At 50.2% G+C, this 60,948-nt stretch overlaps 16 protein-coding genes across 16 annotated transcripts; 9 read left to right on the top strand and 7 right to left on the bottom strand.

Annotated features, from left to right (window-relative positions):
- Positions 1-4,833: 4,833 nt before the first annotated feature.
- On the top strand, positions 4,834-5,595 carry N7458_009435 (Hpt domain-containing protein; the record flags this gene model as incomplete). Its single annotated transcript, XM_056912817.1, has 3 exons — positions 4,834-4,857; positions 4,929-5,092; positions 5,208-5,595. The coding sequence occupies 3 exons, from the start codon at positions 4,834-4,836 to the stop codon at positions 5,593-5,595; spliced, it is 576 nt and encodes a 191-aa protein (XP_056761666.1).
- Positions 5,596-9,792: 4,197 nt separating this feature from the next.
- Positions 9,793-10,481, top strand: N7458_009434 (uncharacterized protein; the record flags this gene model as incomplete). Its single annotated transcript, XM_056912816.1, has 3 exons — positions 9,793-9,894; positions 10,006-10,324; positions 10,402-10,481. 3 exons carry the CDS (start codon positions 9,793-9,795, stop codon positions 10,479-10,481), a joined length of 501 nt encoding a protein of 166 aa, XP_056761665.1.
- A 240-nt stretch (positions 10,482-10,721) lies between these two features.
- Positions 10,722-12,402, bottom strand: N7458_009433 (uncharacterized protein; the record flags this gene model as incomplete). Its single annotated transcript, XM_056912815.1, has 3 exons — positions 10,722-11,776; positions 11,835-11,912; positions 11,967-12,402. The coding sequence occupies 3 exons, from the start codon at positions 12,400-12,402 to the stop codon at positions 10,722-10,724; spliced, it is 1,569 nt and encodes a 522-aa protein (XP_056761664.1).
- A 1,310-nt stretch (positions 12,403-13,712) lies between these two features.
- On the top strand, positions 13,713-15,446 carry N7458_009432 (carboxylesterase; the record flags this gene model as incomplete). Its single annotated transcript, XM_056912814.1, has 1 exon — positions 13,713-15,446. The coding sequence occupies one exon, from the start codon at positions 13,713-13,715 to the stop codon at positions 15,444-15,446; it is 1,734 nt and encodes a 577-aa protein (XP_056761663.1).
- Positions 15,447-15,828: 382 nt separating this feature from the next.
- N7458_009431 (uncharacterized protein) lies at positions 15,829-16,555 on the top strand (the record flags this gene model as incomplete). Its single annotated transcript, XM_056912813.1, has 2 exons — positions 15,829-16,160; positions 16,270-16,555. 2 exons carry the CDS (start codon positions 15,829-15,831, stop codon positions 16,553-16,555), a joined length of 618 nt encoding a protein of 205 aa, XP_056761662.1.
- Positions 16,556-16,746: 191 nt separating this feature from the next.
- Positions 16,747-18,516, bottom strand: N7458_009430 (fungal specific transcription factor domain-containing protein; the record flags this gene model as incomplete). The annotated part of the gene is made up of 4 exons (XM_056912812.1): positions 16,747-16,794; positions 16,845-17,996; positions 18,210-18,241; positions 18,294-18,516. 4 exons carry the CDS (start codon positions 18,514-18,516, stop codon positions 16,747-16,749), a joined length of 1,455 nt encoding a protein of 484 aa, XP_056761661.1.
- A 1,275-nt stretch (positions 18,517-19,791) lies between these two features.
- On the top strand, positions 19,792-20,846 carry N7458_009429 (Short-chain dehydrogenase/reductase SDR; the record flags this gene model as incomplete). The annotated part of the gene is made up of 2 exons (XM_056912811.1): positions 19,792-20,684; positions 20,735-20,846. 2 exons carry the CDS (start codon positions 19,792-19,794, stop codon positions 20,844-20,846), a joined length of 1,005 nt encoding a protein of 334 aa, XP_056761660.1.
- Positions 20,847-21,637: 791 nt separating this feature from the next.
- N7458_009428 (uncharacterized protein) lies at positions 21,638-22,243 on the bottom strand (the record flags this gene model as incomplete). The annotated part of the gene is made up of 2 exons (XM_056912810.1): positions 21,638-22,011; positions 22,219-22,243. 2 exons carry the CDS (start codon positions 22,241-22,243, stop codon positions 21,638-21,640), a joined length of 399 nt encoding a protein of 132 aa, XP_056761659.1.
- A 3,429-nt stretch (positions 22,244-25,672) lies between these two features.
- Positions 25,673-27,998, bottom strand: N7458_009427 (CAAX farnesyltransferase subunit beta RAM1; the record flags this gene model as incomplete). Its single annotated transcript, XM_056912809.1, has 7 exons — positions 25,673-25,934; positions 26,010-26,288; positions 26,361-26,478; positions 26,565-26,695; positions 26,831-26,905; positions 26,983-27,138; positions 27,466-27,998. The coding sequence occupies 7 exons, from the start codon at positions 27,996-27,998 to the stop codon at positions 25,673-25,675; spliced, it is 1,554 nt and encodes a 517-aa protein (XP_056761658.1).
- A 2,320-nt stretch (positions 27,999-30,318) lies between these two features.
- N7458_009426 (Zn(II)2Cys6 transcription factor domain-containing protein) lies at positions 30,319-32,709 on the top strand (the record flags this gene model as incomplete). The annotated part of the gene is made up of 1 exon (XM_056912808.1): positions 30,319-32,709. The coding sequence occupies one exon, from the start codon at positions 30,319-30,321 to the stop codon at positions 32,707-32,709; it is 2,391 nt and encodes a 796-aa protein (XP_056761657.1).
- A 3,719-nt stretch (positions 32,710-36,428) lies between these two features.
- Positions 36,429-38,779, top strand: N7458_009425 (putative RING and UBP finger domain protein; the record flags this gene model as incomplete). The annotated part of the gene is made up of 2 exons (XM_056912807.1): positions 36,429-37,460; positions 37,565-38,779. 2 exons carry the CDS (start codon positions 36,429-36,431, stop codon positions 38,777-38,779), a joined length of 2,247 nt encoding a protein of 748 aa, XP_056761656.1.
- A 280-nt stretch (positions 38,780-39,059) lies between these two features.
- Positions 39,060-40,175, bottom strand: N7458_009424 (3-demethylubiquinone-9 3-methyltransferase; the record flags this gene model as incomplete). Its single annotated transcript, XM_056912806.1, has 1 exon — positions 39,060-40,175. The coding sequence occupies one exon, from the start codon at positions 40,173-40,175 to the stop codon at positions 39,060-39,062; it is 1,116 nt and encodes a 371-aa protein (XP_056761655.1).
- A 675-nt stretch (positions 40,176-40,850) lies between these two features.
- Positions 40,851-42,824, bottom strand: N7458_009423 (putative C6 transcription factor (AmyR); the record flags this gene model as incomplete). The annotated part of the gene is made up of 3 exons (XM_056912805.1): positions 40,851-41,279; positions 41,344-41,794; positions 41,860-42,824. The coding sequence occupies 3 exons, from the start codon at positions 42,822-42,824 to the stop codon at positions 40,851-40,853; spliced, it is 1,845 nt and encodes a 614-aa protein (XP_056761654.1).
- Positions 42,825-45,775: 2,951 nt separating this feature from the next.
- Positions 45,776-48,921, top strand: N7458_009422 (glycoside hydrolase family 31 protein; the record flags this gene model as incomplete). Its single annotated transcript, XM_056912804.1, has 5 exons — positions 45,776-46,461; positions 46,541-46,948; positions 47,006-47,176; positions 47,237-47,443; positions 47,598-48,921. 5 exons carry the CDS (start codon positions 45,776-45,778, stop codon positions 48,919-48,921), a joined length of 2,796 nt encoding a protein of 931 aa, XP_056761653.1.
- A 1,759-nt stretch (positions 48,922-50,680) lies between these two features.
- Positions 50,681-52,572, top strand: N7458_009421 (alpha-amylase; the record flags this gene model as incomplete). The annotated part of the gene is made up of 8 exons (XM_056912803.1): positions 50,681-50,839; positions 50,903-50,941; positions 50,995-51,110; positions 51,170-51,278; positions 51,348-51,576; positions 51,634-51,796; positions 51,850-51,996; positions 52,050-52,572. 8 exons carry the CDS (start codon positions 50,681-50,683, stop codon positions 52,570-52,572), a joined length of 1,485 nt encoding a protein of 494 aa, XP_056761652.1.
- Positions 52,573-52,953: 381 nt separating this feature from the next.
- Positions 52,954-55,193, bottom strand: N7458_009420 (Zn(II)2Cys6 transcription factor domain-containing protein; the record flags this gene model as incomplete). Its single annotated transcript, XM_056912802.1, has 5 exons — positions 52,954-53,594; positions 53,649-53,878; positions 53,928-54,341; positions 54,394-54,783; positions 54,976-55,193. 5 exons carry the CDS (start codon positions 55,191-55,193, stop codon positions 52,954-52,956), a joined length of 1,893 nt encoding a protein of 630 aa, XP_056761651.1.
- Positions 55,194-60,948: the final 5,755 nt, after the last annotated feature.

Below are 60,948 nucleotides of genomic sequence, written 5' to 3'. Positions count from 1 at the left end.
AGCCAAGCGGAACACTTCCCCAGCCAACAAAAGCAACTGCAGTTGACAACAACCCCAAGCCAGCAAAACCCTGCTCCGTCTCCAGCCTATCGTGTCACCGTCAACTTGGGGCCTACCTGCCCATCTGCACAATCCAGCCCCCTAAAGATCCGCTCCACTACGTTGCCATCCGCTCCTCGTCCATTTAGCGCCTGTGAACCTCGTATTATTCCTGAAGACAAAAATCCATTCGGGTGGGTCTGGGGCAGAGAGGCGGGGAAGATGGGGGGAAGCAGACTTTGAGAGCCAAGTTAAGCCATTCTTCCTCCACTATTATCACGCCATAAAGTTGTGATGGCTTCAGCCCATAGCTAGGCAAGGTGCCGCATGGTGCCGCGGGCTGGGTGTGGCTGGCAAGGTCAGCCACCGTGTCTTCTGTACTTTGTCTTACTGGACAAAATCCGGAGATTCAGAAACTTAGCATGGTAGATCCAGCAAATCCAGCAAAGGGTTTGGTTATTCTGAGTGACGAAGAGTCCAATTTTGCCGACGGCGGTCTAGGGCCGGCCCTGTTCGGGGCTAGTGGTGGGATGGCTTTGTATGCAATGTGCCTCGGTTCTCGAGTTTAAATTCTTCTTTCCCCGTTATTGTAAATTGTTTTGGAGTTGTTACTTATACATTGCCAATCCATTGTAGTAGAATAGTTATCGGCTAAGGGACTATCAGGCGTCTTCAGATTAGCGCCCAGAGTGCACTCTTTCACAGCAAAAGGCTGATCTCACATCGCACAGCCCTTGAATGTTTGACAAGTCTATCCTGCATTGTTCGTTGGTATGCATTGTTAGTTGGTAGATATGCACCCTGACATCATGGATGCAACCGATGATGTTGCCCTGCATTTTCCAGGATGGGGTTAGTTCAACGTGATACTAGCCACCAGCTGGCTAGACTCGAGTAGGCCTTTGGTCAAGAACGAAGTACTCCGTACATCAAAGTACCTATTGAACGGCGAATGCTGAGCTGTCACCGCGCAGCGTGGAGTAGTAGGCAGTGATTGCACAGACTATTATATGTGTAGTTGTTGCTCATATGGGAGACAGCTTCAAGTCGAATATATACCCCAAAATCCCCCGCCAAGCGATTCTCTTACTCGGTGATTGCCATGGCCCATCGAATGCCGATACAAGATACGATCTCGATACAAGCAATACCGAGATTCTATACCGCCCGTACAGACGATGCGTATCGTGCCTGTATCCAAGATGTACTGGGTAATACCGAGAATGACATCAGAGGCTGCACGAGTCGGCCACTAGCCCCGCCGTGATGTCATGGCGGTCACTCGCTGTGCTGATTGGCGGTCCAACGTCGGGGCCAACCACTTCACGCGAGAAAAAGCAGGCAACTCCCCACGAGAGACACGTTGGTCCCTCACTATATAAACAAAAGGACATGGCGGGCACGAGCGGGTGACCCTCATCGCTAGGGCTGGGAGGTGATCAGATCGATGGATGATAATTCTCTCCAGAAAAAGATATCACCAACCCCCATGCTTCTGCGGGCGAGATCTTTCACGACAATCATGGTCGCAAGGCCAACCCTATAATTTGAGAATTTCTTTTTCCCTGGGGTCGGGATATTTCCAACTTCGTCATCGGTGACAGCATAATCATGTCTTTTTTTTTTTAGCCGGCCGAACCAAACCACCCCCCTTCTCTCCCCCCTCCGCAACAGAAAAACACAGTCCCCGAAAAACTCGTCAGTGTCTCAGCTGAGCCCATACGTCAGAAATCGAATCCACCACCGAATTCATGCAGCATGACATCGCCGGGCTAGGGGAGGTGCAAAAAGACCGCAATTAAAAAAAGAAAAGGGGGGGAGGCCTTGGATTAGGCTTCTTGCATTCACAGCAAGGTTTGTGGTTCGCCGTCGGGGGGTCCTTCGGGGCCCAGATCGAAGTGGCCGCTTTTGGGGGAGTTTTTTCGGGTATACTGATTCATCGTGTCTACAGTAGGACCGGGCACGAGTCCAAATTGCATCCACTTCTTTTGATAGATTTTGGTCCCTTTGCTGTGCGAGTCGGATTATTCTTAGACTACTTGGCGATTTCTCTCGACCAGTTTGGGCTACTGACTATTCCAGGTCTCGATCCTGCTCCTTGATTGATATGGTCGCACGGAATCGAAACAGGGGGTCCTTTCTTCGTGGTTTCGCTATCTACCGTGCTAGTGCTCGCTGCGCTGGCCATGCAGTTCTGCTGGAACTCTCCTTCCTGTTTGTCTGGGACCACGGTGGAGATTACCACGCTGGGTGCTGGTCATTTCCTCAGAGCATGGTAAAAAGGCGAAAAAGAAATGACATTAATAATGCTAATTCAGGAAACCTGACCTGCGCAAGGGCGAGCTGGTCGCTAGGTGGAAATTCCCCCCTCTTGCGGCTCGGGGTCGCTCCTGGGATCGGCGGCCCGATGATGTCGTTGCGTGGCTGCTAACTGCTGTAGTGGCCCAAATACGGAGTATAATCTCGTAGAATTGGACCCGCTGTGTCCCGAGACATTGCTAGAGGAAATAACAGCTTGCTCAGGTCATATTCATGTTGATTGCTTTTTTTTGGGGGGTGCTCTGTGGCCCTGCCATCCTTGAGGAGGTATAACCATCTCTTTGAAGGTATGCTGTCGATGTAACAGATCCATTCTGGTTCAATCCGGTTAAACAGCCGTGGGGGACTGCCGATGATCTCATGGCGTTGCTTGGTCCCTGGTGGAGCGCAGGCCTGGCACGTTGAGGGGGTCGTGGTTTCACACCACTGGCCAGATGTTATTCGCGGATTCAAGCCGGAGTCCGAATGGTTGTGATCCTTCAGATCCAGCACGGCGGAGCTGATGATATCAACCTGTGCCCATGTCACCTGGTTCAATCAATCGCCAGTCGGGGAGGGTCTCGAAGACAGCATCCTGGCTGGGAAGTGTGTTTGTGGGAAGGAATCGCAGCAGCGCTAGGGTTGGTATATACCATGTATTCAAGGACCGGACATTTTTCAAAACACAAGTTCATACTGAGTCTCCATCTCATGAATCATGAAGTTTAACATCACGAACGGGCCAGAGCAAGCTAGTGCGGCAAGCTCTGGCAACCGTGCGGCTGTCAAAAGGTTGGTTCGTCGGAGACGAGCCGTTACCAGCGGACGACCGTTCATAGTTGGCCCGTTCTGGGTACTGGCGATGTATGGGGCCCGTACCAGATCGGGGATTCCATGTATGGTCCGTACACACGTGTATTCGGATTACGCCCCTATTCTCCTATGAATATGTCTCATAATTACCTCTCCCATACGAATCGTCCCCGATGAACAAATACAAATACCTCTTTTGTAATTTCTGGCATTCCCAATGTTACCCACTCCGCCCTCTCTCTTGTCCTCTCGCTAACTTCCCTCGTCGTTCCGTAACTTTGATTTCTCTCTCAAACACCAACATCCGTGATATCCCCCCTTGGCCCCCCTCCTTGGGCTTTCACTACAGCTTTGCATATCACGATACAACGATACCGCTATCCGCCAATAATCTGTACAAGGTAGGCTGCTTCCGAACTGTTTTCTTTATTGCCCCTCTGTGTCGCAATCTACTTGCATAGCGTCATGATTCTGCCCCTCCTTTTTTCTTCTTCTCCCATTTGAGCGCGGGCATCAAAAAACCCCCCCTCTGGACTACACGCGATACCCAATTGATCGGCCTGCCCTTTTGATTGGTTGTTTTAGGGTCATTTTTGCCTGCTAGTTTCCTGTCTATTTACCCTCCTCGTCTTGGCCAGTGGGGGAGGGGGAGGCACTATTTGACCCTCGGAGCTCCAGCTGGGTGCTCCCCTCGCCGTCACGGCCAGAATATGCCTGAATTGGGTCATCTCTGGTCCCTCGTTCCTTCTTCCGCGGGATCCATCTTGATCCATATTTTTGGGGGTCCTTTCTGTCCAAAAAGACTCCTAGTCGGAGCCCGGTTCATGACTACTCTCCACATTATTCAACCCAACTTGATCTGGCACACTGGCACTGGCCCCCCTCCTCCTTTCCCGATCTTCCTCTGAATCTCTCTTCTCTTCTTCCCCTCCCAAACCCTGTATCATCCTATCCCGTCGCTCATCGGCTTGCGGTATCGCACAGTAAGCTGCCCATTTTGAACTGTCCTGACCCGTTCACTGCCATCCACCCTTGCTGTTGCCCCCTTCCCTGTTCAGATTCCATTTTCTCATCTGCGTGGCTTGCTTCAAACTCCCCCATTTCTTCAACCCACCCGCCCACCAAGCCCCTCAGCCACCACAACGCAGGATCTGCCTCGTACTGGACCTGGGCCTGTGTGGCGACCATCATCCTCTTCGTTATTGGAGATTCATGCTCGAGACCACGGGAACCTCCCTGCTCTGCTCTCCCTGGGATCAGTGCCCACTTTGGTCCTCACGAGCCAGTCTCCGCAGGCCCTCGCAACCAACGTAATAAACAAATCCCCCTCTCTGGCTTTTTATGGCAGCATCCTCCAGTGGAACATGGATGGGCTGGTTCTTTTGTCAGGAAACACGAGCTGCCTGATATCTCCCGTCAGCATCGCAGTTCCTCAAGGTTTTAACCACATGACTCGCTCCCGCTCTGGCTCTGGCTTTCACTCGCATTTATATTCACCATTTACACAAAACTTCGTATAGTGAACGATGACTGACCCGAGATATACTGCAGATCCGTTCGTTCTCGATCTTGGATTACCAAATCGGGCAACCAGAGTTCGATCGATCCGTTGACGATCCCCCTGGTGTAGGCTGATCCTACTTTCCTTTGAGCCTGGTCTCTTTCCCCACACATTCACTAAACATGGCACCTGCCGATAAAAAGGAGGTATGTATTTCGAGCCGCATGCTGCCACAACCCATAACCGGGGAGCTTTCCATACTGACCTCTATCGATAGGCCAAGCCTCCCAAGCTCTCCGATGTCAAGGATCTCATCGACGAGAGTACATTTGAGCAGATCCTTGAGATGGATGATGACGACGACTGTGACTTTAGCAGGGGCATTGTCTACGGCTTCTTCGACCAGGCTAGATCCACATTTACCAACATTAAGACCGCACTGTAAGTACCTGCTTTGTCTTACGTTTCACTTCGTCTGGCCTCGCTCTGCTTAATCCAGCCTCAACCATACCCCACAATCAGAACACCAAGCCCATCATCTAACGCTTTATCCCAGTGAGAAAAAGGACCTCAATGAGCTTTCCCAGCTCGGGCACTTCCTGAAGGGCTCCTCGGCCACTCTAGGCCTCATTCATGTCCGAGATGGTTGTGAAAAGATTCAACACTTCGGCAATGGTCTCGATGAGAATGGCTCCGGCAAGGTCGCCGAGGATGCCGCCCTGAAGAATATTGAGAAGACCCTGAAGGAGGTCGAGGTCGAATACGCCAAGGTCGAGAAGTTCCTACGCCGCTTTTACGGCGAGGAGGTTAAGGATGAGCCCGAACCCAAACCCGAGCCCAAGGAGGAGAAGAAGCCCGCCGCCTCGGATGCCAAAGCGACCAACCTCACAGAGAAGACCGACGATACCGAAGAAAACTCAAAGACCGATGACTCGAAGAAATAAGGGGGTTACAGGGGTGGCTTGCTATTATTGTTTTCGTTATGAGCTTCGGTCCGTTTTTTTTCTTTCTTGGAAATTCCCCATCCCTTTTTATTAGCGACGGATGGAGCATTGCAAATGGCCCTTTTGCCTCTTTTCTTACCCCACCCTTCTCCCTCTCCCCGCCCTTTTTTTCTCGCTGGCTTCCGGTTCTTTTGACGTACATACAAAATTCCCTTTCCTCCCACCGCAACTGCCTTGATCAGGGCCTTCGCATCTGTGCAGGTGGATGGATGACACCAGAGACATGAAAGCGAGGAGTGAGAGCATGTGGTTTGGTCGTCGTACCAGATCTAGTCTCGTGTTCCGATATTCCAACTCTTCGATCCGTTATGCTTCTTGGGTGTAGGCGGTACCTTTGCGACAGTGGCATTTCCCTCTAGATGATGGCGTTGAAAGAAGAGTATCGAATATCGAATTATTAAGATACCAAATCCGAGTGCTACTACCTAATGGAATCAGTATGTGCCAGGAGGAATAGCAAAATGCGAAGAATCCAGAGGCAAGCACATGAGATGAACAGTTATGGCACGACCAACTCCGTAGAGTAAAGTATGCTTTGGAGCACCACCATCTAAATAAGCTAGGCCTTGAACGTAGCGAGTCCCGAATATACTACAGTAACCTAATCTACTAGTCTGTTAGAGATGCACCTCCCCAAGCCCTGATCCACTACCCGCATGCATCTGCGTTGGCTATTGGCGCCTCCGAAAAGCTTCCTTCAGCCACTTGCGTGGGACTAGACTCTGTGGATAAGCTTGTATTGACTGCCCGAAACTTGAGAAACGCGGTGCATACTATTTATTAATCGATGTGGTGATAGCGGTTAAGTAGTGGCTGGTCGATCGGTCGATCATGAGTGATTTGAGTTATTACTGTCGGCGGTGATGTAGCTAGATAGGGCCAAGGGACTGGACAGCTTCGTATAGGTGAACCCCATTCCTTCTCTTGTACACGAGTCAGGCAAATCATATCGAGTGAACTAGAACAGCTCTCCCCTCAATTTTCAACGTGTCCATTTCCCCAGATTCCGCTCCGTTGCTACTCGTAGTGATACTCGAGACCCTGCTAAACAAACGGCTGATCCCAACATTTCGTTTATCATAGTATAGAATTAGAAAAGAAATCGAGTCTTTGCAATGAGTATAGCCTAAAGGGTCACCGCATAATTTGTTTTTCAACTCAGTCCCCCCGAGGAATCCTGCATATTTTTCCGTCCTTGCATCCGCAGTTGCAGGACGACTTGGAGTGTTTGAAAGCCGGCGAACGGGAACCTGCATCTTTGACTTGGTGGTGGATATAGACCGTGCGACAAAGTGCCCACTTGGCCTTGAATTCAGGAGGACATCTCCTAGAGGCTCTGTCATACTCAATTGTCAATTACAGCCGGAAATCCCCCCTTAGCATTGCCAGCATATCCTAAGCCCCGTCCTCCCCTAACTATATGATAAACACTCACAGCTTCGATTGAGGAACCCGGCAACAGCAACTACCGAAATCACCTCCGTAGATTAGTTCAAAGCTACACAAACTACGGCAGCTCGCAGAATTAGAAACCACGGGGCATCGTAAATAACGTTCCTCGTCTACCTTCGCCTCGTGCACGACTCGGGTAACATCCGGGCCTTGCGAGGACAACAAACGGGCCCTAAAACAGAATTCGCCACTAGACTAGCAGAAAGGCTCCGACAGGAGCAGAAATAAGCATAAGTTCCGGCACAAGAGACGGCACGACAGACGGCACGAGCAAAACGAGGGGGATTACCGGCTGTTTGCGTTACCTTGTCTACCTGTTGTCCTTCCCTCCTATTCATCTCCACCCCAGGTTCGATCCAAGCCGAGTCCAGTGCGGCCAAACTGAGCCGCGCTGCTTGTCTATCTTTCTATGTCATCCCGAGTTATTGCTTCACAAGGTATCCTGGACGAGGTAGCTAGTTTAAGAGCACATGGCAATACTGAGCATGCTTCTGTTGCACCAGGACCCCCGAGGTATGACTTTCATGATCGTGGTTAGTGAAGCGGATCTGGAGATGTCTAGGCCGAGGACGACTACCACGTTGCTTGTTGTCGTACGCGGTGCGATGCGAAGTCTCCTCTGTTGATGTTCATTGGTGCAGGCTCTACGTCCTTTGCGTATTTTGAATTCCAAGTCTGTCGTCTGTCGTCTGCCCATCTGCAGCATCTTGCCTCATCGCTCGGGGAAGGTGATTCAAGTGCAAACGGGAAAGGGGGAAGTCAAGACTAGATAAATATCCCCAACTGCTTTCCTAATCCACTTCTTTAGATTCTCCCCGCAATCAGAAAAAGTAGATATTGACACGATGCACTGCTCTCACAGCGGATGCTCTTCCGGTGCAGATGCACGCAGGCTGGCCGTTTTCTTTGGCGTAAGATTGAAATATTGAGCTTCGGACTGGGGGTGGCTTCTTGTGTTGCACAACATGACCAACGAGTCTGACCTCTCAGCCCAGGGTGGGTATAGTCCCGAAAGATTCTTGCACTGGGTTACTAATTATAGTTGGTTGTTAAATTGGACGATGAGTTCTGTTAAACGGGCTATATGATCGACTGACATTTCAGACTTTTCAATATCGAGTACGTTATGGAGGCTTGGATGTGGCTGACAGTCCACGAACTAGCACAAGCCTCAAAATAAGCTCCATAACGAGAAATATGACAGCTTCGAAAGTAAATGTGCCAGTAACTAGATATCCTCCACGGATACGAACATACTTTGATAGTCTCTGGATATAGGCAATCACCAGTTCCAGTCACGACTCCGGCCTCCTGAAGGTCCAGATCACCGAGCAGACCTGGACAAACAGAGCTTCGAGCTCTTCACCTCCTGCATGCATCTCTACATAAACCATCTGTCTGTCTGTCTCGGATAGTAGACTCGAACTCGGGGAGCTCCTCCCTCGAGGTCTATCTGCTGTCAACTACCTACAACGCTCAGTCCTCGAGCCCACCTTACATGTCTCGCAATGCCAATGCCCGGTTTGTCGCCTTCAACCTCGATTTTCTTCATCCTTGCTTCAACGGGATCGAAAATGCAAGAAGCGTAGAACCACACTTTTGAGACCGAGATCACTCATTGAACACGCTTGCACACCCTCGACCTGCGTCCAGTTGCAACTTTTCCTCTGGCTATCCAGTTATTCTAATCCATGTGGTACGGTGCTCGACTTTATCGGGGCATTCCTGAATCATAATCAAGCTTACTTGGAATATTCACGCCAATACACGAACCAAGCACCCTCGATTCTACCCGGCCCAGCTTATGATTTGACGTAGTTCGGGGTTGGATTTCAACGGGTGTGAGATGAAGAACAGGCACATTGTACTACCAAGCCTCATTGCACCCAAACACAAGCGGATCTTGCAGACGCATCAACGCGGATAGGTCCTGGGATAATTCATATTTCTTGAGACCCATGAACAAGCGCAACGATAGGGGAAAATGCCCTCTCGCCTAGGATAATTCTTTCTGATAATTTCTTTTTTTATTCTTTCCATGATTGATTGATCCTCGTTCCTTTTAGATTTTCTTCACATTTCCATTGGCTCCCCTCGGGAAGGTATACCATCCCCTTCTCCATCTGTCTCCCTGTGTGTCTCAGTGCCCCCCGGTTGAACAGAGCATCCGATAGACCTGCATCGCTTTTGCTGAATTGTTGCCATTTTGCTTCGACTCTAGACGCGGCAACGACCGAGACGCCGCTTAGCCACCGTGCTGATTATTCTTTCTGCTTTGCCTGATCGTTCGTCCGAGGCCGTTCGTTATACCTGTCTCGACCCGCTGTCAGATAGGGATTGGTTGCATGGGAGTGGATGGTTGGCACGAAATAACGGTTTTACGTAGTAAGGACCACTGCCAAATTTTGAGAAATGCTCTTGGAATGAGACGGGCATTGATATAAAGCTTCGGCCCTCGCCTTTCGGGCTTGCATACAAATTCTTCAACTCAAGCAATGCATTCTTTTTATCTTTGCTTTGCAGCTGCACCTTAATCATTTGTGTGAATTTTCAAGCCTACGTGATAGTTGTCCCTCGTTTGGCTTCATACCAGCCACTCTTGTTTACCTATCACAGCATCACCTTGCACAAGCTCACTACCCAGTTCCCACAACACTTGCCCAAATAATCAATCCAAACATAATCATGATGCCTGTCGGCCCCAGAGTGTCAAAGGAGGAATTTATGCACGCCCTTGGTCTGAATCCGCAGGATCCACAGCATGAACAGTATTACCGCGCCATGCGAGTAAGTAGTCTCCTGAGCCCTGTATCTCGACATACAATTGTTTTTCTCACCCATTCAACCTTCATCGTTTCATACCTCATATATGAGACCTATTGAAATAACCCAATCTAGGACGAAGCAATCATGGTCTACAACCGCATGAATCAAGATACGTCTCATCTCCTCGACAGCGTCCGCACCGACCCAAATACTCGCCCTCCATTCTTCTGGCACCATATTCGACCAGACCACCAACGTTGGGCGATCATGGAAATCTGGCGCAACGCTGGTCTCCTCACGCGCCCGTTATTCGACCGCGGAGGCACCAATGGCGAGTACGGCCCTAACTGGGTTGCCGGGTGGTTGTTGTACAGCGTCTTCCGCTCGCGTGATGTGCGTAATAACCGAAATCGGCGGAAGGGAGAGAATAATGGCGCTGTACCTGAGTCCGGTAAGAATGCTACTCAGGGGGAATGGGTTTTTGTTTATGTCGTCAGGCTAATCTGTTGGCTTTGCTGGGTCTGATAGACAAGAAGGCTAGGCAGGTGGAAGAGACTGCGTCGCCGAAGAAAGGTTATTATGATCCGGTGCGGAACGGGACGCTCTGAGTTTAGCTTGCTTTGAATCTGTATTTCTTTCGGTGCGTATTGGTCTACTTCTTTATTGTTCGCATATTGACACTCCAAGATATGAAGGATCTATTTTTGCAGATTTCAAGTCTCGAGGAAAATCGTGGACGTGTAGTAGGTTAATGCAAGTAATGCAACCAACGCAGGCGCTTTGGATCATGGTATCAAGAAGACAAATTAATCAGAATGGGATCCATGAGAATAAAAGCCACTCTCCTTTCAATCGTCGTCCTCTCCATCTTTATCACTGCTGCTTTTCTTTCGGTCGTCCTTTTTCGGGTTCGACCTCAGCGCCTGGGTGACTCTCTCATCCTGCTCATCAGCACGCTCGTCCCATTCAGCGTCGTATTCTGCAGCGATGCTTTTTATTTCCCGACGGAGGGTTTTGCCCTCGTCTATCAGAGACTCCCAGAGTTGAAGGTCGATGTTGTGTTGTTGGTATAGCTTTCGCTGGCGGGTACTGACAGTGAAGTCTAGCGCAGACTTGTACGAGATCTCTCGGTTATGGTACAGGAACCACAGGTAACCGCCCATCAGCGTAGACAAACTGACTAGGTACGTGACTGGCTCCATGGTGTCCCAACCCAAATCGGTTCCGAAGGTCAGCTTGTAAACTGTAAACCACCATGTGGCAAGAATTCCAAAGCCACCAATAGCGACACGTTGTGCGCCACGATGCGCCAAGTTGTCACATTCATGTTTGATCTCTGCAATACCCTGAATCCGCCGAGATAGCTTCCGCAATCTCAAGCGCAAGAAATAGGTGCGCTCATTAAATGATGGCACTGTGACTCTGATCTGCCCCAATCCTGCTGGTGCGCCCTCGATTGTGACAATGAACTCCCCAGCACGAGCCGCATCACGAATGAAATCTCCGACTTCAGTTGATTGAGACCACCGAACAAATCGCTCTGGTTCTCCATTCAGAGGGTCAAGACTCGAATCTGTCTTGCGGGGGTAGCTGTATGTCTCGACATCCTCCTCCTGAGATCGTCGCCGTCGCTCAATGGGCGCACCACTGCCGGATTGCGGACCCTTATCGCCGGCCCTGTGTTTGGTATTAGTGTCACGAGAGGTTGCTTCAACGTTGAGATCATCTTCGATCCTCTTTCTAGGCTTTATCGCATTGTCTTCGTGTTGGAGTGCGATGAATGATACAGCCGGTGGGCGTTTAACGGTTTCTCCATCAATAGCTGGCACTTCCGACTGGATTAATCGTTCCAGGTATGACAGAGGTTGCTGCGGATGGACTAGGATGGCAATTGGTTCAATCCCTGCTTGCAACGTCAGCCATATCAATATCAAAGTCGTGCTTGTTGAAGCGCCAATTACCCTTATCATGACCCTTGTCCGCCGTTGTCAGAGGAATTATTAGTTTGAACAGCCGCGATGGTGTCGTAAGCATTTTCCCTGTAAGTTCTTGTCAACACCACCCTTGTCGTTCCTTGAGAGTCCTTCACGTACCCTGAGTCAGGTGTTCCGACCACTTCTCCATCTGCGATTTTGGTGGAGGATGCTTCTTGCCATCTACATCCAGTACTTGTCGTTGAGGCCGATTATTTGGTTCGTCATCCTTCACTTCGAGTGTTTCCAGTATCTCCTCGGTCTTTTCATTGTCACCAATCCTTTCGATGTAGTTGGCCTTTCTGAAATATCGCGCCTGGCTTTGTCCAGCCAGAGCTTGGGTACCCCTAAACAGTGAAGGTTGAGAAATCTCAAATGCATAGGACCTTCTCGTGGATGAAAAGGGTATTGATTGTTCTGGCCGCCATTGTAAGCAAGCTTTCAGAGCGATTGGCCTTGGTCTTGCGGCTAGCGATTGTGTTCCAAGACTGCGCAACCACAGCTGGCTTCGCGTCGATGGAACAAAGGGCACACAGCTTCGTGCTGCTGGCCGCATGTTATACAGTATTTGTCCGTCTATCACGTCCGCTGGGTCTGGAATTTTGGGAGTCACGTCAAGGATTGGGAGTCACGTCGAGGTTTGGAAGCGAGTGTACATAGTTCGAAGAAGGGCGGCGGAGGGTAAGGGAGCACCAGATCAAATCGGTATCATGACGCAGAGGCGTTTTGTGGAACTGTGGAGACAGCTAGCGAGGATGCGACTAGTTCTCGTTAGCATAGCAGGCTTATTGACAACAAGCTGAGATGATCCAGGCACATTGATCATCGTCTACTTCACATGTCTTTCCTTTCCTTGGCCAAGTGCTGAAATGACGTCAGTGCGGTACGTGCCGATTGATCGGCTCTAATGATGTGGCTGTGTTGGTCCAGGATGTGGCTGAGGATGGCTTGAATACAAGTGACCCTTCATACTGTTTTGAAGTCCGGGAGTATTTATCTGTTTAATTTTATTGTATACTTGGAATTCAAATGTGAGCGAGCTCTAGCAAGTTGTGGTAGGTCTGGTCTGACACTATGATAAATGGAGTCGGTCCCAGACAGTGTCGATGCTGACAGGCATATTTTGAGCCACGGCTTAAGGCCTAACAATGGAAAAAGCAAGCTTCTTTCTAGCATAAGCAAGCTTCCCCAAACTAATGTGCTTAGCACAGATAGCGCCAGTCATCACTGCGGGTTTCGAAGAGTCAATTTTTAGATCGTCATGCTGGCCGAGTACTCATGGCTTTCGGATGAGCCGCAGAGCTACTTAAAGATTGATTAATGATTAGCCAAGAGTGGCAAGTACCTTGTACACTGCAGTTTTGAACCATGATTAGCTGCTGATAGGTCATCGATATTCATTCTCCGTATCTTGCCACTTACGAGACTGTCGACAAAACATGCGTTGCTGCCTACAGATTTGTGTCGCAATCGTAACTAAATCCAGTCTTTTATTGCGAGAAGAGAAGGTTTCTTTTTCATTTTCCTTCACTTGGTAAGACCGCTTTCCCGAAATGGTATGCAAGATGCTATGGGCTGCCTGACGCATAGTTAGTGGGGCTGAATGTTTTAGAATTAAGATTTGGCCCCGAAAGCTAAGCCCTCTCTGGTCGGACGCCCTAGAATCTTTTCGCGGTGGTTTCTCTCTTTAGTCAATAATCTATGGTCAGAGTATCTAACTCCAGTATAGTTTGCGAATCCGCGCCCGAAGGTCGTTAACTGTCCAACTCTATATAAATCAGAACATGTTCACACATAGTATCAATTTGCAATTCATCCAAAAAAGTCCACAGTCTTAGACAGATTCTTGAGCTTCCCGCTCTAAAAATGGTGCTCACTACCTTCGCGCTACTTCTTCTTTCGCTACTTTCACCTCACACTCATGCAAGACCTCTTTGTCAACCCAATTCGACTGTTGAAGGCGCCGATCAGGTTCGCTACCTTGGAACATCGGCCAACAATATCGAGTCATTCCTGAACATTCGATTCGGTCAGAGTACTGGGGGCAGTAACCGATTCGCGGCACCTAAGCCCTACACCTATCCACATGGCTCGGTAGTAAATGCCACCCAGCCCGGAGCGGCTTGTCCTCAACAAAAAGTCCCTATTCAGGGACTCCCGGTGTTTGACAATGTCACACACATCTCAGAAGACTGTCTGACCTTGCGGGTTGACCGACCAGCCAATACATCAAGGACCGCAAAGCTCCCGGTCATGGCATTCATCTATGGTGGTGGAGATTCAATTGGCCAGATCTATGATTCAGCATATGAGCCAGGGCCATTGATCTCCAATGCCGTTCAGCAAGGTTACCCTGTGATGTATGTGGCTATCAATTACCGGGTCGGAGTATTTGGATTTGCTGCATCCGAAGCCTTAAATGCAACAGGGTCTCTTAATGTGGGCCTCCTTGATCAGCGTCTCGGCCTCAACTGGGTGCAGGAGCATATTGCCGCTTTTGGTGGGGATCCTGACAATGTCACCATATTTGGAGAGAGTGATGGTGCGACCGGAGTTGGCCTTCAGATTACTGCATATGGAGGAAATGTCCGGAAGACCCCATTCAAGAGGGCTATCATGCAATCAGGCAGTGCGGCCGCAGACAGCGGCACCGCCAGCAATATATCAGCAGTGCACACATCTGAATTGATACGGAGGGTCAACTGCTCTTCCTCCACGAGTGAGGCTGAACTTGCCTGTCTCCGGAAATTGCCACTCAAGAAGCTGCTATCCAGTGCGATTGAGTACGAGTTCAATGTCACCGGTTTCGGGTTCGACGTTTTCGAGCCTACTTCTCCATCAACCTTTATTCCTGACAATCCTTCGACGCTGCTGACGACTGGTCGGTTCGCCCACAATATTGATATCATTGCTGGATGGACGGAAGATGACGGGTCCTTCTTTACACCATCCACTCTCAATTCAACAAAGGATGTCGTGGACTTTATCTATTCAGAATTCCCTTCATTTTCAAAGGAAAACGTCCAGAAGGCTCTCGATCTCTATCCCGTTACAGCCTTTTCGGGCCTACCCCGGAAAAATATCTCAGCTCAATATTTCCGTGCAAGCAGACTTCTGCGAGACTCACAGTTTGTGTGTCCAATTATACACCTTGTCCGAATGAGTCAGAAGTACTCGGAAAAGAAGGCCTCAAACTACCTCTATGTGTTGAATCAGACAATGTTTGCTCCAGTGAATGCCCAGCAAGGCATGTCTTATCTCGGTGTTTCACATTTCAGTGACATTCCCTATGCCTTCAACCTAGCGAAGACCAGGTACTCCTTCCTGGCTTCACCATCAGACGTGAAGCTGTCCACAGAAATGAGTAGTAGCTGGGCCGCCTTCGCCGCAAGTGGAAACCCATCTGGAAAACCCGGCACAGTACCCAATTGGCGTGATGTGTCAAAGCATATGTCGTCTAACCAATACAATCTTCAAGCACTTGGTGGACCTAATGATGGTCTCACATCCATCAAGTCTGACAAGGGTTCCTACGAACAGCTGGCCCAAAGATGTAATTTCTGGACATCGCCCGAGGTGTTTCAAGAAATGAGCGTCTGATACGACCGGATTCCTGCAATTTTGAAAATCTTCTAAACTGCCCGATACAAATTTCGTCCATGCTCGCTGAGGTCATTGTCAGTGGACATGGCTTGAGCCTCATTAATTCGCCTTCTAGGGAATTTTTTTTGGTGTGGCCAAGTATTTTCTTTGTGTAATTTTGAATCTCATCATAGACAATTTGAATTACCTTTTCTGTTGACCATGTTCCTCATAACTGTTCGATAAGCCGATGAGCTAGCCACGTGACCTTGAGATTCATGCCCCTCAAGGCTACGCGTCGTCGTCGACCTACGCTAGCTCTCACTGCCACTTTCGTGTGTGCAATCAAGTATCCCTTATCTAGCATTCAAAGGAATCCAAGCTCTTTCTCACACACATCATGCGCCCATTTTCCGACGAGCATAACATTCGCCAACCACTCTTGTCCCCACCCGAGGAAGAATCCCTCAGTACGAGATGGCGAAGAGCCGCCCGTGACTTTTTAAGCTCTCGATGGGGCCATTGCCTCATTCTTATCCTGGTTACAATAGATGTCTGCTGTAGCTTTGCAGAGTTTCTCATCCAGTTGCATGTCTGCGAGTTGAAGCAGAATGGTTATAGGGTGGGCGAGGAATGGGCCATCATCGAGGAAGTCTTAGGCGTCACTGGCCTTGTAATTTCGTGCTTATTCATGGTGGAGTTACTCGCAGCAGCCTTGAGCTTTGGTATGGGGTAAGTATTCAAACACATGCCTTGCCTTCACGAGTCTAAAATCATGCTATCTTGACGTACTCCAAGGCGGTTTGCTCTATCTTTGAACTACTCTAACAAAATGAGCTAGGTACTTTTCAAACTGGTTCCACATTTTTGATTCTCTCGTGATTCTTGTCGCATTCATCATTCAAGTCTCACTCCGGGGAGTGGAAGAAGAAGTGGGCTCGCTTGTCATCGTTTTGCGTCTCTGGCGAGTTTTCCAAATTATCGAGGAGTTGAAGTCTGCTAGTGAAGACACTATGGAGCAGTATGAGGAGGAGATAGAAAGGCTTCGGCAAGAGAACGCTAGTCTCCGCGGAAGACTGAATCTGAATCTAGGAGGGAGTGAAGATCTAGAAGGGAATGTCGCCTAGTCAAAGCTAGCTCATCACTGAATTATTTCCTTTAGAGTAGGTAGATAGTCTGAGAGCTAACAAGTATTCAGAGTCTTTGAATTCATGTAAAAGCTAACCCCCGGTTCCACGATGTAGAGATTGGACCATACCAGAACTGATTTCAATCGATTGACAGGCAGAAATAAGCGGCTGATCGGAATTCTGAGTAGTCATGATGTAGATGACCCCGTGTTCTGGAAGAATTGGTCCAGCATTGACTGTTACACTAGTTAGAGCTATCACGACTATTAGGAGTGAGCGATCTTACCCAGTCAAGTGTTTCCGTGCCATCGATCATGTCGGACATAGTTTCTATGTAGGGCAATTCCATGCCAGCCAGCGAAAGGTTGGTCGTAGCGTTGTTCCAAACTGCCTGTGATCGCACCTTGTCCACTTTCTTGATCATCAAGTCCAACACAAGCGATACTATGTGTGATTGAGCCAGATGATTTTCAGTTACAGCCCATATTTGCTGAGATTGTTGAAGCGCCTGTAGCTTCCTGGACACAAAGCTTTCTTCACTCTCGTCTCCAAAAGCCTCTATCCTGATGGAAAGATCTAGGCAAATCACCATAGCTGCCAGGAGAAAGTCATGAACTGTTATAGATGTGACCACCCACATGTCTCCTTGTAAACGCCCACCCGGTTGAGTGGCTTGATGTAGGTCTGCCTGTCGGTGGAGTATATCAAGAGCTGCCTCAAGACAGAATTGGCGGGAAGGCTCGAAGATCGGGTTCTGGGGCTCGTGTCGAATATATCGTCTGTGTAAAACAACAATTCCCTTGAGGTATAACAGCTCCAAGGTAAATCGCTGTGAAATGAGATCGGAAGAGTCCATGAATGACTGAGCGACATCCCTTCGACGGAAGATTTCGGGAAGTTTCTCATATACGTCTTTCATTTCGCGATCTAGAGCAATGGTTTCGTCATATTTCGGCGAGGCGAGAGACTGTGTATGTGTGACGATCTTCTTGAAGACAGCCATGATACCAGCTTTGACAATCCCGTAGAGCATTGGCGTATTTTCTGTAAAGGGACGTGAAGGAGGCAAGGTATCCATATCCACAGACAGGTCGGTGTCATGTAAATTTCTCGGGGGCTCTGTATCACAATATTCCGTAGGAACCATACTCGGGAGTCCCATATGGAATGAAGCTAGAGCATCGATCTGGAAAATGTGGAGCCAAACGCGACGACGCATCTCGCTCTCGAAAGCCGTGATATCAGTCAATCCGCGAGGGTCACGGTGGTATCCCATTCGGAAAGCAAGCCGAACAACGGTTCCGAGATCGAGCCATAATTGGGCATGGAATCTTGTTTGTGTCATGAATTGGCTTTGAAGGTAGAGTAGTAATGCTTCTAGTGCGTATTGTTTCGCAGTTGCGTAACCACATGAGACGAGACAGTAGGCCGTCATTTGCTGAAGATGTTGTGTAGATATTACGGGTTTGCTTGAGTCGGTCCTGGCTTGTGAACTTTGACTCAAGAAGTTGGAAATGCTCAGTATTGAATATAAAAGAGCCAGCCAGTTTAGCGAAGTTTCTTCGGGTTTTCCCCAAAATTGTTCGTACTAATTATCATCTTGTTGAGAATCATCACACCCAAGGCTCCAGTGGAGAGGGTGAGAACTAACCTCCATTCGGAATTTTCCATAATGCACAATACCTGCCAGGCAGTTTGTCAGCTTGAAGTCACATATTTGTGACTTAATTCATACCTAAGACCATGTACCGGGAATTGAAATAGCTGGAAAGCAGAATATCACACGTAGGCTGTGGCGGAAGAGAGCTTATAGCATCAGTAACGCTCAAAGCGTGGGACAACGATATGTCCAGGTTGATATCAGGCTGGATGATGACATTCTGTATGGTTTCAAAATTCTCAGATGCAAGTGAATCATGGGAGGACAGGTCTGCCCGTATATCCTTGATCTCCTGCATAATGGACATCCAGTGACTGGCTTCCTTATACACCACTTGACCATCCTGCTCATGAAGATAAGGGGATTCTCTTTCGGGTGCGCTTTTCACGTTTAAGCAGAGTGACTGATCATTAAGAGTGGATTTGGGAGGAATCTGAAGGTCGGCGGATGAGGCACCTGTCAAGCCACCCTCTGTAAGGAAATCCCCTGGTTGATGAATGATCCCCGTATTGCTAAGTGAATCGGAGACCAGTTCCTCAAGCCTTTGAAGTCTGTCATCGATGCTAACTTGACGTGAGGCTTTATTTCGCTTGGCATTGGACGCATAATGACACGAGGCTTGAAGCTTTCGTCTGATACAGGTATCACACGGTATTTGCCGATTGCATCTCAACCTAGAAAACCATCAGCGCAGTGAACCATGCATAGATGGAAGATCAACCGACTTTCGAGTACGACAGGGCTCACAAGATACAGGAGGCCTGTTCCTCTTCTCGACCTTAGCCGAGGATACCTCCATAGGGGGCCCTCCACACAAAGTGGTAATGAGACAAGGAACTTTCGGTACTACCACTGATCAGGGCTAAGCAATCGCCGATCGTCCAAATGAGATGAGGATTTATTGACAAGGAGACAAGCGCAATATTGGAACATTCCCTATGGTGGTGCTCTACCGCCTACTGATAATGTACAGTGGCGCCGCAAAAGTCTGTGACACCCCAAAGTATCTTTCTTCACCGCCTCCTTATAGGGGACATACCGCCCATTAATAATAGTTTTTGAGTGGTGCGGATGCTAGTTGCCAGCAGAATATTAGCGCGATACTTTAGGGGTCACAGACTTTTGCGGCGCCACTGTACTAGATCGTGGAGTTACCATGTCCGTCTGCCGGAGCGGAGTTAATATCTCCGCTTCTGGGAGTGGGGGCCAATCTAGAGATCGAAGGTCAGATAATATGACGTCGGCCTCCTTGAGCGGCTTCCTTAAGTCCAATGCTCATATCATGTTACTTTGGGAAATACTGCATTATTTGGTTGAATCATATAAGGAGCTTATTGATGGTTTATTGAATATTCCGGAGAGAATGTAAAATTTTTCAAGAGCCTCCAACTGCAGGCAGAGCGGCACCGTGAGCCCCATAGCGGACATAATATCCCCGCAATAAGCCAAGGCCATGGAGGAGGGAGATATCGAGATATAAATTTCTCGAACATGTTGAGGGTCTTCTTTATTTGCTATCCTCAGATCTCTAACCGTTTTCTTAATTGGATTGCCAATTTCCCCAAATACCATCATGGCGGCCATCTCATCAGCCATCAAGGGCGTCTCCACGACAATCTACTCAAATCTCTTTGTCGAACTTCCAGTCCAAAAAGGCGACCTAACTGGACAGACAATCATTGTGACGGGCTCAAATCAAGGTCTCGGCTATGAAGCTAGTCGTCATTTTCTACTCTTCGGAGTCGAACGCCTAATCATGGCTGTGAGAAATCTTGAAAAGGGTGAAGCTGCACGACTAAAACTCCTCGAGGACACTGGCCGTGATCTGGGCTCTATTGAGGTTTGGGAACTTGACATGGATAGCTACAGTTCTGTCAAGAAATTTGCTACTCGAGTGGAGACTCTGCCACGGCTTGATGCCCTTCTGGCAAATGCTGGTCTTGCGACAACCACGTTCAGCTTGTCAGAGGACAATGAGAGAACCATCACCGTCAATGTGGTCAGCACGTTCTTGTTGATTCTCTTACTTCTACCAAAACTGCGCGAGTCTGCATCTAAATTCAGTATCCGTCCTCGTGTATCGATCGTCAATTCAGCCCTGCACTATATTGCGCCCTTGGCAGAGATCGATGTTACCAATCAAGCCAGCATATTCTCCCGACTAAATAATAAGGAGACTGCAAACATGAATATGCGGTATCCATTGTCAAAACTCCTGGTGCTCTTCGCGGTTCGAGAATTAGCCAAACGCCTGGAAGAAAGGAAAGGATCATTGATTGTCGTCAACACGCCTAATCCCAGCTGGTGCAAATCTCAGCTCATGCGAGAGAATGAAAGCTTCGGTCTACGCCTGGGTGAACGTATGATGGCGCGCAGCACCGAAGAGGGCAGTCGTGCTTTGGTTCATGGGATCCTCTCTGGGAAGGAGAGCAATGGACAGTATATTGACAATTGTCAAGTGAAGAGGTAAAGTATTTCCTTCTGGTACTACGGACGATTGTTGCTAACATCACTAGCCCAGCTTGTACTGTGACCAACTCGAAAGGAGCAAAGATCCAAGAGGCGTTCTTCAATGAGCTTATCGAGAAGCTTGAGAAAGTGGCGCCCGGTATTAGCCTAAATATCTAGGTTTGATGTCAGCTATGTATGACCTACGGGCGTCCCGTATTTCGTCCTTTTGGTTGGCTCCTAATGTACAATTAGACTATGAATTAGTATAAATTTTCTCATCACTGCCGTTGCTTCTGTACTTTTATTCTTGGAGTGGTTGTTACCAACATCGAGGAACAATATACTTACGCTGATTTACCTTACATCGGGCTGAGATATGTCTATGCAGTTTACTGCCTATATTCCAGCAAATGTAAAATTTCTTATTCTGATCTACAAGGAGAACCCTTATTCGACATATCGCCGGAAATATCCTAATTGGAGGTTCCGAATTGGACTTCTCTGGAAATGACTGACACCCGTGGCGAGAAAGAATCAATCAATTTCAGAAACAAATCAATCGCTGACCTCCACAATGATGCAAACATGTGAGTTTTGCTCGCAAAGATACATAGCTTGGGACCTCAATGTTATTCCAACACTTCTATGCACCAGCATGTCAGACCAAGGGATCGAGGCCCACAAAAGAACAATCATAATCAGCGTTAGCCCTGCAAAAGTGCTGCAATTTTTCCATCTATGAAAGAGCAGAATTTCATGCTTCAAAAAATGCCCATCGTTGTAAGTCGTAACGTCGTTAAATCCCCACCGATGCTCCTCGACAGATTCGAAAAACGAAACTGCAATTCAAGGCTGAGCGACGTACGCATCTCTAGGAGGCATGCTAGTTTCAGTTCATCCTCCGACTCTCACTCTCATGTTTCCCCTTGAAAATAAGCGACTCGTTCAGCAGATGCAGGAACAGAAATCTAGTCACTACCATGCTCTGCCTGTATCATCCGCTCGGGGCTACTTCCGCCGCTCCAACTACCACCACTGCTGCTGAACGAGGTATCCGTGTCATCATCACGGCTGGACTTACGTCCCGTGCCGATGGCAACAGGGATTCCCTGCACAACGCCGCCATGGTCGTGGCCCGCCGGGTACATACCGTCGTTGACGGAGAAATTGCGGCAAATCAGGTACGCGCGCATAGCGGCATTTTCGCGGGCGAGGACCTCGGATTCATAGGTCACGTCTGTTTGATACTCGCGGTTGTGTACGCGAACCACGCATGTGTAGCCTGATGTGGTGGCGTAGGCTTCGTAGGAGGGTTCTGGCCAGCGTCGCCGGCGGCAGAGGCCTGTTTGGATTATTAGAAGTCTTTTTTTTGCTTGCAATTTCTTTCTCATTGGCTCTGTTGGAGGGATATCAGGGGTATTGGGAGGGTAATAGCGGGCTTTAATTGGCGAATTGCATGGCAATTCTGGGCCGTTATATCTCACTCGGAGAAAGACAATGCGATGCAGTTGGAAAAGAAAGTACAATGCTATGCAGATGCGCTACTTACTTGCCAGGTAAAGCATATAGTACATCTTGGGGCCCTTGGGATTCGGGAAAGCCCAGCAAAAGTGTCAGGAACGGAAGGTAGAGCGGGAAGCGGCGTTGCCAACTGTCGACTTCGCAATGAAGTAAAATGAGGCGGCTACACCAACAGCATCGAATGGATTGGCTGTCGTCGCGACGGGTAGCGGGTAGGGCTGAGGCTGAGATGCTGGTCGATGCAGCTACACAGAATCCTCCGGGTCTAGATATGCGGATAGTGATGCCCAACGTCGTTGTCTATTTATCGCAGACGGGACTGACAGCTCAGTCGACCCTAAATGCTGGGTTTGGGAATTTGAGGAATGTCTTGTTGTTTGCTGTCAAGGTGACGCTAGCGACCAGAGCCTGGTTCCTTTGTTTTGTGATGTGTTGGAGTGAAAGGGGCCAGTTCTAGACACAACCAACACAAACCACCGCGGCTGGGCTGCTGAGACTTGATCAGGTGAAAATGAGGAAAGCGAGAGAAGCGCAAGAGCAGAAGTTGGAAAGAACGAGGACTAAAAGACTGGAAAGACTAAAAGCTCCACGTCGACATGAGAGGATGCCACGCCACATGTACACATATACAAAACACACGGTTCTTCGTACCACCGAGGCAGAGACTGGAAAAAGAATACTGTGTAAAATAAACATATAAAAGGTATGGGGAGAAATTCTAAATTTCGAGATCATAGAGGGGGAACAGATGGCGACTGCTTCCAACCGATACGAAATTACTTCGATGGAAACAGGTGGGGCATTGCAATGCATTGATACATAAGAGCCATGTTGTGAGTTGTCCAGCGTGTATAATGTACCAATCCAGCAGCATTCCGAGTCCGGGCTCCCAGCTTGAGGTCTAGAGAGAGGGAGACAGGGAAGGGGGATAGACGGTTGCAATCTCGACAGCGCACAAAGAGTTAAAAAAGAGCTCCACCCAATGCAGTGTCAGAAACATATACCGAAAAGAGAAAATGAAAATACTTCCTCGTTCCCGCGGAAGGGTCGGAGACTGTCGTCTCAGTAGTCGCTGCAGAAACCTGACCGGGCAAAAGATAGGACGGAGGTTGTTCTACGCTTGACAGTCCTAGGGCTAGAGGGCATGTAACCATCGCAATGATCCCAGAAGGCTAGCATTCTGTCAAAAACTCCTGTATTGTGCCAATTCCGATACCCACCGTTGGGAAATTCTCGGAGATGAAGGTATGGGTCCAAAGATACGCGACTGTTAGCCGATGTAAACCCTAGGTCGCATTGGATGTACAGGGAAACGAGCAACGCCGCAATCGCAGATCACTACCAGACAGTAGCAGTTGATGTCATAGATGCGCGAGAGGACAAGAGCCCACATCGACAGCGAGATTCAAGACCAAAGAGAAAGTAAAAAGCCCGCAATTGCCTCTTGACTTCTCTCAAGGCAATTGCTGTCCTGCTGGTATCTGGCGGGGTACTGCATGTTTTTTTTTCGGCGGGTTATTAATTAAGGTCGGTACTGATGTGCTGGCATAGCTGCTTGCCAGTCGAATCAAGCCGAATGGAGAGACACGCTTCTGGGCCCGGGTCTGGGTCCTGCGTTCTCCGTCAAGATCCTAGTCCCTTGGAGGGGGGGGGAAAGAAGGGGGAGGGGAAGTCTCCAGTTCCTTTGCATGCAATTCGCCGATCTAGACAGCGAATCTAGCATCGGAGACTTAAAAGGGGAACAGCACGGCGAGAGATAGCAACGAGGGGAAAGGATCTAGTACCTAGCGGGCAAGAAAGGCGAGGGGCAGGGACCAGAAGCAGGAGGTTCGGAGAAAGAGAGACGAGCGGGGCATTGACAAGTAACAGCTGGCTTGCTTAGCTCCGACTGCTGCAATCGCCTGCAGAAAGCAAATGGAACTTGATCATCGCCAGCCTATGGGGCAGCTGGATCTTGGAGAGACAAAAACACCCAGTCTGGAGCCGAGGTGTGTACTGTGTACTCCATAACTCCAATCTCCAGACTCGCTATCGAAAGGCAGCAACGATGGCCCAGGGGGGTTTGAATCAATCCTCAGCCGTTCGCCATGGCCGGGTTTGAGTTTCGTGCTGAGCCCATCAATTCCTCTTTCGTGCCCCGCAGTAAACGCAGCAGCTTATGAAAACGGGAAAAAGACGCCAGGTGAATGGCTCCCCCCATTTTTGCCGCTGGATCTTCCTGGAGAGGCGCGCTGCAGGAATCCACTGATGGACAATGATGATTGGCGCCAAGCGGGGGCTGGGCCGCTCATGTTGTGCAGAACGCGTCTGGGATGAGCGGACTTTTTTTTGGGAATAGACAGAGAGTACTCCGTAGATTCGGCAAGGTGAGAAAGTCTTGATCGAAAGCGACTGCGATCTGATTGATTCGGGAGAGGAAGTATCCCCCTTTGTCATGGAGGAGGAACCATGATGCACGCACCCCTGGCAACGTCGGGCGGATCGTCTACAATAGGCGGGCGGAGGAGAACCTCGAAGGGTAGAGGCCAGGCCGGCATTTGATTCGAATTAGTTTCATGACAAAGTTACTCGACAGGCCGGGATGCATTGATGAGTTGGCAACATGGGCGGTGGAGGGGACGGCGTTGATTTATCTGCGTGTCAGGGTCTTTGATGAGGCACGATTACCGGATTAGGCCGCCTGCAGCTGGAGACCAGGTCGGTGTGTCCGCGATGATCAAACAGAGAGAGAGAGAGAGAGAGAGAGAGAGAGAGAGGAAGATCCTCCGTACAAAATTGATTACTATTACTGTTTGGAGCTCGAGGGTAGATCCCACTACTATGCAACACTTACTAGCTGAGCTTCTAAATCTACAAGCTTGATGGGAACTAATCTCCATGTTAATCCATGTAGATAGTACATCGCCCCTCTATGTACTTGCAGAGGTCCTATGGACACCAACATAGCTACAAGATACACAAGTGATACCCATAAAGAACAAGAAGCGCGAAGATCATAATCGAAGATCAAAAGGTTTAAGCAAAGTCTCGGAGTCCGACATCGTACGTTTCAAATTTACTGGCTATCTCTTCTCCAACCTCGCTCGCCGACTCAGTTCCTTCCTTGTTGCACTTTCAAACTGCGAACGTGGGTCGGTCTATTCGCATGAACTGAGAGGTAGCCATTTTCAGTGGCAGCACCTCGGCGTGAAGAAATGAGAGAATCTACGGATCTTTCATAAAATTCAAATTAATCCCAGCCTCAAGTCCTGCATGTCAGAGTGTCTTTGTGCTCTTTCTCTCCCCTGCTCGGTGGAACCTAAAACACACGAGTACACGATGCGGACGTGCTTTTGTCTCTTTCCTTGTAGTACAAGCTGTCGGCTCGATGTTCGCGAGAATTCGCTCTCGGCCTGTAGTAGTGTGTCACCGGTGGTTGCTGGTTCCCTTCAAATGACATGACAGCACACTACATCCGTTCACGCCTCTCCTCTCCCGGGCCACTAGGTTGCAATGGGATTGGATTCGCACCAGAGCCGCATGTTCGCGGCTGCCTGGTGCGGAATGACAAACAGCGGGTGGAAGGCAACGAGGCGGTCGGCCTTGTCGTACACGTTATCCACGGCGCGCATCGGGGAGGACTGCCAGGAGAAGGCTGAGGCAAACTCTGAGCTGGAGGAAATGCTAGTGTTGGTGCGGTAGTGGTGGTGTTGGGTTGCGCTTAAGCCCGTCAAGACGTAGCAGGTGTGATACGAGTCCGGACTCCTGGGTTCGCATGGTCAGTGACAGCTGCACAGGAACCGAGATTGACTTGCAGCAGCAGCATGAGCAGGTACTTACTTGCCCGGCTTATCTCGAAGCCCACCTCTAGGAGATTGACAACAACTGAGAATGTATCGGTCCAGTCCCTCCCGGCTGTACAAGTTACCAACGGTTGTTGTGGGAGCACCCGAAGACAGTGGCTTCCCATCTAAAGCAGACTGCAGCAAGGGCCAGCATCCACCAACCCAATGGCTGTAGCAGCCATCGACCAACTTGTTCGTTCGTCCAGAAAAGCCACCCTCAGGCGCGTACTGTCGAGCAGATAGCCATGAAAGTAATAGAGGAATGTTCATATGCCTGCAAACGCAGTCAGTGTGATAGGTTTTTCCCAGGGTGATACCTTGGAATGATATTGCATCTTATGCATACCTGGGAATAGTCTCTTCTGGAGGGCCCAGAATTGACAAACAGGCGAGTGAGCAGAAAGCGTATGCTCCATGTGCCTCGACCCCGGGACTCCCAGAGATGCCTCCTTCAAATGATTGACCTGAATAAGGACAAGAAGATCCGTTAGCTAAGAGGCTCACAAAAGAACTGGTTGCATCGAGGGAACGTGATGGAATGTAGTCTTACAGCGTGACAAATATTCAGCAAGTCCATCTGTTAGGGTTTCGAAGCCTGCCTCTCGGGCTTTCTTTGCATCATGCGGCAGAGTCAGGGGCAGATCGAGCAGGGCGATAATGGTCGCCGCGCAGTACGCACCGCTGCATAACCGGGAATATGTATTAGAGGATCGGATCCCATATGTTTTCGAGGACCATCGAAAAGGGGGGGGGGGGGGGGTTGGTTCAAGGATCCTTGCTTGCATGATCGCTTGCATGCCAGTTTTCCAGACTTACCGCACGTCCTCTTCCCCGCCTTCCGTGACGCTGAATCCTCCATCAGCTTGCTTTAGTCGGCCCAGCCATCGCCACCTAGTAATGGCACGTTAGAGTTGGATGCACGCGCTAAAGCGACAAGTTCGGCTTCCGCTAAGGCGGGAACAACTCACATTGCTTCGCGATCGACCAATGCAAAGGCGTCCTCGCCTCCGACGAGGGCGAGGGCGAGAACAGCTGCATAACTTCCGGCAAGATGTGATATCTGGCCATGCCCGCCACCAAAGCCGCCGGTGGGATGCTGCATGGGACGAAGAGTTCCCAGGACCCTGCACGTAAGTAAAAATCACGAGTCAGCCCTTTTCGTTGTCCCTTGACTTGTTGCAGATGAGCCGTCCATGGCGGGATAATGTAAACGCCTAGGCATGGAAAGAAAAGCGAAACTCAAAACTGAAACAAAAGCAATATAAATAGACAGGCGATAGATCACTGCCGATCGCAAAGAACCGACGGGGTAGATGGAGGAGGTGTTGCTCAGGCATCAGACATCAAGTATCGAATCAGAGTGCACCATGATAGTCATGAGCCCCGAGTATATTGCAAATGATAGACCCATATTAAACGCCCAGCAAACGCAGATATATATACCCACTTACCGCTCACGAAAGCGCGTGGGATCCTCGCCCAACAGGGTCAACCCGGCCAGTGCCCAGTAGACCATCCACGGGCGACTGGCATCCATGGCGACAAAGCCCTCGGGATAATCCTCAAGAGAATCATAGAGGTACGTAATATGAGGATCACGCTGCAGGGCGGGTACCCCGGATGCATTGAAAGAGCCCTGGGAAATATGGAGGCCCTTGAGAAATTCCAGACATCTCTCGAGCGTTGCGTCCTGCAGCTCGACGGTCTCTGTCACGAGCGGGTCGCGGATAGGCGGCGGCTGAGTGAACAGGGCTGGGATCCCCGGCCGGGGTTCTTGTTGAGTGGCCATTGTGGAGGAGTTGCTTGACTCAGATTTGCTGGGCTTGCCAGATTTGCCAGGCTTTGCTGGAGAGGGGACTTGATTCCCCGGGCGCTTCTGTTGCTGCTGTTGAGCTGTCGCAGGTGTCGATATGACGGCAGGCGGTAGGCTGGCGGCGGGAAATCGAACTCTGCGTTTGTGTCGCCCCGCGATGATGAGTGGCATGGACAAGTTTGCTCTGGAGGATTGGGGGGTATGACTTGGGGATTAATTATGATGGATTCGATGAAAGAAAGTGAGTCTCTGGGACTGCATCCATTGACTTGGGATTGTTTGGATACCGGACTCTGGATGTGAGGCGGCTGCTAGTATTGTTCATGATAGTGATAAATGAAAAACCCAACGTGGTGGTTGATTGTTCTCCCCACTTTTTCTCCGCTCCAATCCAGCCTCTTTGACTCTTGACTCTTTCCCAGTCAAACCGTTGAGATCTCGAGAATGCGTGATTCGTGGCCATCGATCACCCATGAAGCCTTCTTTGTTTCCTATGATGGTGCAGTACTCTATTTGTCTTCTCCGGAATTCTGGTCTTAATTGAAATTCCCCCAATCAGGCTAGGTCGAGAACTCCCCACCGAAACGGGAGTGGTTTAGCCGTGCTCATAGCTCCCTGGAAGAGGCTGTATCATGCCATGACACAGTGTGCAGAGAGGCTTCTGGATACCCAGAGACTTGAATACTCCGCGTCTGCATGTCAAAGAGGCAAAACAGGAAGAGATCCACTTCTACAGAGCCCGTTCGAGGGTGCCTCCATCTCTCAACCAGTCTCAACCAGTGACAACGGGTTTTATCCGACCCTGATGCACTGTGATGTGATCTATCCGTTAGAATCAACATCTGCACGCGACGGTGGCTGGTGCATTCTGGTCCTTGATATACAGTACCCCGTTCCTTGTGCAGAGTGTGCCGACTCTGCAGAATGGCTTGTTCGTATCTTTTCTCCCTTGCCGCTGGACTGCATATGCACCTGCTGCTCAGGCCAAAGCGTGTTGGAAAGGGTCTAGGGTTCTCTCTGTCCTTTTAGGGATTACGACCTGTCATGTCCAACTATCCTGAAATTTCTGGGAGCACTGGCTAACTGGAGAACTAGAGAACTGGAGAACTGGAGAACCCTCAATCCCAAGCCTTCGGGCTCTGGTAAACGAGTTCAGCAAAGTTAGGTTTTTGTTTTGGCCTCTCCTTCGGGACGCGGAGATGCTGTGCAGCAAAGTCCGCGATGGCCAGTTTGCCCAATCTGACCATTTGATTCAGCCCCTCCGTCATGGACCAACAGAATCGCTGGCCCCTCGTCAACTGCATGTCAGCCCCCACCATGAATGGCTTGGTGGAATTAATAGTCTTTGGATTTTCTCCTCTCCAATCCTGCTAGGACCAGGGCCTGGGAAAGATACTCCTGTACTGTATGAATACATTCCGGGGGGCATCGTGGCCCCGTTGTGGGATCCAATTAGGAAGGAGTGGGCTATCATGCCAATCATCCTCAGTTGGATCCAGAACTATCACGATCAGGTGTCAGATTCAGTTGGAGCACGGTCCTACTGGATTGGGTCTTGGAGAGACACTAGTGCTATTGCCACGCTCCTCTTCCGTGGTGAACTTGTGACTCCACTGATCTCCCGTTCCGACCGTCCTTCCCGTCTTCGCCCATGGCTGCTTGGGTCCCACGATGCTCAATATTGTGACTGGACTGGACCTACTGTAACCACGGGAGTATTGGTGGTCCACTACTCCGTACTCCGTACTCCGTAGACTATTGAAGATTGTCTCCAAAGTATGTATGTACGGTGTACGGAGTACGGTTCATAGACTATAGACCTAACCCCAATCAATAACCTCCGTCCATAATAATGTTGGAGATACTGTAGTACTAATCATTCCCATGGTAGAACTAGTTAAACATCAGCAAATCATCTAAACATAGCTCTATCTAGATTAGGCTGCCTGGTCCGCATTCCGTTGAGTCTCATCTAAATTTGCTTTCCTATCTCGAGTACTTGGCCCGAGACTTCTCCCCCCATGTTGCCATCCTCCATCTCCGCCATGCTCGTAAGAACAAGAATGTATGGAGATCATGGGACTGACTCTCCGATCGCGCAAGATATGACCCAAGTGCAGTCCTGGCCCAATCCGAGGAATGACAGGATCCGCGTGGCAGTAAGTTTTGTTGGCGATTCAGTGGCTCTCTTGTTCTCGCTCCACACCCGTGCAGGCCAGCCATTCGCTCTCTCCACTCGGACATCATCCAGTCTGCTCCTCGTCAAGTCCACTAAAGCGACTAAAAATCCCCTAGCGCATCTCTTGCTCACCGCTGCTTTGTGCCCCCCACCGCCTCACTCGTCCCTCTTTCCTCCCATGGCCGTGTGCAACTCTGCGCATCTGAAGAAGGCCTTTTCATCCAGGCTGGCCCTTTGCCCCTTCTCCCCCTCTACTTACGACCCTGGATACCACTTTTTTGTGGTCAAAAACAACACATTTTTAACGAAGCAATGTCAAATGTCGATATATCAAGTGACGGCCTCATCGTCGATTACGATTCGAGAGGCTATCTCCCTCAATCATGGCCGGTAGCAGTCGACCAGAACCCCTCGCGCCCGGAGGACGCCCATGATCTGTCGCCGCTTCAAACCAGCGGTCACCCCCTGGAACAGTCGGTGGCCCAGGATCCCAACCTCATGGTCGACTGGCACTACCACCAACAACTTCAGCAGACCCCTCACCACCACCCACAATTATCATATTCCTCCGAGGATCACTCGTCAGCGCCCCAGTTCACGGCGGCCAGCTATGGCATGGCCCTCCAGTCGTCGCCGGTGGATCTCTTGTCCGCCGGTCCTCAGGGCCAAATGAGTGCTGGTCTGCTCGATAGTTCCTATCATCTGCCACTTTCGGCCCCCGTCGACATGGTGCCCTTCACCTATCATGACTTCCAGGCCGATTTGATGGCATTTAATGGATTGCCAGATGTTTCATATGCCGCCCCGCACCCCATTCTGGAGAGCAGTTCCCCGACGGACACCTATCTCGAGGTCCGTTCCTTATCCAGCAGCGACAATGGTTGGAGCACGGTGGACCACCGCCGCTCGCTGGATTTCGGTTTCCCAGAGCAGGGCATCTTCGTCAACCCCACGCAGACTTTGCACGATCGCAGCCTTTCAGAGTCGTCTTATTCGACTTCGTACGGCAGTTTCGTCGACATCACCAACCCCATCAGCTCACCCGGTTCCGAAGGCAACATGGACTTCCCTTACAACCCTAACCATGCCCTGAGCCTGGCGACTTCGCCAACAAGTATCTCCATGGTCCGCCGGGTGACCGAGGAGCAGTCTTCCCCCGTCCCCGCCTCTGGTTCTCGCTCCCCGTCAGCTGTCAGCCCCAGTGCGATGGTCCGCCCCATCCCAGTCCCCATTAAGAAGTCAACCTCGCCCACCCGCTCATCAGGCTCTCAATCGTCCGCGTCGCCCCCCAGCAGGAAACCGTCTCGTAAGAGTCCGATCGCAGCCAAGACGGCCGAGACCAAGGTTCGCAAGCAATCTCAGACCGGCAAGCCCGAGACCGAGAAGCGTGTCGGCAAGCGTAAGGGTCCCCTCAAGCCCGACCAGCGTAAGCAGGCCAGCGAGATTCGGAAGCTGCGTGCTTGTCTGCGTTGCAAGTTCCTCAAGAAGACGTGTGACAAGGGTGAGCCCTGTGCTGGCTGCCAGCCGTCGCACGCCCGTCTCTGGCAAGTGCCCTGCACCCGTATTGATATCAAGGAGATTGGCTATTTCATGAAGGACTGGAAAGCGGACTACGAGCGACACATCTCGATGGGATTCTCAGTCGGCAACATCAAGGGATTCTCGGATCAGGAACGCACTCTGTACATTACCCACGGATACGGTCAGATCTTGCCAATCGCCGCACGGGAGGTTTATGTCCGGGACGAGCAGTGCTTCACGGTCGACTGGGTCGAGTCGATGCACCGCGAGCCGACAGCTTACGAGGTCGAGACTGCGAAGCTCTCCGCAGGCATGGAGGGCATCTCGCACGCTATGTTGTCGGACTACCTGGACCGCCATATTGATGGCAACGGCACCTTTGAGAAGTTCGTCGACGATTACTTTGAGGGTACACCGTTCTTGACCCAGATGTTGAAGACCGCTTTTCGCTATTACTACCGCACCAAGCTGCCCGTCATCCGCAAGGCCCTCAAGTTGATCATTGCTTACAATTTGACTCTGCACGTCACCATGGTCGAGGGACTGGGCGATGAAGATGGATTCCTCGGTCGGATTAACGAGCCAGGCTCCAAGTTCCGCGGCAAGACCATGGCCCCCGTCATGATCAACTTCCAGATTAAGTGTGCCATGGCAAGCATGTGGCGGGAGCTGCAAAAGGATGTATTGGAGGAGCTGTCGGCCCTGTACTCCAGCGTGTACAGTGGTGACAAGTTGAAGAACTGGCCTACTATCTTCGTGCTGGCCTCGATCCTGCTGGCTGTCTGGGAGGAAATGCAGTTTGACTGCCACTACCGCACCCCGGACCAGGCCGCCGTCGACAAGTTCTGCACTGACATGGAGACCACCCCGGTCGGTGTCATTGTCGGTCTGTTCCAGGCTATCTCACAAAAGCTGCCTCCCTTCACCGAGTGGGATTCGCAGAAGCACCACCACCTCCTCTACTCCAATCCCGATGTGTGCAACACGATGACCGAAGTCCGCCAACATGTGGAACAGCATGGTAAGATTACCTCTCCCGACACGCCCTTGAATACATCGATACTAATACCTTGGCATTCAGAGAGCTACCTGCGTGGCCGCTCCGGTACCAAATTCAACCGCGGCGACTTTGACTGCCTGTCAAACAAATTCGTGTCTCGGCTGGTGATCCGTGCCAACTAGAGATCCTCCGAATGACACGTATGCACATGATGAGCGAATGATCAATGCATCCTTTTTTTCTTCCACGACTACTATTTTGCTTTGCCAACAGCGAGTTCTCAGTCCCAGCGATTTATTCCCGTTTCCCCCAGCCTTGCAACGACCTGGATGACTCAAGAAACCCCCTCTCCCTCGAAGTTACGCTAGTCGTGATCGATGCGCGAGCGCGTAGTCTCCCCCGCTCATTTTAACGAATTGTCATGATCACCTGACCTGATCTGATCTTGTTTTTTATTTACCGCTCCTAGCGAGTCGGTTGCTTCTCAGCCTGTGTTTTTGTGTCCTTTGCATCGTGGTTCTTGACAACCGCCCTTCATTCCCCTTTCATTTTTCTTTTTCGAGTTCTGATTTTGTGCTGTTTTCCTCTCTTGTCTATTGACTGTTTTGTCTTTGTGGTATACCTTTCTCGCATAGCTTCCAGCGATGAACGAGGATCACGAACGTTATGAACCGTGTACGGCCGACTGTGTGTTGCGCATGTGTTGTTTTTGTGTTTTGTGTTTTGTGGCCACAGAGCCCTCGTTATCTCTGTCCTGGCCATTGCCTATGGGATGGAATAGCAGGTTCTGTACATGCAGGGCCATAATAAACAGCCCCCGACTTGTTGTTGTGTGGGTTGTATTGATTTTGTTTAGGAGTGGTGAGGAAAACGGCGTCGAAGGGTGGAATGTTCCGTCTCTACGCCTGCGGGATCGTGTCTCTATATCGATATCTCTATTTTACACCATTTTCTGTCTCTTCCACCTTGGTACTTCAATGCTGTTAAGCAGTGACTGTAGTATTTTTACTTTGGTTGAAACGTGGGCTAGGCAAACTCAGGCTGGCGGTGTAGCACTCACAAGGTACTTCTCCCATCACGAGTACCGTTGGAGATGGTAGAGACGGAAAGGTCAATAGTTCTGTTGATCGGTTCCGGGTTCGGGCATACAAATTTGTAGATAGGAATGGAGGGGCCTGAGAACCAAGTCCTCCATACGGAGTACACTGCCAGCCAATCCTGGTAGCAGCCAGTTTAGGGAGTTAAGCAAAGTGCCGATGCCGGAACCGGAATCACCTGACCTAGTCACATGACTGTGGCTAAGTATAGAATACCCCGGGGCAGTGCCAGTTTACCGTGTACCGCCTGGTACCGAATACCTGTAACAATTGTATCGAGTAAGCCACAAGCCTCCAGATGTACATGTACAGTATCGTTCGCAACGGACTTCCTCCATCGATGGCGCTAACAGGCTTCAGGTGATCTCTGGCCCACCCCCTCTTTTCACGATAAGCCCTCCCACGTCATCGTCATCACGACTCTCCCTGGGCTAGGACCCGTCGCAGATAACCATCCTCCTTTAGGGCAACACACGGGATAGTCAGATTAGAATTTTCCCCTTGTATTCCCTCCATCAAGTATAGCCGCCTATCAAAGTTTTTTTCCCCTTTAGTGCAGGAACCAGGTTTTATCCGTATTGCCCGGTGGCGTCCAAGACTTGTTTCCTAGGTGGCCCGACTCCGGGCCTGGAGGCATCCTTTCTTGACTCATCCGGCACCCCGGCATCCATTCTTTCAGTTGTTTTGTACCGGAAAATAGATTATTAGGAGATACTAAGTGCTTAACTTTTTTGCTGTGGCTTTTTCCCTATGCCCAGCAGCCCAGCCCCCGGCTCTTCTAGTAGTTTCGCACGTCATGCCTGTCTGACTAAGGCGCTTCGCCCCCTCCTCCCATATCGCTTTCCTACTTAAACCTCACCCCCTCTTCTGCCTGCCCTTTCCCATTTTCCTTCTCTCCCACTTCCCTTCCCCGTCCACGTCGCATTATCCTGCGTTCCATCCTTTTCATCTTCAACTACCGCACTATCGTACCTCCCATCATCGTTGAACTGCCTCCATCATGCAGATCTTCGTGAAGACCCGTGAGTTTCCCTGTCTCTTTTCTGGTCGCCTGGTCGCGCACCCTCGGTCGCCACTTAGAGCAGTCCTGCTAACTCTGTCTCTCTCTCTCTCACACAGTCACTGGCAAGACTATCACCCTTGAGGTGGAGTCCAGCGATACCATCGACAATGTCAAGTCCAAGATTCAGGACAAGGAGGGCATCCCCCCTGACCAACAGCGCCTGATCTTCGCTGGCAAGCAGCTTGAGGATGGTCGCACCCTCTCCGACTACAACATTCAGAAGGAGTCTACTCTCCACCTGGTCCTGCGCCTTCGTGGTGGCATGCAGATCTGTACGTTTCGCCCCCCTGGCTCCACTCCTACCCGCCCCCACTCGAAAGAGCCGCTGGTATTTTATCGTTCCCAGTACTAACTCGCCACACAGTCGTCAAGACCCTGACTGGCAAGACCATCACCCTCGAGGTGGAGTCTTCCGACACCATCGATAATGTCAAGTCCAAGATTCAGGACAAGGAAGGCATTCCCCCCGACCAACAGCGCCTGATCTTTGCTGGCAAGCAGCTCGAGGATGGCCGCACCCTGTCCGACTACAACATCCAGAAGGAATCTACCCTGCACTTGGTTCTCCGTCTCCGTGGTGGTATGCAGATTTTCGTCAAGACCCTCACTGGCAAGACTATCACTTTGGAGGTTGAGTCATCCGACACCATCGACAACGTGAAGAGCAAGATCCAAGATAAGGAGGGTATTCCCCCAGACCAACAGCGTCTCATTTTCGCCGGCAAGCAGCTCGAGGACGGTCGCACACTCTCTGATTACAACATCCAGAAGGAGTCTACCCTCCACTTGGTGCTTCGCCTGCGTGGTGGTATGCAGATTTTCGTTAAGACTTTGACCGGCAAGACCATCACCCTGGAAGTTGAGTCTAGCGACACCATCGACAACGTCAAGTCCAAGATCCAAGATAAGGAGGGCATCCCCCCGACCAGCAGCGTCTGATCTTCGCTGGCAAGCAGCTGGAGGACGGTCGCACGCTTTCGGACTACAACATCCAGAAGGAGTCTACTCTCCACCTGGTGCTGCGTCTGCGTGGTGGACAGTAAATGCTGATACCACATTTACTACGATCCTTTCCTTTCTCTACATCTTTCACGATTCGACTGCGATAGGTTCTCGATGAACCTGCATGGCGTTTGGTCGGTTTCGAAGCTGAGGCTTCTTTTTGTTTTTGATCAAACACGGTACCCACGGACACTAGGTATTATTTATCTATCAATTGAATCGCGCTAGATCGCTGTTTCTTTGCTAGCATCATGTTCCCAAAGTAATCTTGTAATCGTGCGGAGTATGCCTCGTAATGGTCTCCCAATTTGTAGAACATTCATAGATGTTGCCAAGTACATTTCTAGAGATCCTTCAGACCTCTAGATTCAGAGTCTTGAACTGCCACTGAATTAGCAATTCGGCGAGTGCGCCTTTAGCAATATCCCCTCCTGCGGCAATATTCGCGCCTTTGAACAAGTAACACTTACGCCACCTTGGCCACCAAATTCAAAGTGACTGACCAGCCAAACTGGGCTCTTCAAGCCGACCAGCAACTGGCATTGACACGGGATTTGCCTCTTCGCCACCCATCACTGATTGAATTGGCAACCTCAGGCATCGCAACCTCAGGCATCCAGATCTGGGGTAGCTTAGGTCATCCTTATCCTTATCGCACCGACAATCAGTGCTGTTGGGATTCCTGATTCCTCACAATCGCGGGTTCTCTACTCCATCACCATGTGAGCAGTTGCCCGGGATGCCCGCATATTTCTACCATCTAAGCCTCGAAGTCCTGCACAAACCTCATCCACCCAAATCAGTGGCCACCGCTTCATCGCTGGCCCTGGACTCTGTATGGGAAGCCCTGCTCCCCTTCCAGAAGCGGGCCCGGCGTTCAACGTCCACTCCCACATCTAGCGGGGGTGATTCCCTTGCGCAATTCACGCAATCGCACGGCCACACACCGGGGAAAGAATTCACGCTTGAACGACGCTTCAAACACGCTTCCACATCATCCTCGTCTGATTCTTCGTCTCGCGCCGCACAACATTCGCCTTCGTCCTCGCTTCCCGCTAATAACTACCCCTCTACCTCCCCCAACAGCCCCTCCGACCTCCAGAACGACGTCCGCGCTGGAGCAATTCTGATCGATTGCATAGACATGGTGCCGCCTGATGATGTGTCCGGAAAGCGGACCCAAAAGCGCGGCAGTACTGCGGTTCCTGCCGCTGGCAATGACGACAACCTCGTCGCTGCAGGCATTGGCACTGATATTCTTGGTGGCCTGCGCACGAAGGGTCGCTACATTCCTCTTGATCAGGAAGTCGGTGATAGCGTCTGGGGAATTGTTCACTTATACCGTGATGTGCAGGAAACCCCGTATCTCGCTGGGAACGAGGATGATTACCCGACCTACCTGAAAGGCTCCGCGGCCGCTGCGCGACACCCAAGCGAGCAGCAGTCCGGCGGTACGAGTCGCACACAACCTCATTCTCGTGGGAAGGGCTCTGCAGACCTAGCGACGTATCCGTTCCCTGTGACGGTATCATCGTCTGGCAAAGAGGAGGACGAGTGCTCGACGTTGTGTATCCTAGCTGTGCCAAGTTACTTGTCGCCACCAGATTTTCTGGGATTCGTGGGCGAGAATACGATGGATGATGTGAGCCATTTCCGGATGATACGCACCCCGCGCGCCAATCGGTATATGGTTTTGATGAAGTTTCGAAATGGGAGGAAGGCGAAGGAGTGGCAAAAGGAGTGGAATGGCAAGGTTTTCAACAGCATGGAGGTATGCTTGGCTTTTGTTTTGTAATGGGTTTGATCTGTGACAGGATTGCAATACAATACCCTGGGTTCCTGGGTTCCTGGTGCTAACTATGTTCCTTCTTCCAGCCTGAGACCTGCCATGTGGTATTCGTGAAATCGGTTGAGATTCAGGTTGTCGAGCCTAAACCACCTTCGACGGCCGACGCCGGTGCTCTTTCGCCCTCTCATAAACATCCTGTGTCATCGTCTGGTCAGGCCACTCTCTCTACGAAACCCCTTGCTCCACCTACACCGGCATTGATCGAACTCCCTACCTGCCCCGTATGCCTTGAACGAATGGACGAAACAACGGGCCTTCTCACAATCATCTGTCAGCACGTTTTCCACTGCACATGCCTCCAGAAATGGAAAGGCAGCGGATGTCCTGTCTGTCGGTACACCCAAGACGACTTCCGCAAGGGTACTGCATCCACGGATAGCGACGAAGAGCCTGCTGAGTGCAGCGTCTGTCACACCGACAGTAATCTCTGGGCTTGTCTGATCTGCGGCTCGGTGGGCTGTGGCCGCTATGACGGAGCCCATGCATTTGACCATTGGAAACAGACTGCTCATGCCTTTGCCATGGATCTCAACTCCCAGCGCGTTTGGGACTACGTTGGCGATGCTTATGTTCACCGCATTATTCAGAGCAAAACTGATGGCAAGCTCGTCGAGCTCCCTGCAGCTGATCACTCGGCCCTCGACCCGCCAGACTGGGCTGACGCTGTCCCCCGTGAGAAACTCGAAAACATGAGCGTCGAGTACACGCACCTCCTCACCTCCCAGTTGGAAAGCCAGCGCGCTTACTTTGAAGAAATTGTCGAGCGGGCGGCGGACAAGGCCTCACAGGCTAGCGCCGCTGCCGCAACTGCAGAAGAAGCCGCAAGGGAGGCAACCGCCCGTCTTGCGGAGCTGCAAGCACAATACGAGGCTCTCTCGTCCGACTCCATTCCCAGCATGGAGCGCGAGCAAGGTCGCCTTGAGAAACGAGCTGAGAAATTCGAAGCCCTGGCACGCCGCATGGAGAAAGACTACCGTGAAGAGAAGACTATTAATGCAAGTCTCATGGAGAGGCTGGAGCATATGTCTACGGAGAATGTGGCGATGAAGGGCGAGGTTGATCAGTTGAAGGCGGAGATTGTGGATTTGCAAGAGCAGAGTCGCGATTTGACCTTCTTTATCAGTGGTAGTCAGAAGCTGCAGGGTGCTGGGGAGGATATTGAGCAGGGCACTGTTAGTGTACCTGATCCCCCAGCCGAGGTGGCGAAGAAGAAGAGGAATCGGGGAAAGGGAAGGAAGTAGCACTAGGGCGATTTACTTATTGTATGATATTCATGATTGAATGACACTCGAATGACCATGAATGACTATAATTGTGACCTGTACCAGTGTCTCTTGCTCTTGTCTAGGGTTTCTGTGAAAAGCTGCAAGGTGTAGACTGGACGAGGTCCTCGTCTGTTAGCACTACAATGCACCAGATCAAGACTTAAAATCATATCTGATCAATAATGATACATCAGCTCAATTGTCTATACATTTACACAAAACCAAATTAATCGTACACAGTCCTATGCGGTACCAATCAAACACCCTTCTTAACAGCCCAGAAGTAATTCCCCCAGCTCTCCGAGCCCGGCACCATCTTCCAGCCCAATCCAGGCACATAAATAGTCCCCATACACTTCCATCTCATACCATCCAAAGCACTCGGTCCACCACGACTCGTCGCCGAATCCGCGGCCCGCATCAAACCCTCCTGCGCCCACGCATGCAGTTCCGGCGGATTCACAAATTTACTCCACTCGTGTGTACCACGCGGGACAACACCGATCGGCCAGGGTGCTTCGGCGATGACTTGGTTGAGGAGGAATGAAGGGAATGTGCGGGAGATGGTGGATCCGATGAGCCAGCCGCCGGGCTTGAGGGCGCGAAGGCAGTTGGCCAGGAAGGCTTGAGGTGTTGTCGTTGTGGGGTCGATGTGTTCGATGACCTCGAAGAGGGTGACCATGTCGAATTGGGGGTGTGATGCGTTATCACCGGAGGGTGTGGGTTCGGACGTGGATGTGGATGTGGATGTGGATGTGGATGTGGGTGTGAATGGGGATGAGGGCGCGAGCACGTCTTCCAGAGTGGTGTTTAGGTACTTGAATTTTCCACTGCGGAGGTGTGCATCCACGGTAGGATCCATGCGTGCGTGCTCGCGGGCTACTTGGATCAGCATTGTTGAGGGATCAATGGCTGTCATCGAGGCTGCCCGGGTCGCCGTTGGTGCGGCGGCAGATGGATCAAGCGGGATTGTGCGTGCGAGCGATTCCGCGAAGATTCCACCGCCACAGCCAATGTCCATGTAGTGCAAGTTTGCGGCAGTTGAGGAGCTTGCGCTGTCAGTGTCGGCGGCTGTGGGTGGAGGGCTTTCGGCCAGACAGGATGCGATAAACTCGTGTCGGAGTGGATTCATTAGGTGTAGGATCCGGGATGGACCCATCGGATCCCACCAGGAGCTGGCAAGTGCGGAGAAGTGGGAGAGCTCATCGGCAGAGACGGATGATGTAGAGTGATTGCGAGTGATGGGGACTTTTCGTGGGAGAGTAGACGAGGAGGAGAAAGGTGGGAGGGAGGGTCGGCATGCTGGTCGCGTCGCTGTCGACGCACCATGGAGGGCGCGGAGGGAAATAGGGCGTGGTCGGATGGATGCCATTGTGGAAATTTTGAGGTTAATGACCTTTTTCGAGTTCGTGGATATGCAGAGTGAGACTCTTGAGCAAGTCCGATGCTTGTCTAAGCCGGGTCTTTGAAATCAGGGCTATGTGGTAAAGTCCATTAGTCGCGTCTTTCATGATCTGCAATGCCAGAAGAAGCCAGAGTTTTACATACTCTTAGTGATCAACACATTATATGCAGCGGCTGTCAATCAATTCATTGTCGGCTGAACGAAGAAAGTTGAAGCTACCTGCATCAACGAGAACCTCCGAAACAAACATGCCAAGCTCTTTTGGAGGTGTTTGCATGGCAGATGATTGACCGCTTTCTAGACCGCCCTCTTCGGTTCTTTGATGGAGTACATTTTGCAGTCCTCCTAATCAGGAAATTGAGACACGTTGTACTGTAATCTGGTTGGTAATCGAAGTGTCTGAAGGCCATTATTTCCATGGCAATACTGTTACTTTTTTACCTCTTGAGAGTATTCAAGTCAAAATCCTCCTTGTCTGTTAATATATCTTCCGGTTCCCAGTATATACAACGCATGCCGTGTCAAAGATCCGATCTATATATGAACGCCAGAGTGGTATCATCAATCAAAAGCGTCGTGGAAACATCCAAGTCTCATGAAACACACACACACACACACACACATAAATATGCCAACAATCATTCAAGGTAGGAGACAATCCTGATATCCCAGTTCACCACCCGAACCCACGCCGGAGAGGTGAGCAGGAACTTGCTCATTCTGGTCACCTTCCACCTCGCGGATTACATGTAGATCCCGACATGCCGCGAGCAAATCCCAATTCTGCTCGCCGGTCCATGTATTTCCTTGATCATGCGCATGAGCATCCAGAGCTGGTAGGAAGTTGCCAATGGTTAGGGTGCAATCAAGTCCCAACACGGACTTGCATCGTTCTAGAAGAGCGGGGAAGAGGTACGATGGCGAGCCTCGGATCTGTGATAAGGTATGCAGGATGCCCCAGAGGAGTTCTCGAGGATCGACTGTGGACTCTGCAAGTCTATGGACTGCCTTAGTACCCAGCGAGCGCGTAACATCGGCGACCGATGTGCCCATGTCGAATAGTTTTTGCTCCTGAACTTATTGTTAGGAGGGAGATTTCAAAATAGGCGATGAGTGGTTTAGAATATTGACTTACCATTCCAATACCATGGGCATCTACCGCACCCTGAGATGCAGATCCAATCACACTCATCACGGCCTTGCCGACTAGAACCGGTAAATGGAAAGGCAGCACACTCTCGTCGCGGGCGCCGGGTTGAGTGGCATGGTTCATAGACAATTTCCACATCATCGCTTGGAGCCATTGTTGAGTGATGAGGATGTCAACTTGTTGGATTTCCATCACTCCATCAAGCGAGATGGGTTTGCACAGGCTGGACTGGATGGCGGATGTGGGAGGCCTTTCCAAGAGCCCCTCTCCGCCGCCTGCGGAGACCCAGTCGTAGAGATTTGGGGTGAGTTTCTCAAAAATACCGATCAAGTTGATGAAGCCATATGCGAGAATAGGGTCTTCGGAACAAAGGACTTGTGGTTTGTGGATCGAACTTCGGAGCATGACTGGCTTGGCTTGTTGGAGCGCATAGCCTCTGTTTATTTCACCGTCATCAGTCAGTGACAAGAAGGATAACACTGGGTATACAGAATTACTAACCTCTCTGTAATAAAGAGCAGCCAGAATATTCGCCGCCTTTCTTCTGCGTCTTCTACACTGAGATCCGCATATGTAGATTCTCGATGCAGGCCCAGAGTAAATGTCATCGAGGTTGCCTCGCACAAGTAGTACCAGGCATGGCTTTGTTTGTCAAGATTGCCATAGGATGCGAACAAGAAGAATGAAGTCAGTAGAGTCTCGATGCTGACGTCTTCCATAATGTCACATTCCCGGCGTGCCCGCACGGCTTCTGCTAAAAGCTTCTCTCCCGATACTAGGGAGTGACCGTCACCCAAGCTCTGTAAACGAGCGGGATCCGGAACTGGCGTGTCACCATCAAGCTTCAGCTGAATGTGAGTTGCTGCGCAGATGGAAGCTAGAAATGCGTATCGAGAGGGCGAAAGAAGTTCTGGCTGCTCACTATCCCGACGAAGCTGCTCGCCGCGCACGACTGGCATGATCGGGAACAGGTATTTTAAATAAACATTGACATGGGCCAGCAAGATTTGGGGTGAGAGACGGCGTGCATGTGGTAGAGCTTGCGTTTGGCCCCGAATTGACTCGATAGTTGAATCGGTCGAATCTGGGGAAGAAACCAGCTCTGGCGGGGGTAATTGGGAGAGAGTATCCGACAGATCCTGCGGCACATACTGGGCATCGGCCACCGCAAAGGCCGGAGAGGCCGGAGAGCTCATTCTGTAGTTTGCGTCGGGGTAACCGTCTTGGTCGGCATAGAATTGCTCCTGATTGCCATCATTTCGGGCCGATAGCGGATGGATGGGGGCCAGGGGATAGAGGGTCCGAAACTTCGGCCCTTTACGACGCAGGACATCGCTATAGGAGCAAGATAGAAGCAGGCGCTGGCATTTATCACACGGTAGTTCGCGAGAACATTTGATCTTGCGCCGGCGACAATTATCACATGCCTGTTTAAAGGAGAGTTTGGATGGTGGAGCCAAATCCATACTGCTTGTAGACCCAGATATGGGGGGGGAGGGGGAGGGGATAGAGGACGAGGAAGAGAAAGACAAAAAGTTGAGGTTGGAGCAGCTCTCAAGGGAAGGTGGTGGGTCTAGCAGACTGTCATGGTCGATGAGGCAGTAGTTGAGTTGAAGGACTAAATATAAAAAAGAGTCGAAGAGGCCCAAAGACCCAGAGAAAAGAAGAAAAACAGTGGTTTATCTGGGGAAGCGCGGGGCCACCCAAAGCCCCGCAAAAGGGCCCCTGCACGTTTGATTTGTGAAGCCTTTTGAATACGCCCTTTTCTATAGCCTCCTTCTTCTTCTTCTCCTCCTCTCCTCCTACTGACCTACTCCTCTTTCTCCTCTTCTTCCTTATCCGAAGAGGCTATGGACTACAGCTTCTCCCTACCCCTCCATCCATCCCTGGCGGGACACAATATACTTTCGAGGCTGATGACTGGTTTTACGAGGCGTCGTCAGATTTTGTGCCTGGCGTTGATATCCAACCTATCCTCGACGAAGGAATGGGATCCTAGCTGACTACCGGCAGGAATTAGGCCTGGGATTGACTTCACCTTACCTGCTTCTATCACCCAATGGCACGATCCTCCCCCGGGTCAGATCTTTCCAGAATCCTCCCTTATCCAGGACTAGGCCGAAAACATCCCAGGATGCAGCAAGCCTCTCACTACGCCGGCACCTAAGCGAAGGCCCAGCAGATCCCCTGTCCATCATACCCTTGGCAGGCAGGGAACGACGTAAGACCTCATCGCAGCCTTTTACCAGACCAAACTGGGCTTAGCTGAGCCGAGCAGGCCGCCAGGCACTTCGTCGGCTGCACGACAGACCGAGGAAGAACAGACAGTGGTCCATTATTGCTGACAGAATAGCGAAAAGCGAGCCAAAGTTTATGCGGGGCCATGCGCGATTTTCTCACGTTGATTAACTCCCCAAGCTAACCCCGTCATTTCCAGCCGCAGTAGCGTCCACCCACTAGGCCATGATGAGCCCGCGTCTCCGCAGTCTTCAACGGGTGGCTCCATGGGAACTTTGGGAGGAGTCAATAGCATTGCATGTTGGCTGACGCCCAGTGCACGTTAGCGCTTCCTGATGGGCCAATTAGGTCCATTCTCCGCACGCTAGAAGTTCTCTCTGTTTTCCATTCCAATTGGGGCTTGAGATGCCGAGATTAGTGATTTGACACGTTCTCGGGAAGCCGAGGAAGATGAACGAGCATTTTACACTGCGACCGGCCCTTGTTGGCCCTTTCCACTCGATCAGACCATGCCGGTGGGAAACAGTTCATCAATCAGAACTGTTCACTACCTCAACCACTGGTGGACCTCATGCAAAATTCTAAATTCCGACGAATTGAATCATGATGATGCGTGGGCAAAAGTATCCTCTCCTTTCCAAGGTTCCTCCAAACAGGATTCCCCCGGAGAAACCATCCCCGCCACCAGGCACTCCCGAGATGGAGGACCCCCAGATTGCCTCATCGTATGGACTACGACGGTTGTAGTATTTTTTCTGATTTCATCATCGGCATCCCCCGGTCCCCTCTCGTTTTTCGAGGGTGCCGCTAGATTGAAAACACTCACCGGTTCTGTTCCTAGACTCAGCCAGACCCCAGGCTACTACATACTAGTTACTACAGTACTCCAGTAAGTACTACGAGGCTAGACACGATTCTGGATGATACCCATGAGGGAGAAAATCAGTCATCACATCTCAGATTCATGATGATGTGAGTTGCTTTCCTCCCAAGGTTCTCCGCTTTCCGGGGGATTGACTCCCAGCGTTACATGATGCACTCTTCTGGGATACCTATAGTGTATACTCTATAGTGTATACTCTATAGTGTATACTCTCTACACTATACTGTATCTCCTATACTGGACATACTATACTCGCTGCCCCCTCTGCCTCCCTCGTAAGGAAAGTGGTGCCGCGGTGCTCCCACGTAATCGAGAATCTTCTTTCTCCTGTTCCAGCCTTTTGTCCCCGGCAAGTAAATCTCTCGACTAACTACCGCTTTCTCCAGCGCCTTAGGACCTGAGCTGCCTTTTCATGCTTATGATGATGGCCCTTGTCCCATCATATTTGACCAGAAAAAGAGGGTCTTCTTAAACTATCACTAACTCTTTCCTATTCTCCAACTCTCCGTCCTCCTCGGTGTATTATGAATCAGCAACCCCACCATCCTCTGCAGCCTCGGGCAATTGTCGGACGTTTGGCCAATCACGCCGCTCCAGCTTGAGGACTCCAGATGGAAACCCTTCAGAGCTCACAGCCCGTGGGTCAAAGCAGGAACGAAGAAGACCAAAAGTGCGTCCACAGGACTCCGTACTCCGTTCTACCAGTGGACTCGGCTCGCAACAGACTCGCCGGTCCCCGTCCAGCCCGTGCAGCAGCCCGTCAAGCTCGTCCTAGCCCGTGTCGCCCGTGTTGGCCCTGGTCCTGCTCTCGGTTCTACGCACGGTGCAATCTACATGACGATCCCCATCCCCGCAATTGCTCTGTGCCACTTGGACCCTAGCCCCAGTTCCAGCCAGTCCAGCCAGTCCTGCGAGTCGAGCTAGCCCAGCTAAGCTTGGAGCGACTCAATCCAACCCCGCATAGGCATGCGCCCTCTCTGGAATGCTGGCTCGACAACACTGGGAATTCCACCGCGTCCCCGCTATGCACGGAGATTCAACGGAAATTTTTGCGCCATCGTACTGAGTTCCCCCATCGAGAGGGATACACCTGGGTCAGTTCTGGTGTTTTGTGTTGCGCTGTAGTATCGCGATCGCCCTCGAGTTGGGCTCGACCCCATCGCATACTATAAGAAGGACTGGCACCTGACGGATTGCACGGCCAAAGAAGAAACAATCTGTGATCGCAGACCGCACAGTACAACGCGACGACGATCTTCCTCTACGATAACCTCGTCGCGGATTGCATCGATCGCGATGGTTGGTCTTACGCGCCTTTTGGCCGGAACCTGGCTGTTGCCAGCTGTGTATGGCGCCGCCACCCAAACCTCGAGTTCGGCTTATGTCCAAACCACCCTGGACCCTGGTGTCGATGTGGGTGCAAACCTCATCGCCAACATTGATGACCCCGAGGCCGTCAATGCACAGTCCGCTTGCCCGGGTTACCGCGCGTCGAACGTCCATAATAATGCTCGTGGATGGACTGCGACCTTGACATTGGCGGGTAAACCATGCAATGTATATGGCACTGATGTGAACTCGCTCAACTTCACTCTTGAGTACTTGTCTTCCACGCGTGTCAACATTCAAATCAGTCCTTCCCATGTGGATGCCTCCAACGCATCTTGGTACTACCTCTCCGAGGACGTAGTACCGCGCCCCAAGGCCGACCAGCAGGCCTCCGCCAAGAGCAGCGATTTCGAGGTCTCTTGGTCCAATGAGCCAAGCTTCAGCTTCAAGATTGCCCGCAAGGCAACTGGAGACGTCCTTTTCGACACCACGGGCTCCAAGCTGGTGTATGAGAACCAGTTCATCGAGTTTGTCACCGCATTGCCCGATGATTATAACTTGTACGGACTCGGCGAACACATCCAGCAGTTGCGGTTGCTGAAGAACTCGACCTTCACTATGTATGCTGCGGATACCGGCGATCCAGTTGATCAGTGAGTTACCTGCCGATTTTCGTTTTGCGCTCAGGAAAATGATCGAATAGAACCCAGTACTGACTGCCAAACCCTATAGGAACACATACGGATCGCACGCTTTCTATCTGGATACTCGCTACTACGAAGTCAATGACAAGGGTTCCCACACTCTGGTGTCAAGTGACCAGGCTACTACCTCCAAGAACTATGTCTCATACTCCCACGGTGTTTTCCTGCGCAATGCTCACGGCCAGGAGATCCTTCTTGGAACCAAGAAGCTCACCTGGCGTACTATCGGCGGTAGCATTGATTTGACTCTCTACGCGGGTCCAACCCAGACGGAAGTGACCAAGGACTACCAACTGAGCACCATCGGTCTGCCTGCAATGCAGCAGTACTTCACCTTTGGCTACCACCAGTGCCGGTGGGGATACCACAACTGGTCCGAGGTGGAGGATGTCGTGGCTAATTTCCAGAAGTTTGAGATTCCCCTGGAGAACATCTGGTACGTTGACAACAAGCAAGTATTCACTTGATCGAATCTAGGCTGATATGCTATTAGGAACGACATTGACTACATGCATGGTTACCGTGACTTTGATAATGACCCGAACCGCTTTTCCTATGAAGAGGGAGCCGTGTTCTTGGAAAAGCTGCACAAGAGTGGCATCCACTATATCCCCATTGTTGATTCTGCCCTCTACATCCCGGACCCCAACAATGCTTCCGATGCGTGAGTCTTTCGCTCTTCTTTCCGTTCAAAAGGAACAGATTCAACTGACAAATGATCCAGGTATGAGACATACACTCGTGGTGCCGAATTAGATGTCTTCCTGAAGAACCCCGACGGAAGCACCTACATTGGTGCTGTCTGGCCTGGGTACACCGTTTTCCCCGATTGGCACCACCCTAAAGCCGACGACTTCTGGGCAAACGAGCTTGTGACCTGGCACAAGAAGGTTGCCTTCGATGGTATCTGGATTGACATGAACGAAGTCTCGTCCTTCTGTGTCGGCAGCTGTGGTTCTGCAAAGCTCAGCCTAAACCCAGTTCACCCCCATTCTCGCTGCCCGGAGAGCCTGGAAACATCATCTACGACTATCCCGAGGGCTTCAACGTCACAAACTCGACTGAGGCTGCCTCCGCATCTGCAGCATCTGCCAGCCAAGCTTCTGCAGCTGCGGCCACTGGCCAGTCTGCTACTACTACCACCCCTATCTCCGCACCACGCCTACTCCGGGCGTCCGAGACGTGAACCACCCCCCATACGTGATCAACCACGCTCAGACTGGCCACGACCTTGCGGTGCACGCTGTCTCTCCTAACGCAACTCACTCTGATGGTGTCCAGGAGTACGACGTTCACAGTCTGTATGGTCACTCCATCATCCGTGCCACCTACGAGGGTCTCCGCAAGGTCTTCCCTGAGAAGCGTCCCTTCATCATTGGCCGCTCGACCTTTGCTGGAACTGGTAAATGGGCCGGCCATTGGGGTGGTGATAACAACTCCAAATGGTCATACATGTTCTGGTCCATTCCTCAGGCTCTTCAGTTCTCCCTGTTTGGTGTCCCTATGTTTGGTGTTGACACTTGTGGCTTCAATGGCAACACTGACGAGGAGCTCTGTAACCGTTGGATGCAGCTGTCGGCCTTCTTCCCCTTCTACCGCAACCACAATGTGCTCTCTGCCATCAGCCAGGAGCCCTACCGGTGGGCTTCTGTCGCTGAAGCTTCCAAGGCCGCCATGAAGATTCGTTACGCGATTCTCCCGTACATCTACACCTTGTTCCAGCAGGCGCACACCACCGGATCAACAGTTATGCGCGCTCTGGCCTGGGAGTTCCCTAACGACCCCTCCCTGGCAGCTGTGGACACTCAATTCCTCCTCGGACCTTCCATCATGGTGGTCCCCGTCCTCGCACCTCAGGCGACCACCGTCAAGGGCGTTTTCCCCGGCATCAAGCAGGGTGAGGTTTGGTATGACTGGTACACTCAAACCGCTGTCAACGCCGAGCCCCATGTCAACACCACCATCGCTGCTCCGCTGGGCCACATCCCCGTGTTCGTGCGCGGTGACAGCATTCTCCCCATGCAGGAGCCTGCCTTGACTACCCGTGACGCTCGCAACACCCCCTGGACCCTTCTCGCCGCCCTTGGCGACAAGGGAACTGCCTCGGGTGAACTGTACCTCGATGACGGAGAAAGCATGGAGCCCAACGCTACGCTGACAGTCACGTTTAAGGCTACCAAGTCCAGCCTCAGCGCCGAGCCCCGTGGAAACTGGCAAGAGAAGAATGCTCTTGGCAATGTTAACGTGTTGGGTGTCACCCACAAGCCTAATGGCGTGACTCTCAACGGCAAGACCGTCCCAGCCGCGTCTGTTCACTACAATGCTACTTCACATGTCATGTCGGTCACCGATCTCCAGGAGATGACATCGAAGGGAGCGTTCGCAAGCAGCTGGATCCTGAAGTGGTAAAGATCCATGCGTGGAGATCAGAAGTGTAAGGAAGGTGTCAATGATTGTACACATAGCCAACGTTGATTAATTCGCTATGTCCTCTATACGAAGCTCTACAATCTTCTCTCGGTGCTAGACCGAAGAACCATGTCATGTCATGTGCCTCGGGACTGTGGGTTTTGCCCGTTCGAATATGCCCGTGAAGAGAAGTGAGTCGATAAATGAATATTTTTACGATAATTTGTATAATTTGATTTCCATAAGGGCATTTTCTTAATCGCCTTGGGAATACGAACTGTGGATCCCAACTGTTGTGTCTGAGTGTTGGTCCAATTTCCAAAACGTCTTCACATCATCGCCCGTTCATCCCGAGCCAGTCCGTTCAACAAGGCAGTTTCCGCCCGAATGACGAATATTCGCCGAATTCGGATCCCCGAGCTTCTCGGGTATAGGACAGATCGTATAGGACAGATCTTCTGTGTAAGACCAATTAACCAATGACACCTCCTAACTAAGACAAAGAATGGGAATTCTTATCAATTGCTCCATTGTTCCATACTCGACTTGTCACGACAATAAGTCAACCGGCTTACTTCATTGGTAGGCTCTAAATAAGCAAAGATTTTGGTAACTATGAACAATGGCCAATCAATCGATGCCAAAAATTCGTAAATATAACTCTACAAATAATCACGATCGTTACCAAATCCGAACCATCTGTCGCCGCCCCTAAATGTCGTTATTCCCCTCCTCTCATCATGTATTGTCGATACAGCATGACCCACACAACCTCAAAGTACTGCACGCCCTCTCGACCGAGTCCTTTCCTCATAGAAAATAATTCTTCAACTATGCCACCATACACAACTCCTCACTCAGGCAGCCCCTCGCAGCGGCGAAACATCGCGATCAGGAAAATGATCGACAACCGCCCCCAAAGCCCCTGCCATTCGCCAATCACTAATTCTCCAGCCCCCGTTGCAACCCCAGCAAGCACGACCCTGGAAATTCATTGTAGGACCCTCGCTATCCTAAACGCTGATTGCTCCAGCCCCTGTCCGTCTGGGGATCCTATCACCCGTGATTGTAATTGCAGGCATCCCTGGACTCTACTGGTTGTCCAATACACTAACGACGCCCTGGTCTTTCCACCAGCCTTGGCGAAATTCACTTTGTTTGAGTCTGGATATGCCAATCATCCCGTCGAATAATATCATCGGAACCCGCTTCTCTGGAACGGTCGAACTGGTCCCAATCGAGAAGATCGGGATCTGAAAGAATTGGATCTTGACCGCAGGCTGGGCTGTTTTGATGCACAAAAGAGATCAACGTTCCTGTATTGCTCCTTTGGGAGTAAAAATCATTCCTCCCCAAACGCTGATGTGTTTCCTCCTCTCTTCTGTTCTTGGATAGTGGGCTTCTTTCTTGGTTGCGACTTCCTACATCCAATCCGTTCGCCGAACGCTACCGGGGGCGGGCATTCATAGGAGATTGTATGGCGATCGCTGTCGATCGCTTCGTTCATACTCTCCTCTTCAACTTCTGAGAGTTGCAGCGGCAGTGTTTGATCGGTAGGTGAATTCCCTGCTTTCTGGCATTTAATTCCTGAGGACGCGGGGAAATTGACTGGTGTACGGGGTTAGGGTTAGGATTTGCCCAGCGAGCGGAGTAAGCGGCCAGGACAGACGTCAGATCTGGCGTGTTTGATATAAAATCGCATTCGAACTACTATCTCTTCTTCCAACATCGAGACTCGAGCCATCTGGATAGAAAAACAATGTCTTTCTGGCGCAATTTATTCTTTGCTGGCCTGTTCGGCTCAGCGTTTGCAGCGACTCCTGCTGAATGGCGCTCTCAGTCAATCTATTTCATGCTCACTGATAGATTTGCGAGAACGGATGGCTCAACCACATCTACCTGCAATACCAGCGATAGGGTGCGTACGATTATGAAAAAGCCTTAAGGTGGCGACGACGGGCAGCTGATACCTTCTATTTAGGTATATTGTGGTGGTACCTGGCAGGGTATTATTGACAAGGTAACTCCGGCTCTATCGCCACTCTAGAAAGCCCGATCTAATGACAACAAAAGCTGGACTATATCCAAGGAATGGGCTTTACCGCTATTTGGATCACTCCTGTCACCGGCCAACTGAACGGAGATACTGGGGACGGCACAGCATATCACGGATACTGGCAACAGGACATGTAAGTCTGACTGATACTGTGGTTCTTGGTCCTTTTGAGTAGAATTGACAAAGCAATAGTTATGCTTTGAACTCAAATTATGGGACAGGCAGTGACCTCAAGGCTTTGGCTTCGGCTCTACATGACCGTGGCATGTACCTCATGGTAGATGTCGTGGCCAACCATCTGGTGAGTCTCAGATAAGGCCATACTTGCAAGAAGAAAAAGGGGGGGGAGTCTTTCTAATATTCATGTCAGGGTTACAATGGCGCTGGCAACACCGTTGATTACAGCGTCTTCGATCCCTTTAACTCAAACGCATATTTCCACCCCTACTGTGAGGTCACGGACTACAGTAACCAGACTAACGTGGAGGATTGTTGGCTTGGTGATACAACTGTCTCTTTGCCAGACCTTAATACCGAGGCAGACAGTGTTCAGAGTATATGGTATAACTGGGTTGGCTCCTTGGTTTCCAACTATTCGAGTGAGTAACCAACTGCCAACTCTTGAGTGAGCTTTCGGCTAACAACGGATGAAAAAGTTGATGGTCTACGCGTTGATACGGTTAAGCACGTTCAGAAAGACTTCTGGCCTGGCTATAACAAGGCTGCTGGAGTTTACTGTGTCGGCGAGGTCTTTGATGGGGACGCAGATTACACTTGCCCTTATCAGCAGGTTATGGATGGCCTGCTTAACTATCCCATGTGGGTGTTCATTCTGTTCTACTTGCTCCTACCGCAACTAATCCAACAATTAGGTACTATCCATTACTCCGGGCCTTCCAGTCTACCAGCGGGAGCATGAGCGACCTTTACAACATGATCAACACGGTCAAATCCACCTGCTCCGATTCCACCCTTCTTGGAACCTTTATGGAGAACCACGATAATCCTCGATTTGCCTCGTACGTTTACTAATTTGTTTTTTGGGACGCTGCCACTCACTCACTCTGTGCAGATATACCAATGACATGTCTCTGGCCAAGAATGCAGCGACTTTTACGATCATGGCTGACGGCATTCCTATCATCTACGCCGGCCAGGAACAGCACTACAGTGGCGGTAGCGATCCTGCAAATCGTGAGGCTGTGTGGCTATCTGGGTATAATACTAAAAGCGAACTGTATACCCTCATCGCCAAAGCGAACGCCATTCGATCCCATGCGATTAGCGCGAGCCATAGTTATATCACATACAAGAACTATCCGATTTACCAGGACAGCAGCACCCTAGCAATGCGCAAGGGAGACAACGGCACACAGACTATCACCATTCTCTCGAATCTTGGTGCAAGTGGAAGTCAGTACACACTTTCACTAGGAAACACAGGCTATGAGGTGGGAACGACTTTGACGGAGATCATTACCTGTGCAAGTATCACCGTTGATAGTAGTGGTAACGTGCCCGTGCCAATGGCGAGTGGGGAGCCAAGGATTGTATATCCCAGTTCGAATATTAAGGGGTCTACCATTTGTTCTTGAGTGGATACCACCGTATTTAGTGTTGCCTGAATGTTCAATGTTGAAAGTCTTTATGCGCCTAAAATCCTTCTCCACTTATTACGCTCGAATTGTGGAGAAATTCCCTCGGGAATAGCTGGAACGGTTATAGATTCCTACATTTCACGTGCTTTGTGTCAGAAGTGATGTGCTAGTAATGCAATGTTCATTAGCACATTATATGTGTCAAGATAAAGACTGCGTGTTTTTTTCCCCTCAGGCTGCTCTGCAGAGAATGAAGCGTTTTCGAGTTGAAGTAATTAGAGACACAAGAATCATATATCCATTCGTTAACCCATCATTCCAGCCTGATCATTATTACTACCGCTTGAAAAGATCCCTCAAACTCCAATATAAATCCATTCATAGATCATGCAAGGCCCGCGGCACCAGGCTTACAGGCATTGCACCGCCAGTGACCGGCGCGGGATGATGTTGAAACATAGCAGGTGCCGAGAATGCTGGTTGCGTTGGCACGTAGCCAGCTGGGATGAGTTGTTCAAAGCATCCATAACCCTCAACAAGAGGCTCCATGCCAGATGCAGGCATGAGTTGGGTCAGGTCTAGGTTCTCTGATCGAGATTGTGGCACCACAAATAAAGAGCCCTTCAGCACATCAGCGCTCGGGGAAGCTTGCTCAGCGGTGGCTGCTTCAGAATATCTACGCTGGACCTCTCCAACAATGCACGCAATCCTGTATGCGAGGTGGTCGCTGCTTGGAGCAAGATGGAGCAGGAAGGCCCGCACCTGGTCGATCTGAGGATCCGATGGATTGTAATCACATAGAGTGAGAGCGGCGTAGCCAAGAATGTAATACACGTTATCGATCAATCCTGGCGCGGCAGAGAAGCGAGTCTGGAGGGAGCGGGAAATTATCAACCGTGCGTTGCTGCATATTTCAGCGACGAGTCTGTCGGACTCTGGTTGGAGTCGAGAGGCAGTTCTGTGAAGAAGTAACTGGCAAAACCAGATGCTGAGCTCGAGGGTTGATGGACCTTCGTTTGCTGATAAATAGCTTAGTGAGATGTGTCTGAACATCTGAAACAAAGATAGCTTACTGATCAGATGAGCCCATTCCAATTTCCACCGTTCAATCTCCTCATATTCGCCCTCAGCAAATCGAAGGCGCTGGAGGTTGTGCTGGATCTTCAAAGCAATTCGATAGAGTTTGATTTCTGCCACGATTCTTCCGTCCTCGGGCGTGGCTCTTGGATGATCTAGAATACGGGTACAGTAATCAAGATGATGTTGCTGCACATTAACAGAGCGACCGTATCCGAGAGCGGAACTTTCACATGGTTAGTGAAAGGAAGGAGATTCATAATGGGGGAACATACTGCAAATGAGTGAGACAGAATGTATTCCAGAGACGCATTTGAGAGAGCATTTCATCGGTCAAAACACTTTTGGTGGGGAGGTTATTGAGAAAATTGAAAGAGCATAAGGCATGGTTGATCGAGATCCCGCTCAACAACCAGCCATCCATAAAGCCTTCTTTATGACCCGAAGTAGGGTAGAGACAAAGTAGTGCCAGCGCTTGAAGAAGGTCATTTGTCAAGGGTGACCGTCTCCAGAGGGTTTTGGTGACTCCGTGCTGTACTTGCATTGAAATTTCGTGGATTGTATTCGCTAGCATACCTGGCAGATAACGAGACGCCAGGAGACATGCAGTATTGAAAAGGAGCGTATCTGTTCTCTGGATACTGGATGAAAGATCTATTGACACCCAAGGACTGAAGTACTCAACAAATCTGTTAAATGGTCAGTCCCCAGTCGAGAGTACTTCGAGAATGTACAACTCACAATTCGATCAGTTTCAAGGACAGCTTAGCATCAATAATTCCTTGGGACACAACATCGCCGAGGAGATCTGCTTCAGTGGAGAGCTGGTCTCTAAAGCATTCAATCTGCAGGTCTCGGATGAACTGCACCGGCTTTAACGTAAACGATGGCACCGGCCAGCTATCGCCCGATGTCATTTCATCCACGCTACGCGTTGCATGGGAGTGAGGGCTGCCACCGACTGTAGATGACTGATTGGCCATCTGACGCATCAAATGTATCATCTCACCCATTCCACGTTCCAGGGAAACAAGCCGCTCCTCAATAGAAGGGATCGCTGCATTAGCGTCTGACCAGGTCGACGCATTATCCTGGAATCTATCTTGGGTTTCCGGTAATTCGCAATCGAGTCTGTTGATTTTGAATTAGCTCTTTGGAACCCAATTTTGGTTATTGGAGTGTAAGTTTGGAGGGCTACAGGCTCTCGACGAATCCCCCAATTAGTAGTAAGGACACCATGGGAGCAAAGAGAACAAAACAAAACGCGGGGAAACAAGGAAGTAATTGTAGCTCGGGCAGCGATCAGCGGGTAATATAACGAACCTGAGAGAAAGACAGCGACGACAGGCATGTCCTCGGGGATCCAGATCACACCGAGTCTTCAGCTTGCGGCATGTATTGCACGCTGTCATGGAGCGCCGGATTCGCCCTCTGGGGCGAGGATCTTGGCTGACCGAGTCAATTCGGTGGCCATCGTCAATGGCGGCAATGCACTTAGTCTCCCACGACGTTGTGCTATTTGTAGGCTCGGTTCGCGTCATAGCTACAGGAAGGGGATGTGGGTTGCGATCTTTGACGTGTTGCTAAGGAACCATTTATAACAGAGAAATAAAAGAGGGCGGGGCAAAGAAGAGATTAGAAGTAAAGCAGAAAATGGTAGATGATATCTGGTAGGAAGAGCGTGTGCAGTAAAGCAATGGAAGTAGGTGTAGGAGCAGGTGTGGTTAAACCGATGGGAGAGGATCAGCAGTTGGACCCTTCCAAGCCAAGTTTCATGGCGATGGAGATCATTAAATCGTTGGACCTTCGGGTGGAGATACTGGAGGCTTTTTAAGAGATAGCAGACCGTGTGAGAGGAGCCAATTGCGACAAGCTCCCGATGATTGACGATATCGATTCCGCCAAAGTGCGCAGGTACGTATCCACTTCTTGGCGGACCTGGGGTAAACCGCAAGGCATCCACCAATCTGGAAGTTCGCCACGGCTTCTAGAAACGTAGCGATGACCGGGCCTGCTGCATGTCGCGAGGTCAGGACAGCACAAGAGAGGGGGTGATAGCTGCGCATTGGCTGTTTCTGTGACTGCCCCTGCTCACTGCCCGATGTGAGCCGTCTAGAAACGTTTCCGGGCGGGAGGGGTCAAGTAGCACCATGCTGAATCCGCCGTTCGTGGGAGTGTTCGCCAGAGTTTAGTAGTGAGATTAGTTTTGTATCAGTTAGGCTAGCTCGATTTAGATGATGGCCACTTGGTCAAGTGGTCTGTTGAGGTGTCTCGAGTGTCTAGTCCAGTTGGAACTTGGGAGGGGGCGGACTACTAACGTGGCTAACTGGGCTGGGAATGGTCCCCAATTACAGTAGTCTGTGTCTAGTTGGCCTTATCGCGGATCCTCAGCCTCTCTGTTCTCTCTCGTTCTGGACTTTACAGTCTGTCTTATCTGGATTTCCTTCTGGATTGTTCTTTCCTTCAGGGGTGTGCATCTCTCCCAATCGTGCCATATACAGCTTTCAAGGACATCAACCTCATGACAAACCTTGCTTGCTAACCAATTTCCTCTCCCGATCCCTATCGCTCCATTATTCCGGTATATTAACTACTCCTTCCTCGTGCATAGTGATGCAAAGTGGGGTTGTTATCATATCATGTGTATGAATATGTGGGCCATGGATATTAAGTGGATAGAATCGGGAGTGGGGAGAAGAGGAAGAAGGCTCGGGATGTTTCGATGGCTAGCATGTGCAATGTGTCTCTCGCAGGCAATTCTGGTCGGGCCAGTAACCTTTCTAGGATAATCGGGGATTGGACCAGGGGGCCGGTCTCTTGAAGCAATGCTACATTGTAACTTTTTAGACCCGGCTAACGCCGGATCTCTGCCGGCTAATGCTTGGGCCCCTGCTAGCCTTATCCTTTAGCGAGCTGGCGATCGAAAATCCCAGTTAAACACTCCTGCTGCACGACTCAACACCTATCCATGACGAATATGAAAGCACGATGTGTGTTCTGCGACCGTATCTCGACTTGCAGAGACCGTTATTATTATTCCTATCCCGCCCTGCGCGAGTTAAACTAGCTGGGAGATGGAAGAAAAAAAATCTCCGACCAGTTCCAATTATGTTCTGTGCTTCCCGCAATTGACAGCTGTGTGTCGTGTCCGATGGTCTGGGTCTTGACCTTATCAGGCGACACTATTTTCCGCCTCAGATTAAACCAAGTCTATGTCCAAAATTAACCTTGGTATCGTTGATCGCGGAGCACCTAGACGAGCTCGCTTGTCAAGGTAAAACGTAAATCAACGTTCGTTCGAAGTCTCTTTCTAAATCGCGCGGCGCTGAGTGGTTCTTGTGCAGGACAGAACAGAGCCACCATCCGAGGTTCATTTGCTTCTCCACGGTCGGCTCCACTTGATCCCAAAGGTAATATATATTCCTGGCAGACAGCTTAGTGCCTTCCACATTGGGCAGTAGCGTGCTCTCGGTCGTTGAGCACGGGAGCACGAATGAAAAGAAGCGGTCAGAATCTCGAGATCCAGCATTATTAGCCCTCCCAAATCCCGCTGGTATGCCAGTGGCTTATCTTGGTTTCTTGGCTTCTTCTTGGTCTGGGGTAATGTCCTCCAATACCAGGGCCGAAGAAACTGGGATGAAAGTCAACTTGATAAAAATCCATTTCAGCATCAAAAGGGGCCAGTCATCCTGGGGCATAGATAGCATGTTCGATTCAATAAAGGATCTCATGTGTATACATTTGCCTGGAGCGGTGACTTTTACTCCATATTCTAATTCAAAACGCTCGCTTCGTACATCACACAATTTGAGGGGTTGCGATCGACTTGCCATCAACATGCCAAGAATGATTGTCGTGGCCCGGGCAATATCAAGCAATGCCCAGGGACCCTGAAACTGCGTGCTAATACTCGCTCCTAGATGCTACAAAAATTGGCATAATTCAAGCTGCAGCCTAAAGCCAAGTCCCACCACGAAAGTGTGGATACGAGGCCCGGAAGATTTAGCCTGGGAGAAACGTCTTTCGTCAGCAGAACCCAGAGGCTCGCAAGGCGAGCATTGGAACAATTAGAAGATTCCAGGACTTTCACAGCAGAGCGCCGGAGGCGCTTATGCAGGAAATCACTCTAGAACGCCTCGCAATGTTACAGCCAAGCTTTAGTCAATAATGATCGGACCAATGACCCATGCTCATCACGGGATCTGCTCCAATGATGATCCCCTTGTACTACCAGGAACATCGTAGATTAGACGAGCTAATATGCATAGATCATAGATCATTGGCGGGATAAGACAATTCCAATATACTCTACTGATGTGAGCCCGATGGTCAACCTAGCGTGCGTTTCGCAGATGAGAATGCAGGGGTATTTAAAGCAAACCCGTATATCCCCTCTCGTGAGCTTATGGCATGATATCATGGGCGTCAGGTTTTCTGGAACTGCCCGGGGTCGGCCGCCGTGAATAGCCATCATGGGGAAGTGAAATGATAAGGAACCCCTGCGGGTGACAGGCAGGCCAAGCCCGCTTTTGTTCTCGTGTCTCAGAGATAAGACTTTGAACTGATGTACAGTGGTGTTCCCTAAGTCTTCGTCCACCCTCGCCCTACCGCCTAGTTTTCCGCTTTCAGTGCAAGCTTGACTAGTCTATAACTTGTCATAAAGGAGACGTTAGTTTTGTTTATGATGAAATTCATTCAAATTCTAGCTTTGGTCTCTATCTATCTCCTTGGAATCATGAAATTTGGGTAAGTAATGCAGAAAGCAGTAGAATTATTTGACCGGCAGAATATTATGTCATCACCAGGTGGACGAAGACTTATGGAACACCACACTACCACTTGGTCAGTTGAGTTGGAGGAGGCGATCGCCTACGAGATTATGTCGCATTTCCCCGAACCCGTCCGGAACCATGCTCTTCCATTATACATAGGCCCGGGAGGATCCTTCGGTCTCCGGGCGCAATACCTAATTTTGATATTCGAGGGACCATTTAACGTCATGAATTACTACTTGAGAGGCATTTGAAGGTTTCAATCGGCTACTGCGTCCGTTGATTTCAGATCCAATTTCTTGGATCGAATGACTTACAGTAGCTCCCGCAGAAAGAACACTGGTAGTGTAACTGAGTAATAGGTTGACAAGAGCATATGTAGTCATCTGAATGACCTGGTCTAAGCTTATGTAGACTTCCTCCGACACAATTTACTTGAGCTGCTTCAAGAGCTCCAAGCATGCTTTTCTCTGCTTGGCTACAAAAGTGGCTGAGAATTGTCCTTGCCAGGTTTGGCAAGGCTCGAAGTGGGCTTCAATATTTGTCTGGATCTCTTTCCCTGGTGACTCGAACTGTGCATCTTTAACAATGGGAATGCTCCAGAGTTCGACCTACCTTCATGATATATCGTTCAATCTTGCTCTGTCGCAAGCTCTGTTTTCTCTCAGTGTGGATAGGTCTGTTCGCCAAAGGGGCATGGCAAATGTTGTGAGAACTAGCGACGTTTGAAAAGAACCCGGTGATTCAGCCGTAGGGCAGGACAGAATGTTTCCGATATTCCATAGGCAATCTCCTCGGTATATAAATTGAGTATATCACTCTTGTGTTGAGTTACAAAGCCTGTGAAAACGGCCTAGGAATATGACTCTAACTATAAAAACTGGTCGCGTCTCAGAAATAGAGTATGCCCAACGTCTGTTTGTAGATATTTATCCAGAGATAACCATCACCACCTAAGCACTTAACTCCTCACGACCTCTAGCTATCGGAGAACAGGTTCCAAGCCGCCGTCAAGTATAACACAGCATAGAAGCGTATCTCGATCCTTCCAGATACTAATGAAGTATTAAGCCAAAAATAAGTGCCCGGTATATCTGCCCAGAGTAGCTAAATATATGTACATCATAGATCATGAGTCCTCACTTCTAGAAAAGTACTTTCGACATTTGGAAATCTTGATTTTGGGGTAACGCCCCCGACGGTCACCTGGTATGTTGATATAACTGCATCTAATACTATTAATATACGATATAATGCCAGCAAGATGCAGTATTAACCAAATACCCGGCATCGTGTCTTTGCTTTACATGGCATCTCTCTCAAACCGAGCAGATGAAGGTGCATCGAGATCATGCAATGGAGATTATCCATCATGTCGGCAGTCGTACAATGCCCTCGGAACATCATAAGGGGATTCCCATCACTAAATCGCAATAAATCTGGAACTCATAGTTAATCTATAATGGTAGTACTGCCGGATTCTGGGCTACATGGGGTAGATCAAACCTCTTGTGATCGAGGCCGCGTGTGATGTAGAGGAACCATGAATGACCTGTTCTCAATCATTTCCATCGTGCTGTGCATTACAAGTTCCATTCTGGCCGTGAGAGAGCGCTCATACTGTCACAAGGGTCCCACGACAGTGATCCGACTTCGGGTCAAATCATAGATTTCAGTATATCACTGTACACAACACTGGCGTGTTCGAGTGGCAGCGCACCGAGGCATCTTACAAGGTCCTAGTGGTATGTGCAATTCTTTATACCGTGACACAACTTCACTGTCTGTTAATACTTTATGAGTCCTCACTCTTGATGTGCGCGCCCCTGGTACATGGTTCTAGGGGAAGAATGGATTGCATCACTTACCACGGCCGGTGGGGGTAACTATGAACAAAGTATGGCACTATCTTTCTCTCATGACAAAGCTCGCAAGGGTTGTCATTACGTAGAATTTAATGATCTTTCATGCTTCAAGTGGCAGAGTATGACCAACATATATCAGTTTAATTGACCAGGCTTCCAGGAACACAAAATGTCCATACTCCCAGTGGTCTCTCTTCCACCGGTGAGTATGCACTCTACACCTGTAACCGCCACTAATGGTGGCCAAAACGTCGAAGGAATTGAGGATGGAGAGATTAGAAAGTAGAAACTGAATTTCTTCCACTCGAAGCTCCTACGAGCTACCGACTACTGGAGGCTTCTCTCACACCTGAAGTTTATGGGTCTGTTGATCGACACAGACGAAATCCTACTTCAAATCATGTATTCTGGCTTGTATTATTAGTGATAATTAAATAATTTACATGTTGAGATTATAAGGTCATGTAGTTCAACTCTCTTGCACGATGGACTTCAATTCAGAGGAAGCGAATTCTATATTGTTTTGATATCGTACAATTACTAGTGGTTTAATTTCCGTTTTTCGCCTTTATATCATATTTCTTATAAGATTTTCACTGCACACTGGCACCTTGAAGTTGTTTTACATGGAGGGAGCCTGTCTGTGTCTATCAAAATGG

This window comes from Penicillium daleae (assembly GCF_028827525.1).
Source record: "Penicillium daleae strain IBT 16125 chromosome Unknown utg000008l_segment0_segment0, whole genome shotgun sequence".
NCBI classification, from domain to species: domain Eukaryota; kingdom Fungi; phylum Ascomycota; class Eurotiomycetes; order Eurotiales; family Aspergillaceae; genus Penicillium; species Penicillium daleae.
This window is presented reverse-complemented; position numbering and strand designations above follow the sequence as displayed.